The sequence below is a fragment of the Cydia splendana genome, chromosome 14, assembly GCF_910591565.1.
Source record: "Cydia splendana chromosome 14, ilCydSple1.2, whole genome shotgun sequence".
NCBI classification, from domain to species: Eukaryota; Metazoa; Arthropoda; class Insecta; order Lepidoptera; family Tortricidae; genus Cydia; species Cydia splendana.
In genome coordinates, this window is record NC_085973.1 from 16,694,521 (window position 1) to 16,766,609 (window position 72,089).

Genomic DNA, 72,089 nt, shown 5'->3' on the forward strand with positions numbered 1-72,089 from the left:
AATGGTACGAATGAAGAAGAATGGAATTACTCATACCTACAGCTAAAACGATTATTTGGACAAGAATACTTTTAAACGGGTTATCTGTATGTCGCAGTCAATTTGTAAAAATCTGCCTTTTACAAGCGGCGTCGTCATTTTAGAAACGAGAAACGTTAAGGAAATTGCCGAAGGCAAATCGTTAGTGCGCTCAATAGTGTCAACGTCAAACGTGATGGTTGTCTAAGGGTGACCATGGTTTGCTGTTTTATATCAATTTATATTAACTTTTATACCACAACACCATTCTCAAGGACACCAAAATGTCAAGGCCACCATAAACCGAATCAGAGTACCTACACGAAATGGTGTGTGGGTGTCCTCTCTTACGCTGCTATACCTACTACTTATTATGTATTCCGCGCTTCTACCCACGTGTTAATTTACATTTAACCAATTCACGTCAACAAAATATTATTTTACCGTGCCTTATATCAATAAAATCTGCTAAAACATCTCGTGAAAACAAACGATTGTTGTGTATTGTTGTAAATAATTCATCGTTTATTTTATTTAAATTCGACCGCCATTGTTAAGCAATTATAGCGAGGATCGTTTAAATATTCGAAATTAAATTTAATGAAACCAACAGCCCGTTATTGTCATAAATCTCATTCAATACAACTCACACGTTCAATAAAAAGGACATACAATCCCAGTAAAAAAAAAGATAAATCAAAATAGGCAATAAATTTTGTACTGGCTTTCTAGGGTTCCGAATGGTGGCAACTGAGACCCTGAGACCAATTCGAACGTACATTTTGACATGAAAGTGATATCTAAATGATGTCATTTATTTAAGTATATTATATATGAACTCTAAAAATTAATAGAAACTAGGGAACGGTATCAGTTAGAGGTCGCAGGATTATTTTAATTTGACGTGTTTTTTATCCCTGTTCCTTTAAAATTAATTAAATTATAATATAAGCAGTACCTAGGACAAAGTATATAATCACAAAAATAGACACATTCAATGAGGAAAATATATTTATTCGAAGGATTCTTCTCGTCCTTGATATAAAACACACGCATAAGTATGAACCCAAATAAGTGTTATGCAAAACCACAGAACAAACGGTTAATTCTAAAAAATCACATCTCCTATAGAAGTGTAACTGGACATAAGTCCTTTTTCTTCCGTGTGAGTATGGTCGATAAAATTCATTGTGGTCAGTCGGCCACGTGGTGGCAATGTGGTTCAATGGGTTCAGGAGTATTGACAGTGAAGACAGATTTATTGACGCGACATTAGGATTTTTTCGTGGAACAGAGAAGATATAGAGATTCATGGTTATTATTTTTGAACCAGTTACGTATTAAATAGGATATATGTATTATAATTCAGAGAAGTATGTACCTACAAGTTCATGTTTTTCAATATTTTTGTTAACAGCGAAACAGTTTATTGTGCTCATTAACCTTAATCAATAAAATGAATACAAGCCACTATTTTGACTAAGGTGTAGAGTTTGTGAAGTTAATAGGGCTTATGTAGAGTTAGGGCGTGTAGAAGAGTTAGAATGTTGGCTCTACAATGACATGAGATCTGATAACTTTTTGACAGTGCAAGCAGGTCACGTCTTGGCAGAATTTTACGTGAAAGTGTTTTTGATGAAATCTTAAAGTAGATATTTAAATTTGAAATCGTTTCTTCATAACTGATTGTTAATTGCTCAAATGACATCGTTTAGTTTTTATTCGTTTGGTAACAATTCTGAACTACGTAAGTGTCGTTTTACACTGAAAGAATTTGCATAACAATATTTTGTTACTATTACGTACGTACTAATACAAAAAATGGGACTTTCGAACTATGTGGTACCTGTTACAAACTCGGTTGTAGGATGTTGAGTAAATTTCTTAATCACTTGAATTCAGTTATTTTTTTAATTAGCTGCTCAATGAGTTCGGCAATTTTTTTAAGCGTATTTGGACTGCAACCCTTTCTCTGTTCTCCACCCCTCGCACGCAACATTACTCGCGGGACTCCATTCGATAATATTCTCATTTTATTTTATTAAAGTCCCAACCCCACGTTTCCGATCCAGCGGTCCCGCTTTCATGCCCTTTTGGGCGAGATTTTGACACGTAATTTGTTGATTTAATGAACTATACACTTAGGGTGACATTCGGTTGACGACTGCCAGCAGCGTTAAGGTGACGTTTAAATGTCAACTGCAGCTGCATAAAGGTAACATTCCATTTCTGACCGCAGCTACACTACTGCTCCGACACGTCGGTGTTCTTGTCAATTTCCATAGTAAAATGAATGACAGTAACGTCGCAACAGTCGTGCAGCTGTCGTTGGAAATGGACTGTCACCTTACTCTTGCAGCGTTGTTGTTGCCATCCCTGTATCTGTAAATTTCCTAGATAAAATAAGGGTTGGAATGAACGTCATAATTGCGACAGTACTCTTAATGCGGCACCGAATATCACTCATTTGTATCAAGTAAATTGACAGATACAGCAGCGGCAATAAAGAAGCCGCAACAGTAATGCAGCTACAGTGACACCCGAACGTCACCTTTAGGGTAACATTCCATTTCTAACCGCAGCTGCATTACTGTCAATTTTACTATGGATATTGACAATGACAGCGACGCGTTCAGTACCGGTAGTGCAGCTGCGGTTAGAAATGGAATGTTACCATTATTGACCATTGCGGACGCGGACGATGTACGGTGTACCTATTTGATTCCAATTAATGTATGGTTAGTCAAAGTACTGTCTTATTCCAAATACATACAGAGATAATAATACTATATCTGTTTAGTACTAGCACCCAAAAGAAAAGGATGAGTATAGTTTTTTGTTCTTATTTACTGACAAATTTGGTTTGACAGACTATATCGTTGTTGTAGTTACTGCATTACTGTCGTGATTAGTACGTTCAATTCGTCATTCATTTAATGACTCAACCCGTGTGCTGCAGCAGTAAATGCCGCAACAGTAACTCTGCTGGAGTTGTCATCCAAACGTCACCTTTAAGCACAATGCGGTCAATAGTAACTGCTTTGTTTTTGCGATTCTCTTTTGTTTTGTATTATGTGGAGTGACGGTAAATTTCCTTCGTGTCATGTCACGTTGCTTACAAGAAATTCTGGTTTTCCTCTTTTGCTCAATACTAATACATACAGATTTTTTCGACGCCTTTTTAGGATTTCGTGCTCAAAATACAACGAAACCCTTAGTGTTTTTTCATGTCCGTTCTCCATCCTCAATTAGGAATATTTGTGTATTTTGTAAGCTTCTTAGTTTTTTAAGTTAAAGTACCTAATACATTAATAAAAAATTGGGGCGACACTCCATCACGTCTGTCACTTAGTTTAATCTCTGTTGGCACATCGATTTTTTTAGGATAGTACCTAAATTTCTTCGGACCTAATCACTCCAAAAGTCACAAAAATGTATCAATTTTACATCTATAACTTTCACACATCCGTCAAAACATTTTTTGGCTGTCTAATAATATTTCTTAATTGATACTTAATAATAAATAAATATTTTTAAATAAAATCTCTAAGTATACCGCCTCAGTTAAACGGTAGACCTTTACAAATTCTATTATCCGTACTAATAATTTATCAGTCCGGAATTTCGTCACTGAATTCTGACACTGGCACTGTAGTCCACTAGCGCAGTTGCACGAAAACTGTCATAATTCATTCTTTTCCACGTTAAAGCCTCCCACAACAGCATTCAATATGCATATCCCTCGTAAGTAATTCTCTGTTAACCGAACAGAAAACTTGTACAATCAGCAACACAATTCATAGACGACATCCCGTAGACTCGGTGTTAAAAAAAATCCAAACTCGCGGTCATCATAGAGACACGTTAAGGCGGCACTGTTAAATTACTGTTAGGCAGCGAGTGACTTAGTTGCATCTTATATACCTACCTTGTTTTGTTAAGCAAATGACTCCCTTTCGTAATCGGCCGGATTTTAAGCAACGCTGGAGCTGCAAGACTACTACTGGGCACCATTACTCGTGAAGGTAGCCTGAGGGCCTACTGCGAGAATTTGATATCGTAATATCGTTTTCTGCTGCTATCGCTCGAATACCTGTGCTATGCAAGAGTGACAGAGAGGTAGGTAACGAAATTTCAACTATCACGATAGGCCCTCTGGAGACAATTTTAATACGCAAATGTGTTTTTTTTTGTCATAACTTAGGTTAGTGCTTTTATTTTAGTTATTCTGTGTTTGTAATTTATTATTGCTTACTTTCTTGATAATTGTAGTTTACTAAAATGAGCGGTTGCCAAATCTCTTTTAAAGTAAGAACGCTAAGCACGAAGAATTTCGTACATTGACCTGCTATTTCTCATCTCTATCGCACGTGCATAATTGTGACATATTGCTGTCCCGCCGATGTTGCGGTCGGTAAATGCCACTGTGTGAGCGACAGCAATATACCTGTGCGATAGAGATAGGAAATGGCGGTTCAATGTACTAAATTCTTCGTGCTTACCGTCCTTACTTTAGCCCGAGTTGTCCATGCGTCATCTGGTAGCAAAGCGATCTTAGACACCACAATTCGCACTACAGTTCGAAATTCGTACAAAATTGCTCTGCATAAATTAAGGGGCATTGTTCGAAATCGAGCGATTTAAATAAATGCGAGATAAGCCTTGATGGATGTAGATTCATGATAAATTTATACTTGTAAATCAGCCTTTTTGCGTCATGAATTAATGCGCGGGACTGTCTTTATTAACGAATACCTACAGTTTCCAAGGACGATGAAAGTTAAGGTACTGTTTGAATTCAGACTACGTCAGCGTTACTGCTGCAGTTATGCGCCGCGATATTGCTGCTGACAGTGCTGACTGCATTGCTGCCGCAAATGTCAAAAATCCAAGCAGCATCGATTTTGAAAGGGTTTTGATAAAAAATAGTTAAGCACATTGTTACTGGTGAATTCTTAATATAACTTGAGACTCCAGTGCCGTTAAGGTAGAAAATTACGGTAGATGTCACTATTAATGAAAAAATTCGCACGCTTCTGATAAGCTTCGGTAGTTCAATTAGTTAAGAGCGATTGGACCGATGTTCCTAAAAGTCGCAATTTCGAGTTCCAAAACAGTGATTTTTTCTATTTTTAGGGTTCTGTACCCAGAGGATAAACACGGGACCCTATCACTAAAACTCCACTGTCCGTCTTTCTATCTGTCTGTCACCAGGCTGTCTCTCATGAACCGTGATAGACATAGACAGACAGACATCGACAGTTGAAATATTCACAGATGATGCCGCTGATTCTGTTGCCGCTATAACAAGAAATACTAAAAAGTACGGAACTCTCGGTGGGCGAGTCCGACTCGCTTTGTCCAGTTTTTTTTTATTTAAATATTAGTTTGTACATTTACGTAACACGGACATCCTAAACACGGAGTGCAGCCATTCAACTGTCATCAAACGCACTCAGGCGCGCCCAAATGATATTAATTAGTGCTTTGGGCGGCGCTTTGTGCTCAGTTTTAAAGCGTTGCCAATTCTGTTTTAGAATTTGTTCGGTTAATTTGTTCAGTCCTGATTGTTTTCGTTTGGCATGGTTTGGTTTTCATTTGAAAATTAACGCAAAATTGAGTTTGTAATTGTAATTTCTGCTTTCAGAAAGCAAACCGGGAACCTCAGGTGGCATGAACTTGCTCTGCCAAAAATGTGGGAGGTCGCTCACGCATCGGCCTCCACAGTCACCAAACACGTTGCCGTTGTGCTTTTTTAAATCGTCTGCAAAAAGGCCTGTGATGTGAGGACTTGTAATTTATGACACATTTCATTCTGTGGTACCTACTGTTGCTGTAGAACTGTGAAATTCATATATAATTTTTGACTATTATGTGCCATAAACTTACACCGTTTACTTCAGTTACGTTGATCGGCGTATACTTCAATACATGACATTTAAAAGTAACGGATTTCACTACGCGCCAAAACTATGTATCTACCGTTCTCTAATAATTTAACAAAAACAGATATCATGTTTTTATATGTAGAACAATTAAACTGTAACGGTTACTTTTGACTGAGAACTATAGAGTTATATCTCTATTTGTAAGAGTATTCCGGGGTAGCAAATACTTTTGGCGCATTGTGTCACCTGCTACTATTAATGCTGATTGCGCACAATTGTTGTTATGCGTATTGGCGCAACAGCTATTGCATGCCACAATCCAACTATATCAAATCACTGCCGAACCAAGCTTAACAATACAGCTTGCTGACCAGTTACAGGCCGTATTGTGGCTGCGACCACTAAACACGGTTTCCAATGCGATCTGAATTAATCCTCGTGGTGATGTGGCCGCTTATGCCTGTAATTGAGGTACTGCAACACGAACTGACCATAGATAGAACTTATATGTTTGCAATAAGAGTTAATATTGTCAGCTAAATGTGACCGCTTATGCCGGTGATTGAGGAACTGCTTGTGTGTACATTGATTGTGCAGGACATGTTTACATTTATATGCTTTGGTAAACAAGTTACTGTCAATTTTTTTGTGACAATATGGCGACATTTCTTTCAAAACAGGAATTAATGATACATACGTCAAACTTAAACAGCTCTATGACTCTGGTTTATTATAAAATACTACAAGTGTTTAAAAACTGATGTCCTTCTTCTTGCGTCGTAATCCTCAGTATTGAGGGTCGTGACCTCTCTTTTGAATCACCTTCTCTCTCACGATCTCTCTCCATCTGGTTCTGTCCTTGGCGGTGTGGAGAGCCATGTGAACTGTGGAGTCAAGAGCGGTGCGGATCTGGTCGGACCAACGTATTGGCCTGCGTCCACGTCCAGGCCTTTGCCCATCTTCTTTGCCGGTCACAAAAAGCTTTTCGAGGCTGCCACCGTCTTTCCTTGCTATATGTCCGAAGTATTCAAGGACTCTGCGTAGACATTCGGATGACAGCCGCGACGAATAACTGATGTCAAATACTTATTTTTCAGAATTTGTGGTTTACGTATCTGGTGCCATGTCCATTGAGGTCCAGTGATTTTATCGGACCTTACACACGAAAACGGCTGTTATATGGTGTAGATAAATTCTCATTATACTCCCGCTATAACACATTTCAACCCCGTTTTAATTCCCATAATAACCTCCATTAATTATAAAAGCCAAAGTATATAAAAGATGAAAGTGTTTTCGCCCGTCAACCTGTCTAATTATCTCTTTAGTTTTGGCATATTCAGGGCTATGACATCGAACAGCTATCCCTGTCACTCTATTTACGCCTTAATTGGAGTAAAGGAAAAAGATGCCCGAAATTTGAGAACTTCGGTGTTTGCAGTAGGCCCTCTGAACATCGTTATAGGAAAAACGACTTTATTTACGTAGGTATAGGGTAAGTTTTGATGTTTGAAAGTTGAATACAATAACAACTATTTATACAGTGGCATGACCACGAAGGGTTCATAAAACCCCGATGAGGCTTGATTGTTTAGGACCGTTTTTGGCGATAGTCTGAGTTTACGCACTAGTATTTTATATGAAGCATTTTTAGCATAGCGCTCAATTCAATTCAAAGAAAGAGTTTTATTTACCGCCTTTAGAATTATTGAAAAGCGTTTCTGCTGTAGTAGCATCGGGCTAAACGCTTCTACCGCAAATAATTGAAACCTATAGAATAACGAAGAATTTTTATGGAACAAGATAAGCTAACGCCTGTCTAAAACCACATAAGAGCACATCGTTACTTTTTTCACAAACCTTTTACAACACCGTACTCTGGACCCTCGCAACGTCCTAGATAGCGTTAGAGAAACAAAGTACATACAATAGTGAATATTACTGCAATGTTCTGCCGCCAGAGTGCAGCAGTAGTAGGTACTCTAGTAAATTCATAGACTAACTTATACATACTGTGCCTTAAACTGTTTTTTGACAAGTTTTCACAGACAATAAAATATGACATTGATGCATCAAGGCGGTTTGTTAACAAGGGCCTACCGGTAAACGCGAAAATCTAAATTTAGTTATCTGCCTCTTTATCGCTCGAATATGCAAGAGTGATAGAGAGGCAGAAACCGAACTTTCGATTGTCGTGTTTCACGGTAGGCCATGTGATTGACGTAGTGACGTATGATGTGTCATTGATGTTTGTTTACTGTATGTGTACTAGTTACGCTACCTACGTAGAGTTTTGCCTAATATTCCCTATTAAAAAGACCTTAGCGAGACGTCGACTGTACAAAAACGGCTTTGGATAGTGGACAATGGTGGCCAAGATCCACTTCGGATCGTCGCGTCATAGCAGTAAGTAGGTAAAGGTAGGGACAAACTGAGCCCACGTATACAACGTATGCAATGCATTATGAAATCTGGACCCTGATTGTACGCCTAGAAACATACTTGTCATACGCAACGCAACGCATTACAAGTATCTTTCTAAGCATACAAATTTCAGGGTCCAAATTTCATAATGCTTTGCATACGTTGCTTGGGCTCAGTTTGCTACCTTATGTTTACAAAACCGCCCCGCAGCCGCCGCGTTTACCGACCCAGTGCGTAACACTGAAGAGTCATTAGAATTAATGGAACACCCGGGCCGATTAGACGGTGGGATCAGGAAACTCATCGGCGCGCGGTTTAGGCGGTCTTCACATTGGACGCTAAACCGCACACCGCTGCGGTGTGCGGTTTACAGGATGGATTTTTTAAACGGGACTCTCATGGCAGCTACCTGACTGTTACGCTAACATGGTCTGAGGTGGCCTTCCGTTACTTTTTAATTAACGACGATATGCTTTCATACATTTTGAAAAAAAAATACAGTCCGCGACATATACCATGAAATTAGTCAAAAAAGTTTTTTATGACGATCAAGTTCATTTTTGTCCAGGATCAAAGGCTTCTTAGGGCCACTTGCACCATTCACTAACCCGGGGTTAACGTTTAACCTAGAATTACCATAGTTACCAGTACAATTTGACCCTGGGTTAACTGTTTAACCGGTTAACCCTGGGTTAGTGCATTGGTGCAAGTGGCGCTTAGAGGTATACCTAGGATCCTGTAATAGAAAAGTCACAAATGAAAGAAAATGTTTATACCATTAATACCTACTGTCGAGCGTAGTTACTGTGGGGCTCGCAGATTCCGAAGTCAGGAACTCGTACACGATGGCTGGAACGCGCTGGCTGGCTGCTGCAGATTACCTCCAGATTACCGCACCATTACCGGGGATGTGTAGGGTGTTTTAATGAAAACACATTTGTTGATTATAAGAAAACTTTGGAGAGTGTTGGGAGGCTGGTGCCTCTGTGGCTATTGATGAGTGAGTGACAAGCATCCAGGGTGGGCGCGTATATATAGGCGCGCTCGGCTGCTGTGCTGTGAAATCCTTCGGCACCCTTTTGAAGGGGTGCGAGTGGCCTCTTCCGCCTTCCGGCTGCGGAGGCTGTCTCGGGTCGCGCCCCACCTTGTGGGGCGGTCGGTCGCTCGTCATTTTGGGGACGGCTGTGTATCCGTGAGGGCCAGCTTTCTCGCCACCGGCCGTTTATCCAACCCCGCGACCCCTAGCCTGGTGATACCGTTTGAGCGGGGCCAGGCATCGGGGACGCAGAGAAGGCGACCGGCAGCTTAGGCTGGCGTGTGCATCGTGCCTATGTAGGCGACATCCGGTGTGGTGTGTGCGTGTCTTCTTCTTCGTCGTCTTCTTGTGTGGTGTGTAGGAGGGCTCGGGGGAGATGCCGAGCCCCGTGTTGGTCCGGCGGGCGCGTGTAGTGAGGCGCAATCCCGCGCAGGTGATCGTGGTCGGTGTTGTCCGCGCGGTCGAACATGCCCCGCGCGAGACGCTCGATGATGAAGTCTTCCAGGCTGCTGCTCCACTTCAGGTGCTCGGCGATGGCTGCGTTGCTGACGTACTGCGTTGCCCCGACGATGGTCCGTAGCGAGAGGGTCTCCTGACGCCTCAAGATGGTCCTGGTGGTCCTGCAACAGAAAGAATACCAGGCTGGTGAAGCGTAAGTTAGTCGCGATCGGACGTAAGCTTTGTACAGACCGAGTTTGGTCCGTACAGGGAGCTTACTGCGGAAGACCGGGCGGAGGTTCATACGAGCGGTTTTCGCTCGTATGACCGTCTCCGCGGCGTGCTTCTTCATGTTGAGCCTCCTGTCTATGGTCACCCCCAGGTATTTCACTGTGGGTGACCATGACAGCGGCTGTCCTAGAAGAGAGGGAGGTGGGGGCAGGACCCTGGCTGCCCCTGTGATGAGCGCTTGCGTCTTGCCCACATTGACTGATAGTCTCCATTTGGAGAGCCAGTCAGGGAGGGCGTCAAGCGTCGGCTGGATCTTGGAGACTGCGTGCGGCATCTGGAATGAGGAAGCAAAGTAAGCGGCGTCATCTGCGAATAAGGCTAGTTGCGCTTGTCCTACGACTGGAATGTCGTCGGTGTAGCGCACGTAGCATGCGGGCGATAGGCAGCTCCCCTGAGGGACGCCTGCCTGTATCGGGCGTTCCTGTGACAGTGCGCCTTCCACTTGAACGTGGAAGCGTCGGTCTGCCAGGAATGAAGCGATGACTCTCACGATGCGGCGGGGGGCTGTGGACAGAGAAAGTTTATATATTAGACCTTCGTGCCAAACTCGATCGAACGCTTTCTCCATGTCTAGGAGGACAGCGACTGTGTACTCCTTTTTGTTGAGCGCCATGCCCATGTGGTGTAGCACGCGGGTGAGCTGCAACGTGGTGGAGTGTTGAGACCTGAAACCAAATTGCTCCGGCCTGGGTGTCAGGTGTGGCGAGAGGTGCCGGAGCAGCAACCTCTCGAACACCTTTGATAGGTTGCATAGCAACGTGCGCGCTCGGCGCGATCCCCACCGTGGGTACTCTAGGCCACGCCTACTCAAGGCGACGTGTTACGTGCAGAGTAAGTATTTTATTTATTGAACCAATCACAGTAGCGTATTACAAAATTAGGGAAAAAGGTAATATTTAATTGGGGAACAATAAAGACGTATAACTAGACACGTGACATAATAAAATGATAAAAAATAAGACACAAGTTACATGGTAAAATAAGACACAAGTTACATGGTAAAAATAATGACAATAAACACACAAAAAATAGATTAACATAGAAGAACGATTAAAACTAAACATGTATGATTAAAAACTAGCTATACACGACAATCTCCCCCACGTGTGTCAACACCGTCTGATTGCGAGGAGTATATAGGTATAAGCCGGGAAACTGGGCGGCGGACGTCACCTGCGCGGGTGCGAACAATGGCTACTCTTACGTGGCCATCAGGGCCGGGAAAGAGTTGTGCGATTACGCCTCTAGGCCATGTTCCTCGTGGCATGGAGCTGTCCGCCACGATGACTACGTCGCCAACATGTAGTTTCTTCACGTTCTGATGAGCACCGGGCCGAGGGAGGAGGCTGGGTCGGTATTCTCGCTGCCAGCGCCTCCAAAAATGGTCGGCTAAGGTCTGCGCTGTCTTCCATGACGAGAGTGACATAGTCGCGTCTGTGAAGACGCCCAGTGGAGACATTGAGCTCGATCGCCCGATGAGAAAATGGTTCGGCGTCAGAGCTTCGCTGTCTAGGTCTGGATTCACTGGTGTCAACGGTCGAGAGTTGACTATGTGCTCGGCTTCCAGCAGTAATGTATGCAGAACTTCTTCGTGAGGTGCTCTCTCTTTGAGTGTTACCTTTAGTGACCTTTTCACGCTGCCTACGAGCCGTTCCCATGCACCGCCGGCGGAAGGGTTGCCGGGCGGTATCTTTTTCCAGGTTATGGCTCGCTCGATCAAAAATGGCTTTAAAGTGTCGGGCAGCGTCTTCTTGGCTTCTGCCAGTTCTCGCTCTGCGCCGTAAAAGTTGGTGGCGTTGTCAGAGTAAAGAACTGTAGGCGTGCCGCGTCGCGCTATCATTCTGCGCAAGGAAAGTATCATAGAGGATGCCGAAAGTGAGGCGGCAAGCTCTAAGTGCACAGCGCGTGTCGTGAGGCATGTGTATAGTACACCCCATCTCTTTTCGCGGCGGCGGCCTATTGTGATTTGCATAGGGCCAAACAGGTCTACGGCTGCAGCGGTAAATGGCGGTTGATTCGCCTGGAGCCTCTCTGGCGGGAGGTCGCCTACAGGAACCTTGAGTGTGGTTCCTTTATAGGTCCGACACCATTGGCACTTGTTCGCTATATAGCGAATATTACCGCGCAGCCCGATAATAAAATATCTCTGCTTCAACTCGTTGATGACGGTTGCGTGGTTGCCGTGGTCGAAGAGCGCATGAAAATGATGTATTAGCAGCTTGACGAAGTCTTCTTTTGCGTGTAGGACGGGTATGTGCACGTCTTTGTCAATTCTAGCGTTTAGCACTATGACTCCGTTCTTATTAAGTTGTATTGCTATCTTATGCAGCGGAGACTTCTTCGGTAGAGGCCGCCCAGTTTCCAATAGCTTAATCTCCTCTGGAAAGGCAGCATGTTGACTCCGGCGAATTAGCAATATCTCTGCTAAATTTAAATGCCCCTTATTCATTTCTGTATCTGTTTTCTTAGATAGCAGTGAGGCTTTAAATACCTCGGCGGCAACCAGAACCCTAGCGGTGGCGCGAACTAGTCGTACGAACTTTGAGAACCTACTTACCTCCGGCAGGTACTCAAACTTATTTTTCGCGACACCTACTGAGCATACGAGTTTGTTGACGCGCTCTTCGCCCGTATCGGCGACGGGCGTTGGCGCTTTTTCGGTCGGCCAATGCTCTTCCGGTTTACGTATAAAATCGGGCCCTATGAACCACCGATGGTTCACTCCGAATTGCGCAGGTATACCGCGAGTCGCGTCGTCAGCCACGTTAGCTGCACTAGGCACACAGCGCCAGTTGGCGGGGGTGGTAGTGTTCTCGATTTCTGCTAACCCATGTGCTACGAATGTTTTATACCTACGTGGGTCTGAACGTATCCACGTGAGCGCCGTTTTGGAGTCAGACCAAAAATACTTGTCCTTTATTACGTAATCTGACTCCTTGACTATGGTTTCCGCTAATCTAGTAGCTAGTACGCAGCTCTGCAATTCCATCCTCGGAATGCTAACTACCCGGAGAGGCGAAACGCGGGCCTTAGCGGCTACTAACGCGGAAGTTCTAGTCCCCTCGGGGTTGACGCTAACTAAATACACGGCCGCGGCATATATTTTTTCGCTCGCGTCGCAAAAAACATGCATATATGCCTCCCTATTAAATGCGGGCACGTGTCGCGGAATCTCTAAGTCTCGTAATTGTTGTACGTTATCGATGAACGATCGCCAGGCGGGTGCGAGTGAGACGGGTATAGGCGAGTCCCAACCGATTCCTGTCCTCCATATTTCCTGCATTAACGCCTTGCCTAAGACGGATATGGGGCTTACGTAACCGATCGGATCGAATATTGACATCGCGCTACTCGTTACCTGTCGCTTCGTCGGCAATTTCTGACCGTTAAGTACGTCTTCGGGCGTATTACGAAAGTTCACGTTGAAACCTAAGGTGTCACGCTTGTGATTCCATTTCAAACCTAATGTACGTTCGCTCTCGCTCGCGCCTAACAAAGACGTTTCCTCTTTGCTATTAACTACGTCAGAAATTACCGCAGGGTGGTTTGAAGCGAACCCGCGGAGTTCGAAGGACGCGCGCATGTTTAGCTCGTAAATATCGTTTACTACGCGTCTGGCGTGCTCCTCTGACGTGTCGAGGGCGATCAACATGTCATCCATGTACGTATTTTTAATTGTTTTTTCATCTGCGATCGGAAACTCAGTACTATGCGTTTTTGCGTTTTCGTTTTTGACATATAACGCGGTTGTCGGCGACGCTGCCGATCCAAATATAAGCCGCTTCATTCTGTACTCTTGTGGAGGAGATGTACGGTCTTCCCCCCTCCAAACGAAACGTAACGCGTCCCGATCTCGCTCTACTATTTCGATCTGTAAAAACATCTCTTTGACGTCGGCTATCACCGCGATTTTACCTTCGCGGAATCGCACTAATACGCCAAAAAGTGACTCTAACAGGTCGGGGCCGGCTAACAGCGCGCTGTTGAGCGAACGTCCGTATGCTGTAGCAGCCGCGTCCCAAACTAACCGCATTTTACCGCGCTGTGGGTGAAATGTGGGGAAATGAGCTAGGTACCACGTCCGGGGTGAGTCGGGCGGCGGGGGCGAGTTCATTTTCTCCGCGTAACCTTTATCGAGCAAGTTGTTCATATGTTTCGTATATTCGGCTTTCAACTTTACGTCGCGGTCTAGTTTACGTTCTAGACTGAATAGCCGTTTTAACGCTTGCGCTCGGTTATCGGGGAGTTTTTCGTCGTCAGTTCGCCATAATAAGCCCGCTCGATACCGATTCTCCCCCGGTATCTTATCGCACGTGGCTTTTAATAAGTCTAGCGCGCGTTGGTCGGGATCGGCCCGAGGCAACTTTTGCGAAACGCCTAACGATTCTATGTCGAAATGCTGTTTCATAAGCTCTAGAGCTTCGTCGTCCGCGGTTTTAGGCCGTGCGTGCCCAACAAAATTTACCGCGGCGCGACGCGTTCGGTCTGGGCCGTGTAGGACCCATCCTAATCTAGTTAGACTTGCGACGGGCCGTCTATGACTTGCCGAGAAATGATGAGGTGCCAGTTATCTTGGCCTATCACGATAGTAGGTACTGACGTCGGGTAACTTAACTCGTCCGCGATTTTCGACAAATGTTCGCACTTGTCGACTAAGTCACGTGGTACGCCTTGCGAACCTATACCTATATCGCCTATCGTGAGCACCTCCATTAACTCCAAATGTCGGCTACAAAAACCCCTAATCGCGACCTGTAGTGAATACGAATCAGGGTCTGTGACTCTGCCGCCTATTCCTTCAATTTCTAGCGTCTCTCCGCGTACACGAGGCGCGATTTTGTCAGCTGTCTCGTGCAGCATTAAAGTCATTGCCGCGCCTTCATCGAGTAGCGCGAGGGTTTGTACGGTACCTAAAGGTCCCGACACCTCCACAGGCATGACTTTAAGATACGTTTGCGGGAGTCTAATATTGTTTACAGATACGGCCGGCGTACTGTTACCGTTCGCGGGCGCGGCCGCGTTCAGTCCGTGTAACAGCTTACTGTGTCCGGCTTCGCACTGATTTACACCGCACGCGACGTATTTACACTTAAACGGCCTACGGTGATTCACGTCCAAACATCTGTAGCACAATCTAGCACCCTTCACCAGATCCCAACGCTCAGATATCGTCGCGGCTAAAAACTTTGAGCACGCACTGACTTTGTGCTCGTTCCCGCTCTTACAAATGGCGCACGTGCTGCGCGAGACAGGGACGGACGATACCTGCTGTTTGGGTCTAGCTCCGGTTGACGCGGGTTTTTTTTTATTGTTATTTTCGCGCGGTTTTACTTGTGCGACAGTATGTTTACTACGCGATCTACTCTCCGTTTCGCGTGGGTAATCTTCGTGGAAATCTGACTCCGAGCCCGTGCTACAGTCGCGGGAGAACGCGGGGACGCGAGATCTAGAGGGAGCGTTGCTCGACCGCCTAGGTTCGTGTTCAAAAGATACCGTGTTCACTACAGCTCGCGATCTAGTAGCCGGTCTGCGGTTTACGCGTTTGGCTGCAGTACTAATATCGTTGAGAAACTCAGATAAAGCGGCTAAGCCGGGAGTTTCCGAATTAGTCTGCCTATATTTGGCCCATTCGTAACGCACTATCAAATTTAATTTGTCCACTATTTTGTTCACTAGTTCAGGCGCGTGCAAATATTTTTCTTGACGCAATGATTTTACGGTGGCGACGGCGTTCGCGATATGCGCGGCAAACGACGAGATATTATGCAGCTCCGTAAGTACAATTTCCTCGGGGTCGCCAAATTGCCGTTCTAGCGCTTCCATAATTTCGTATGGATCCTGAACAGTGTACATGATCGATTTTACGGCCGTCCGGGCCTCGCCTTTAAGCGCGCGTCTGATTCTACTGACATTATTGACGGCACTAAACATGGGCGACGTGTCCTCGAACTCCGCTCTAAACGATATCCATTCGGTGATATCTCCGCCGAACGGGGGTAACTCAGGCGGCTTGTGATACATTGGCGGGTAGGTACCGTGTGGTACCTCTAAAAATCGCGGTTGCGGTTTACTGGCCCGGTCGGGCGAACCGCGCGGCGCGGTCTCTTTCGGCGGCGGGATTTTAACGTTTTTACGCGTGATCTCGCGCTGTAGCGTCGCTTGTCGTTCTACCCAACTTCTAGTTCGTACCTCGGCCTCGGACTCGACACTGCCGCCGTCAGACTGCGCCTTAACTTGGACAATCTGCAGCATTAACTTGGCAGTATCGGACTCTGCTTTGGCTACGACTAGAGCGGCTTTACGAACCTCGAGCTCTGCTAACAGCACGGTTAATTCACTATCGCGGTCCCTATTTACCGATTCGCGAACAGACCTAACTGACTCGCGATCAGACGGCGCTCGCGGCGGCGGCGCACCAACGGGTGGCACTAAAGTATTCGACCGACTGCGATCTACCACTGTATCGTTATGACGCTCGTCTGAGTGTACCGACTCATTTTCTTTCTCATCACTAGTTTTCTGGTCACCACTGGTGCCTTTGCTCCACGAATTGGTTGCGCCGGACGTAGTATGGCCGGACGAGGGCGTAGGCGTGGGGACAGGCAGGTCCCGTTTGCGTGAGCGTAGTTGTTTAAATTTAAGAACTCATATTTGTTTAGACGTAATATTGCTCTGCAAAACGTGCAGGCGCTTTTTCTTTTTATTCCCATTCCATGTACCTATGTGTCAATTCAGACATTACACTTGTGCTAAAATCAGGAAAGCCGTTTTTAATTTATACTCCCTGTAATACTCCAAAACATGGTCCTGGAACGAGCCGGATTAAGAATATACAGAAAATAATCCAGATTATATAATAAAAGGAGTTGACGAGTGAATACATTAAGAAATTCGTCCGAAAATCAAGAGATCAAGCTGACTTGGGAAAGGAGGATCGTGTTCACGTGGGCTTGCCGGACTTGAAGACAGAGTTAAGCCTTCAGTATTCTTAATTTTCACCCATCACTCGTCATACAGGTAGTAATTAAGTATAAGGATACGATTTAATACGGTTAGTATCATTTTAATTGTTTAATTTAACCACGTAACTAACCGATAGGTTAACCTTTGTCACGTCAGATTGCTACTTCACTTTAATTTTATTTCGTAATTAGTTAATCTGTATTAGTGATTCACTGATATTTGCCTAGGCTTTTAATTAACTAATAAATCTACGAACTGTGAAATAAGTAAATCATTAAATACACTGGACGATTAGACATAGGTATTAGGTGTTAAATAAAACAATAGGTTAGCTTTCACCTCGAATCATATTAAATAATTCTTACAAAACATTAAATTTATATACAATTATTAGTGTTAAAACTTAAACTAAGTAAATAAAATAAATGTACACTTAAATAAACTGTTAACGTAGTAAAAATTAGGCAACAACTGTACTTTCACATATTGCTTATACATTTAAGTTAATTTTGCATTGTATAACATTTCAGTTGACAACACACGCCTCTCAAAATGTCCGAAGAAAAGGAATTAATCAAAAAACGTGGCAGTTATAAAGGCCGGCTAACTAACTTTTCAAACTACATAAATTCTTTGGAATGCTCTTCACTTGCCTCTGTTGCCGCCAATGAGTTGCAGTTAAGAATTAGTAGAATGGAAACATTATTTAGTGAGTATGATGAAGTGCAGTTAAAGTTAGAATGTTTGTCGGCAAGCATGGATATTCAGTTATCTGAGCGAACTGAGTTCGAAACCCAGTACTTCGGTGCAATTGCTAAAGCGCAAGATATGTTAACTTCATTTAATAAAAATCAAGAAGACCTGGGTAGCGAACGTGCAAGTATCTCAAGTGCTAGCAATCATAAGCTAGTTAAACTTCCCGTCATACAGTTGCCAAAATTCTCAGGTTCTTACGAAAATTGGCTCGAGTTTCACGACACATTCCTAAGCTTAATTCATTCAAATGACGAAATTGACGAGATAAATAAGTTTCACTATTTGAGATCGTCATTGGATGGTTCAGCGGCAGTGGTTGTTAAATCGGTCGAATTTTGTTCTAAAAATTATCAAACTGCATGGAAGCTCCTATGTGATCGTTTCGATAACAAGCGTTTATTGCTACAAAACCATGTTTCGGCAATTTTTAATATCGAAACAATTATCAAGGAGTCTTCATTTGCGTTAAAACGTATAATCGACCAGTTAAACAAAAACTTGCTTGCCTTAGAATCACTAGGCGAACCAGTAAAACAATGGGACACGTTACTTATTTACATTGTGTCACATAAGTTAGATGCTAAGTCGTATCGGGAATGGGAAGAATACAAAGGTCGCTTAGATAAAGATAAGCCAATTACTCTCGAAGCGTTTTTAACATTCATGCGAAATCGTTCTGATTTATTAGAAACGTTGGAACTGTCCACAAATAACACTGCCGGTCGAGTTAACACCTCTCACAAAAACACACCGAAACTGAAAACCATGTCCGTACAAGATACGAAACAAAACACTGTCGCTAAGTGCCCAAAATGCAGCGGTGAACATTATTTACCTAGTTGTTTACAGTTTCTCGCCCTTAGCAACGCTGCGCGATTGGAATTGTTACCCAGTTTAAAGGTTTGTTATAACTGTTTACGCGGTGGACATTATGCTAATCATTGCAAAAAGCCGGGGTGCAAGTTATGCAAGCGAAAACATAACACGTTAGTTCATGTTACCGATTGCAAATCTAGATCGAGCGGTGACTGCGCGTCCGGCCGCGGCGAGGAGGATAATTCAACTAAAAATAATAAATCGATTTTTCCTAGTAATCAATTATCACCTGCCGCGCCCGTCGCATCTCATTCTGGCTTAGGAAATAGTTCATATGATTCCTCGCCCGCCTCTGTACAGGCATTATCGGCTCAAATGGTTAATTCGCGACAAGGGAAACATGGTATGCTTGCGACGGCATTAGTAAAGGTTTACGATAGCAACAATAAAGAGCATGTCGCTCGCGCCATGTTAGACAATGGTAGTTTTGCATGTCTAATATCTCAGAGTTTTTGTGAGAAATTAAATTTACCAACGAATCAAATTAACACGTCTGTTCTTGGTATAAATAAACAGACTACTAACATAGGAGAAATGTGTCTACTTCCTATTAAATCTTTAAATGACACATATTCAGTAACAGTAAACTGTTACGTTATGCCATCTCTTACTGATGACGTTCCATGTCGTCAAATTGATTTGACGGATCTTAATATTCCAAGTGACATTTGTTTGGCCGATCCAAACTTTTATAACCCTGCACCGGTCGATATAATATTAGGATCTGAAGTATTTTGGGACTCGTTTCCTACTCAGCCTCAGATCATCAGACTAGGTACCGGACTGCCGATGCTCTGTGAAACTCGCTTTGGCTTCTTGGTTGCTGGTCGGGCAATTACCGACTATCTGCCTTCCAGTATGCAGTGCTTTTTTGCTTCTGGTCTCTCGCACACAGGTAATAATGATTTAAAATGTAACGACGACATCCAAACCCAATTAACGCGGTTTTGGCAACTCGAAGAAGTTAGCCATAAGTCGTCTCACTATTCACCTGAGGAGAAAATGTGCGAAGAACATTTCGTTGAAAATACTACGCGGCTAGCCGACGGACGATTTTGTGTCAGGCTTCCTTTAAAACAAAGCGAAAGTGTATTAGGCGATTCATTTCAACGCGCGAAGCATTGCATGCTTTCATTGGAACGCAGAATTAAAACCAAGCCCTCATTTAAAGGTTTATACACTGATTTCATGGCAGAGTATGAAAGTTTGGGTCACATGTCGCAAGGTAGGCAGGTCTCAAGGGAAGAAAAGGGCTATTACATACCCCACCACGGAATTTTGCGTGATAGCTCCACGACAAAGCTCCGTGTCGTATATAATGCTAGCAGCCCGTCTACCTCAGGTATCAGTCTGAATGACATTCAGATGGTCGGACCCACTGTGCAAGACGACCTTCTGTCTATCCTTATTAGGTTCAGGCAGCACCGGTACATCATTTCTTCGGACGTGGAGAAAATGTACCGTCAGATATGGGTGCATCCTGACGACCGCCACCTTCAAAAAATTCTTTGGCGCAGTTCGGAGACAAAGCCACTATTAGTGCACGAGCTCAATACTGTCTCCTATGGGACAGCCAGTGCTCCGTTCCTAGCCACCAGGTGTCTCAAACAAATAGGCTTAGATTGTGACGATGAGAAGGTCAAAGAAGTCATCGTTCACGATTTTTATGTAGACGACCTGCTGACAGGAGGAGATGACCTTACTGCGGTGGAAGAGATTCGCCATAAAGTGACTCAAGCACTGTCTTCAGCAGGAATGAACCTGCGTAAGTGGAAGTCAAACGAGCCTCGCCTCCTATGTGAACCCTCTCAATCCTCTGTGAATTTGAATATAGGATCAAATGAGCCCAGCAAAACGTTAGGCTTAGGCTGGCACCCTGAGTCCGATGAGCTGTATTTTCCAATAGGAAAACTAGTTCCCAAAGGAAATACCAAACGCGACATGCTATCGGTGATTGCTCAGATCTTCGATCCGTTAGGTCTTCTGTCTCCGTTTGTAATCACCATGAAGATGCTACTGCAGCGGTTGTGGCTTCAAAAGATTACATGGGAAGAAGAACTGCCTCCAGAGATCACCAAACAATGGGTAGAACTCTTGGAAGGATTGCCGGCACTGAATGATGTCAGAGTCCCTCGTCATGTCATTTGCAACTCACACGTAGCCTTCGATTTACACATTTTCTCAGACGCATCTGAACGCGCGTACGGCGCTTGTGTGTACGTACGTAGTGTAGACAAAGAAGGTCAGGTATTAGTTAGGTTATTGATCGCAAAAAGTCGAGTCAGTCCGATTAAACCTACGACTATACCTAGGCTTGAGTTGTGTGGCGCTCTCGTTAGTGCTCATCTGTATGACAAGGTCATGACTTCACTTAGAGCTCAGGTTAGAAACACGACATTTTGGACCGACTCGACTATAGTGTTAGGTTGGCTTAAGATGATGCCAAGTAGGTTGCAACCTTTTGTGAGGAACCGAGTGTCGGACATTCTAGAAATTACCGGCAGTTGTACTTGGAGGCATGTTCCAACGGACCAAAACCCAGCGGACTTAATTTCCCGTGGATTGCATGCACGTGTTATAGACTCGTTAGATTTGTGGTGGTCTTGGTTCTTGCAACAAGACGTCGCTCAGTGGCCCTCGAATCCTACCACAAAGCACGGCGATGAGCTGCCTGAAACCCGCGTTGAGGTTTCATTGCACGTTAACATAATTAATGAGCCATTAATAGATTTCAATCGGTTCTCTAACCTCTCGCGGCTCATTCGTGCTTTTGCGTACGCTCTTCGTTTCATTAAAAAATGCCGCAAAAATGCAACGTCGACGTCGTCCACGTACCTCAATCATGACGAATTAAATAATTCATTAAAGGTGATTACCAAATTCAGTCAGAGCGAATCATTTTCAGAATATGATATATTATTAAAAAAACAAAATTTATCAAAAAAGAGTAAGCTCTTGAAATTCAACCCATTCCTAGACAACGACAACTTAATGCGTGTGGGAGGCCGTCTTTCCAATTCAGAATTTCCGTACGAGAAAAAACATCCCATTATTATACAGTCCACACATCGATTCACAAAATTATTATTTAATCAGGAACATAAAAGGCTTCTCCATGCACCGCCCCAGCTGTTGTTAGCAACGATTAAAGAAACCTACTGGCCCATAGGGGGTCGTAATTTGGCAAAGGCTTGCTACCATCAATGTGTGCGATGTAAAATCATGAAGGGACAAGTAATTGCTCCATTGATGGGGAATTTGCCAAATTCTCGGTTGTCACCTGGAGGCTACCCGTTTAGGAATGTGGGCGTGGACTACGCAGGTCCACTCATGGCAGCCAGCCGTCAAGGTCGTGGTTGCGCACTAGTTAAAGTTTATGTTGCTATTTTTATATGCTTCACAACCAAGGCGATACATTTAGAATTGGTGGGAGATTTAACTAGTAAAACTTATTTGTTAGCACTGTCTCGCTTCATGTCTCGACGGGGACAGCCAGACAACATTTATTCCGATAACGGCACTGCATTTGTCGGAGCCTATAATGAAATTACAAAGTTTCTGAAGGAAAACTACAACTCTTTGGCTGAGACTTTAGCTAGTGAAAATACTAGATTTCATTTTCTGCCTGCTTACGCACCTCACTTCGGGGGTCTTTGGGAGGCGGGTGTCAAATCAGTTAAATTCCATTTGCAACGAGTGTTGGGCAATTGTAACTTGACTTATGAACAGCTTAACTCTACACTCATCAATATTGAAGCCCTGTTGAATTCTCGGCCACTCACGCCTCTGTCATCACACCCGGACGATCTCTCAGCGCTCACCCCTGGACATTTTCTTGTCGGACGTTCACTGACATCATTGCCGGTGCAGGATCTGCGGGACCACACTTATCAGCATCTGTCTCGATTCCACCGAATCGAACAACTCCGTCAACATTTCTGGGCTCGGTGGACTAAAGAGTACGTCCCAGAACTGCAACAACGAATCAAGTGGAGACTCAACCATGATTCCCTTAAGAATAATACCCTCGTTGTTCTGAAGGAGGACAATCTTCCTCCGTTGAAATGGAGACTGGGACGCATTGTAGCCATTCACCCTGGACAGGATGGCATATCTCGAGTGGCTGATGTGAAGACAGCTGGAGGAGTCGTTCGACGCGCTTTCAGCAAGATTTGTCCACTTCCTGTGGCTACCGATTCTGCTTGAAAGGCTTCCTTTCAACCCCGGGGGCATGTTTAAATTTAAGAACTCATATTTGTTTAGACGTAATATTGCTCTGCAAAACGTGCAGGCGCTTTTTCTTTTTATTCCCATTCCATGTACCTATGTGTCAATTCAGACATTACACTTGTGCTAAAATCAGGAAAGCCGTTTTTAATTTATACTCCCTGTAATACTCCAAATGTGATCTGTGATCTTCCGTCTTGCGACATCTTCTTCTTTCTTGATTTTTACGCACACAACACAACACAACACAACACTTGACACACGCGGGGGGTCCCTAACTATATACAAATTTACCTGCCTAACGCCTATGCTCTGACGCTACCGAGCGCAGCGTCAGTGCCCCTAAGCGTGGATCCCTCGGTGCACTGAATCTCCCGCAATGGCTAAAGTGCAAGGCCTAGAGCGTTCGAAAACAGTGTGATGGTATCACCCTGTGACACATGCAACTAAAGTTGCCAGGACACGTGAGTGGAGGCGAACCTACAACACTGCACGGTCCACCGGCAAGCCGGTAATGGTGGGTTACGGAAAAGGTTGGTAGATAAGGTCTGAGCCGAAGCGAACTTCGGGGGCTCAGCGCGTTCGTTTTTCTTTGTTCTCCTGAATTAAGTATAGTTCTACTTAAAATTCAGCGCGTACTTGTTTCTTTCTTCATTCGGCAAACGAAGGACCATAATGTCGAGCGTAGTTACTGTGGGGCTCGCAGATTCCGAAGTCAGGAACTCGTACACGATGGCTGGAACGCGCTGGCTGGCTGCTGCAGATTACCTCCAGATTACCGCACCATTACCGGGGATGTGTAGGGTGTTTTAATGAAAACACATTTGTTGATTATAAGAAAACTTTGGAGAGTGTTGGGAGGCTGGTGCCTCTGTGGCTATTGATGAGTGAGTGACAAGCATCCAGGGTGGGCGCGTATATATAGGCGCGCTCGGCGCGATCCCCACCGTGGGTACTCTAGGCCACGCCTACTCAAGGCGTGGGTGTTACGTGCAGAGTAAGTATTTTATTTATTGAACCAATCACAGTAGCGTATTACAAAATTAGGGAAAAAGGTAATATTTAATTGGGGAACAATAAAGACGTATAACTAGACACGTGACATAATAAAATGATAAAAAATAAGACACAAGTTACATGGTAAAATAAGACACAAGTTACATGGTAAAAATAATGACAATAAACACACAAAAAATAGATTAACATAGAAGAACGATTAAAACTAAACATGTATGATTAAAAACTAGCTATACACGACACCTACCATTTTGGTGTAGCAGCAACAAAAAATTTATAGCCCTGTCTCGCTCACACACCAGCGTAGCGTGCGGATCCGCATCAGGGTCACATCACACCTATCGACGCCGAATTGGCAAAAGCCGATAGAAAAAAGCTTTATGTCTACGCAATAAGAGCGAAAAAGACGTCGCTTGGCTGTATATTTTTTAGGCTCTAGATTTCGCGTCTATAGGTGTGGGGAGACCCTTATTCGGCGTGGTTTAGTGGCGAACTAGTTTTAAACTGGAATCCTACATATTCAGTATTCCGACATCCGGCCATTTGGTCGCTATTCAACAGATAATATATATTAGTTGATGGTTACTGTGCGAATTTAGTTCTTTAGTTTCCCTGGGGGCCGATTCTAATTCGAATTTGTTATGGTTTTGGTATGATCTTGACCAGGGGTCTCCAAACCCCGGCGCGCGGGCCAAATCCGGCCCGCGACGCGTTCTAATCCGGCCCGCCGACACCCAAAGCGAGTGCCCACTGTCCGGCCCGCGGGAGCCAGGCTCCAGGGGTTCAGCATTCATTGAGAGTGGAACTGTTCCTAACAGTAGCAAACAAGTAACCCTCCCCCGGCGCAAAAGCCGACGGTGGCCCGCGCGAATGTTTCTGAGTAATATGGCCCTCAGGTAAAAAAGTTTGGAGACCCCTGATCTTGACGATCATCTTGGTGATTGGCGCGCGGATATGTCAGTGTCAAAAGTGACGTTTCTGTTTGAAGAACGTCACTTTTGACACTGATGGATCGGATATGTCACTTTTGACACTGACATATCCGATCCATATCTAGACCTAATATTTGACGTAAGTATCTGGGCATTTTCACTTAACTGTGCACCTTTTTTTTCTCATTGTTTGATTTGTTGCTGTACGCAGGCGTGGCTCACTCCGCGATTTCGTCGCTTTGCAACGGGTAGCTAAAGTACATCCGTTCCACACCAATTTTGGTGGCTAGCCATAAGCCGCGCGTGGCGCTATCGCCACCTAGCGGCCCTATCTGTCCTGATCGTAACAGACGCGTTTTGTTAGAGAGTGAGTCTTCTGTACCTAGTACTATTAATTGTTCTGTGGTATTGGCCACGTATTGGCGCGCGGATATGACAGTGTCAAAAGTGACGTTTCTTCAGACAAAAACGTCACTTTTGACACTGACATATCCGATCCATAACTAGACCATTTTATTCGGGGAATTCAATTATATAGGCAAAACAACAGTAGATGATGCCCCTATGACGGAATTAGCCACATTGACCTTATTTTAAAATTCGAATCAGGCGGTGACTTACGACGTGTTAGTTGTTCTTTGACCGCTGTAAATTTGACCTCATACAGATTAGGTGAGGATTTTAGTAAGTTTATCGGCGCGCTTCGGAAAATGAATTAGAGATTCACTAGATATGAAATAGTAAAGATATGTGACGTTCCATGGCAAAAGGTCCCTTATAGCCGCAATAATATTGGAGCGGTATTAAAAATAGCGTATTAGCGCCAACCGCCATAAGGTACCGCCATTAAGGTAAGGTAACCGCCATAAGAACGATTGAGGTTTACTTAGGGCCACTACGTGCAAGTGGCCCTAAGTAAACCTCAATCGTTAGCCAGGGTTAGCCAAGAAACTCGGAGTTAACCATTTAAAAAGTACATCTTTTTTAATTGTTATACATATTTTTTAAGTAAAGCTAGGTGGGATAGCAGCAAATGGAACTACGCTTAGCGGGCCTGAAGCCTCTGGCAACCTCTGGTAAAACCCGAAATACAACAAAGAATCCGAGATCTATGATGTCTTTTCCACTTTATTTCCCACAATGATTTTGAACTTTATTGCAAAGTGATAGGGTTTAATTTTGCGTCATTCCTGACATTTTATCGTAATTTTATGCCCGTTACAGATTAAATTACGGCGCCATCTTCCGGAGAATAGCGGGACCCAACTACTTACACAGCCAGTACGTGGACGTCGCGGACATTTTAAATGTTGTGCTGCTCTAGCTTTCCGCGTTCACACAGAGATGGCGCTATTCTCAAAATTGCATTTACATGTTAAAAGTTAAATGAAAATTAATATTAAAGTGCTGTTTAAGAAAATAACTTACTGTCAAAAAATACAATGATTGAATTAGATTCGGCTGAACATTATAACATCAAAGAAAACCACGAATGGTAGAGAGAGAAATACCAGGTACCGTCAGCATCAAATCTAGAGGACCCTACTAAGTGCTAAAAGTATCTACCATTCTCTAACAGCTTAACAAAAAGAGAATATTACATCATTTTGCACATTTTTGACCTCAAAATATGAGTTACTCAAAATATTAGATACGTCAGTTAATATATCTAGAAACGATATGGATTAGATATAATTATGTCAGTCAAACAAAAACGTTAATTTTGACACTGACATATCTAATCCATTATCGTGTCTAGATTATTAACTGACGTATCTTAAAGTTCGAATCGGGCAGAAAGTCCCCCGCCGCGTCTGTCTGTTTGAGTGTTTATGTATGTTTGTTCGCGATAAACTCAATAACTACCTACTAAACAGATTTTCATGCGGTTCTCACATATTATCAATAGTGATTTTTGAGGAAGGTTTAGGTGTATAATTTGTTAACCCGTGCGAAGCCGGGGCGGGTCACTAAGTAGTATTTCATAATATCGTCAGGTGACGACCAAACCTCACTAATTACTACCATAAGTTAATAGCCATAGTGAACCATACTAATACCTAAATAAGGTTGGTTTTTGTTTAATTATTTAGTTAGGTTTGGTTGCCACCTAACGATATTACCTTTTGAATTATTGCAATCTGTCCACTGTGAATTTAAAAATAAAATATTTTACTATAATAGTAAAGTGAAGTAAAAGTAATTACGATATCATCGTATAAAAAGTTTATTAAGTACTAACATCCGGTATTTACAAAATAAAGGGCATGAACTTAATTACTAAAAAAAGCTTTAAACATTATCTCTTTAAATAAATGAGTCATAAATATAGCGAGTTTACACAGAAATTTTGGTAAATAATGTCTAAAACAATGTTTTTAATATTTATATTTAAACCTTTTTTTTAAATTTAATGCTTTTACTAAACCGTAAGGCTTAATAATTTGCCAATTTTCAATTTACTTGTGTTTTTTTGGAAACAATATAAATTAAATTATTACCTGAAAACTGCAAATAGTTAAAATTACAAATTCAGTACCTAGGGCTTAAAAAGGAGTTAAACCCAGCCTCCGAATTTATAATAATAATTTATCTGATATACTTACTTCAGTATTTATTATTTAATAGCTTACATATTTCCCTGTTTTCTTACAACCTTAATAACGTAGTAGGCTTTAAATCGTTGTTTAAGTACGGTATCTAACCTACTTTTAGTACCTAATATACCTTGTAACCTTGTAGGTATAAAAAATACATATAGTCTGTCAAGCCATTTCTGTCAGTAGAAAAAAGCGGCACATTTAAAAAAAATAGGCGAAAAGAGTAATCGTTTCATAGAAAATTTGAATTTCGTGCCTTTTTCTACTGATAAAGTTGTTCGACCGGCTATACTTCCACTCAGGTATAACCCATATATAGGTATTATATTACAATACATTCTGTATAGCATATTATTTTGAGATTTGTATTTTAATTTTTAAAATGCGCGTTAAGTATGTAATCATATTTTTCGTCATATTATGATTCTGCTAAAGTCTTTCGCTCCCCTCTCTATTAGACTTACGGTTTACTTCAACTTAAGTCTTAGAAGCATTTGCTACGCTCTGCGCCGCATTTTCCATACTTCTTAAATACCTATTTAGAGATTCTGACGTATTCTGTATAATACTCAGTCCGAGTCTGTATTTGAATTCTATTAGTCGTTTAAGAAATGTGAAAATACCCCCTTCCTGGTTAAGAGGAGGGTAGGTTATAACTTCTGGGTACATAGTTGGTCTTGGTCTTGAAGTACTGGGAACTGGTGCTGGTGCTTTTGTTTCTGAAACAGGTGAAGTAGATGGCATAGTTGAAGTCGTTTCTGACTTAAATTCAGTCGTAGTCTCAGTCATCAAACTCTTAGCTGTTGTTGTCTCAGTTTTTGCTTCGTTTGTGTCGGTTGGCTCAGTTGTATCCGCCGGACTGTTAGACGAAAATACCTCGTATACTCTAAAAGCTTTAGTCGTGACGTCTAGTTCATTTGACATATCAGTTTCGGTAGTAGGTTCTTGTTTGTTACCGTTAATTGGAAGAGTCGATACACTTTCAACTATGAAATCACTCTTTTCAGTTGTAACGGGTACATTTGTTGTAGTTTTTGTTCCTTCTGTAGGATCCACAGATACTGCGTAAACGGGAACGATTTCTTCTTTAATTTCAGCTGTTTTGTTTTCGGTTTCCACTTTGATTGGTTCAGTTGGAACTGGTACGTTTTTAACTGTTAATCCCAGAGCTTCGTCTATTTCGTTGCTAAGAAACACATCCTTGTTTTGCTCCTTCGCTGCTTTAAGAATTTCCTCAATGGAACCAGTGATACTACGCTTTTGGTAAACCGGACTCCTCTTTTTCCTATTTAAATTTCTTGGTCCATGCTCTGGTACGACGGCTGGGGTAACTGAGTCTGACAGCTCTTTAGGAACATTACCGACCACAAACTTATTGTCTACGCTATCTTCATCTTCGCTTGTATTTTCATCATATTTAGTATCTTCAGGTTGTTCCTCATTATTTGAGCCTAGATACATTGATGTTGGTGCGTATGCCATTGGAGTACTAGTGGTTTGATGTTCACCATAATATTGGCCTTCGAAGGGATACACTGGTTTGAAATCGGATTCCGATGACGGTTTGACCCCGTAGACGACAGCGTTAGATGAATCACTTCCGTAAGATGATATTTCTGAGGGTCCTGTTTGAGGTGCTGCGTAGATGGGCTCTACTGCTGGGTAAGATGGAGTATACGCAGTTGGTCCTTTATCGTATGTGTATTTACTTTCTGTGGTATATACATGTCGTGTCTCATATTGTGGCTGTTGTGGGCTATAGTTAATTGGGTCAGAGTATACAGCACCATGTGCGATGCCAGTTTTTTGTTGCGGATAGCGCACATTGTAATTAGGCTCATAATTGCTCGTTGATACGTGGCGATATCTAAGGTCTTGGTCTTTCTTCACTGGGTATGGGTTTCTATTTACATTAGTAGTTTGGCCAGCATAGGGATTAAGCTTATGTTTTGAATGTGCCGGCATTCCAGCTAGTACTGTCCCAAGCATTTCTTCTTCAGCTTGTCCGTTGCCATCATTGGCGTATTCTTCAGCATTGTGTTTATAAATATCATCTTTCTTATCTACTTCAAAAGTTCTTCTAACCGGCGTTGCGAAAGGATACAGGAAGTAGCTGGCTATACCAACCAGACTTGCTAAACCAATAACTCCAACTCCTACAGAAGGCATCACTTCTCTGGAAAAGTAACTGTAGATTTGGGAGGTGATTGGGCCAGTAACATCTGTTATTGTTGGTTTCTTTGAAGGCTTACTAGATTTTGTTTTATTGCTCGTTTTAACTTCACTAACTGCAGTGCTAGTTTCAGGTTTAGGTTTGGTGGTCTTACGCTTCTTTGTCTTCTTTTTCTTGGTAGACGTGCGTTTTGGTTTCTTTGTAGTGGCCGCTGGGGTGCTGATTTCAAGTTCAATTTCTTGTTCTTTTGGCTCCATTGGTAATAAAGCCGATTCATTTACAACTGGTGCTTCTGTTGTAGTGAGTTTGTGCTTATTTTTGTTCTTCTTTTTTGTCGGTTTTGAGGTAACCTTGACAACAGGGAGAGTCACTGTTGGCTTTGTAACAATTTCTTTTTTCGTAGTAGGCGGTTCTGTGGTTGTAGCGACAGTGGTGGTTGAGGGTGTTGTGGTACGTTGGGTTGTTGTACTTTTGTTTTTCTGAACATTGGATAATACAGTATCCTTAATTTTATTGTACACATTTTCATTTATAGCTGATCCTCCAGCAACTAAATCAGATTTATTCGTACTGCCAATAATCGGACGTTTAACTACTGGCACTTTGTTGACCTGAGGACGTTTCGTTTTGTTTTTAGAAGGCAGCGGTTTCTGTTTCTTTATACTGTCATCTGCTTTTGTGGGCTCAGTAGTAGATGTAATATTTTCTTTATTCGGAGGGTTACTTAATAGAATCCAGGTAGAAATGCCTTCATTAGATGTCGATGATTCATTTGATGGTTCATTTACTTTATTTTCAGATTCCAACTCTTCCATTGTGATTGGTACAGCGACACCTACATGTGCATTCTCTAAGGGTTCTTCTCCATTTTCATGTCTTGTTTTTATTTTATGTTTTTGTGCAAGTTGATTTTTAAGTTTCGGGGGTATTCTGGTGTCAGGTACTATGGGTACTGGTCCTGAAGAATTTGAAGGATTTTCAAGCAACTGGCTGGCAACCATCTTGATGGAGTCGCCAATACCAGCGCCTTTAGTCTTGACATTCCTGGAAGCGCTGCTGGTGGTCACTTCTTCCTTTGTCGCGTTTTGTGGAGTCTTTTCACTGGAGCTCCTGAAATTAAGAGAAGCATAGTGTCCATAAATGCGAAACGCAACGAAAATAATATATTCTTTATTCTTTATTCTTTCATAATTGCATACATGTAGTAGGTACAAAAGATATTAGATATTATATTAGGTTCTTACATGCATATATTTTGAAGTATATCATATTAAAGTGAAAACTAGTCTCAATTTGTACTTTACACAAAGTAAAAATACAATTGTCGACCTAATCATGTTAAATATATACATAGTATCATTTACTAATTAGAGACTCTTCTCTCAGTCGGGACAATTATGACGAAAAGTCGTGGTTGTAACCGGATGATCTAAATTGGCTTCATTGGCTTTTATCTACGGCTTTTCTCAAAATGAAGTGGAATTTTTAAATAGGCAGATGTCTCTTATAGGTTAATATATAAATCTAGTTGGAAATTGTTTTTGTATGCTTTCATTTACCATTTAATCGTGATATATTTATATTTTCTGCTGGCTTTTGATGCGTGTGATGGTCCATGGTATCCTTTACATGTACTTTCAGAACTACATTACTATTATGTCAATAATTTGCCAATTATCTAGCCCCCTGCCAAACAAAATCTACATAATCCTTTGAAATCCGCGTTGTGGATCACGCTTAATCCCTGGTACCTTTGTAACTAAGTATGATTTATTTTTACCATCTAAAATAAGAATTATATAGCCCGGTATCCACAAAACAGGCTGTTATTAAAAATTAAGCCTTTCAAGTTTTAAGCAAATTTTGTTACATGAGATCACCTGTCTGTGTGTACCTGAAGCGCTACCGCAAAAAATCTATCTGCCTCTCTATCGCTCGAATATGCAAGAGCGATAGAGCAGTGAATCAAAAGGAGTGAAAACGCTTCTTTATATACATATTTTCATTGATTTTGATAAGATAATTGATAATGATAATTGATGAACATTGTTAACTAAAACTACATTACTCTTCACAAACTTGTCTAATAAATACACAAACGTTTTAAATAAAACGTCTATAAGGTTAAATAAAAAACGTTTATTTACAAAATAGAAAAACAAAAATAAATAATACTTACATTAATTTTCATTTTATTTACTTTAAAGAAAATGTTTGAAATAAGTTAATAAAACTATATGATATATAGGTAGATATGATTTGCTAATTTTACTCACAAATTAGGTCATATTGTGTTATAATAAGTACTTATATGTACCTACCTTAAGTATAAATAGTCATTTCAAAAAACCGTACAGTAAATCTGCAAACATATTTCACACAAAAATATATGATTCGCTCTCACACACACAGAAATTTTGTCAAAATATTTTCGATGTGCAATAAAAAAACTAATTACAGATTTAACAGATTTACTTGAGGTTAACAAACAATCAAAATCGATTCTTTTTTTAATATTATTACTAATTGCATTAGCCATTGTAAGCCTCAACCCCCTTATTCATAAAACTTTACGGGCCTGATTTAACTAGTTAAATTTTATTTTATCCCTTTCCTACAAATACATAAGTCAAATTCAGGCCAGTATCGCGTTTATGAATAACGCCTTAAATGTTTATCCTAATGCACATATTTGCAAATATTTTCGTGTCTTGACTCCTCAATTGTTAGAGGCATCTCACGCAAAAGCTCCAGATGTTCAAAATGTTGTACTTAAATGGAAAGTGAACGACCACTTCTCCGGAGAATCCAGTCAATATTCAGAGAGGAAAATGGGAGCCAAATACGGTAAAGCTGAACTTTAGGTGCTTCTCTTGACATCATCATTCTACATTAATAAATGAAAAATGCAGCTGTGACTATACAGTCATTACATAAATATAATTTCTAAATTAAAACGTATGCAAATTATAGAAATGATATTTATATTTCATTTCCAATTGATAATGTTATTAAAAATATAATAAAGAAATAGTATTGTTATTAAACATAAGTTTCCGTTTTGCATTTAACCGTAAATCTAACCGTAAATCTTTTGTAATTCCATTAGTAGAAATTAATATCAATCACTTTATCGTATTTGAATTTAAAAGGACATGATATAGTGTCCAAACAAATATTTCAACCTGCAAGACACAATTAGGTTACCTACTTCGAACCTTCCTCTAATGAATGAATGAATTTAATCCATACCAAGTCAAAAAATACTAAGGTTTTGTAAAAACAAATTAAGAATATCATTGTAAGTGCCCGGTTTTTATATGTATAAATATACTTAGGTACGTAAATACATGAAATAAATAATTTAAAATGTATTAATAAAACTTCAGTAACATTTAGGTTTAAGCTTAAAATATACAAAAACTACATATGTACTTAATATATTATGAATGCGTCACAGCATGAATATCGCTATAAGTAAGCATAACTAAACTTAAATATCAACAATAAGCTAATAGAGTCCGTATAAGCTAAATTTGCAACGGCTTGAACAGAAAAAGTGAGAAAGTGTCATTATAAACGTCATGTTTTCATAGATATTTGACATTAATGTTGATTACCACACTTTGTCTTTGCAAATGCCACGCAGAGTTAGCTTGGTCCGACTCTATCTACATACAAAATAATTTATTTTATAAATACTGATTTAGTGGCACGAAAAATAATAATTTGTTATTCAACCAGAACAGTTACCCATAGTCATTAGCTAATTTGATAGCAGTTTTTTTTATTAGTAAAAAACTTTTTCTAAATCATAAAATGGAATCTTCGGCTATTTTACCCTTCGTGCCCAGGCCTCTCTTTTATTACGTTTTTGCCTACGCCTTATTTCTAATTCGTTTTTGTCCCTAAGTTCCTTTGTTACTTTCTTCATCCATTCCTTTAATTTAAAAAACAAAGTAGGTTTTACAGAACTTCTTATTTCTTGACTATTTTTTGGTATCCTATTGTTCCAGTTTCTGTCTCCCGGAAAAGAGTTAAGATGCCACGTCTTGATATTATCATCCCACTGCCATTCAGGTCGGTAAACTTGAACTTTTGGTGCTTCTCTTGCTAAAGGCAAGCTACTGAAAAATGATGCTACACCATACGCCGCTGCAAATATCATTGCTATAGGAGAAAAGAAAAATGACAATAAACCAAAATTAAAAGGACTGAGAGATACTAACCAACTTAAAGCATTTAAAGAAGGTCGAAAAAAATCGAAAAATCCCGAAAAACTAAATAGGTCGTCAAGGTCACTACTTGGCTTACTAGGTTTTTGTAATGATGCTAGATTTGTACTGGACGAACCAAAGCCAGTCGCTTCCGGCGAATCTGATGATAATTCCTGGTTGGCCGCATTATAGTTTGTCAAACTCTCCCCTTCCACGGACGCATCTTCTTGCTCCTCATTTTCCTCAAATTCAAAATAATCGTTAGCTTGTGCGCTATCTGTTTCTGAATCATCATCGATAGGTTCATCAAAGGGTCCCGGGAAAAGTTCCGCATCTTCTTCCTCGGTTTCTATTACGACGTTTTTATTAATGACGTTTGTGTTGACAGCTATATTTAAATCAGGGCACGCTTCTTTGCCTTGTCCTTGGAAAGTGTTGTTTAAAGTAAGGAATATAGTAGGGCAGTCGTCGGGTGACGCACTGTATTCTTCCGGTCGTATGACGATCCTATCTGTATACGCGGTCGACGGTTGGAAAGTCGTGACCTCAAAATTGTGTTGCGGATAATTATTATACACAGAATTATGATAGTTATGTTGATTTTTGATAGGATTCTTTGTTTGCATAGGTTTTTTTGTAGTTTTACGATAATCGTTTTGAAAGCTAGGTTGAGGCCAAGGCTGGGGATTACCCACATTAGTAATTATAGGTGTAGGCATAGGTGTTGTAAAAACATAAGTAGGCCTAACGCTTGGGAATGGGTATCTGTCTATTATGTGAACGTTACTGGAATAAACTTGAGTTTCTTCTGAATAGTCTGGTTTGGGTTTGTATCTATTGTTTACTAGTTTGTTGTAAAGTTTATTAAAGCTTTGATAGCTACTTTGTTTTTCCGTAGTTTCAGTGGAAATATCATCATTTAACTCTGTACTTGTATGGTCACTGTTAAAAGTATTTTCATTGGATATGGCTGTATCCAAATTAAAATGCAAGTCTTCATATTTTGCCTTGTCTCTCCATTTAGTAACTATTTTACGTATAGGAGGATTATGTTTATGAGAAATTAGCAATTTATGATCATGCACAGGCTGGGATATTTTTAAATTATTTTTGTGATTTATAACTTTAATTTTATTCTTTGTATTATCGTTTTTAATTGACGGGTTTCCAATCTTCTTTCTTTTAACATGATCTTTGGATTTAACTAAACGACTCTGTCTAGTTGGGTGGCTATACACTTCTTTTGACTGAGAATTAAAGAAATATGCGTTAGAATATAGGTCTTCTTTTAAGGGTTTAGTCGTATTCCTATTAAAACCATTTTCATGACTATGACTGTTTCTAATTAAATCGGAATTATTTAATAAACTAATGACAACAGGTAACTTAGGCGAAGTTAAACTACGTTGCTTATATCTAAATCTATACCTTGTGGATTCTGTGGTTTGTACATTATTTGTTGATGCATCATTAGCCGGTGTCGGCGAAGTCACCTCCTGTGGTCTTGAATCAACAAACTGACATAAAATAACTACTAATAAAACTAAAGTCCACTTTGAACACACACTTTTCCGTCGCGTCATTTCGGTCGAATAGCAGATTACCTGGAAAAAAGAAAGAAATCGTTAAAAAAGGAAATACAGAACACATACAAATGTTATTTTTATATTTAAGTACACTAATGTAGCTGATTTAAATTTTCGTGGAACTTAAAATAAATCATATTAATTTTAAACATCTGCATGAGGACCCTTCTCTGATGGAAAGCCACAAATAAGTTTGTAATACAAACGTCGTCAAATGAAAACATCATAAAAATCAATTTAACGGTTACAATATCAAACTAAAACAAATTAAGGAGAACAAGTTACACAATAAAGGAAGCCAGAAAAACTATTCCGTTAGCCTATCGTTAGCTGCGCGAGATTACCGTTACCACCGTGGGATGCCGCTGATGTAAATACGTAATGATGCATAAGAGGGTTACGATGATGTATATACATTTATTGAAAATTCGACACACTTTAAGTGAATCTATAAATAAACAAATGGCGAAGAGAAAGAAAGGCCTGCATCTGCCTCTTTAATATATTTTACCATTATATGATTTCAAGCTAACATGGTTAATTGGTCATTTACATTGTAAATACTATTGAAAACGGGGTATTTACCATACATATTTGTTTTAACACAGTTCAGGTCAGCCTAGTAGAAATGTCGGGAAGTTGCCAAAACAAATATTTAAATATGGTAGGTACCTAAATACCCTGTATGCAATAGTATTTATTATAGTTTACTACAATATCAGTTAATTAAAAATTAAAGTATGTATCTACGACGACAAAAAAATTACACTGACAGTTGTCTTTGATATTTATAAAGTTGTGCTCACCTTTTTCTTTACCATATGAAAACAAATAATTTAATTTCAAATTTAAACAGAAATAAATAATTAATCAAATACAAATACAAAAAATATTTGCGCTTTATGTAATCAAACAACGAATAGATCTTATAAGGATACACCGTCAAAAGTAATACGACACATGTTCGTCAAGAAAATCATTTCCTGCTCTAGGTGTTTGTCAAAGTTGACCTATTCCCAGCTTATTGAAAAAGAAACTACTCCGATACAACGTGCTCACGCCAGTCCCGATAAACAATAACATTCAAGACAGCGTTACAATACCTCGTAGGTTTTACCGTGAAGACGATTTTCCTCAGGAAACGCTCAATGGATTTCGAGTAAGCGATATTTCCGTGCGATGCAATAGAACGCCCAATTAAGCTGGAGCTTTATCGAGATATAAATTAATACGGATGAGGGTTCTATCTTTTGTGGCTAAGTGAAGTTGAACGACCGTACGGCCCTGACCGCCAACTGGTTCGTGCGTGGTTGTTTGTGTATGGCATTACTGACCTGGATAACAGAAACAGGCTTTTTGGGTTTTTCGGTCCGTTAGCGTGACAGCCGTTAAGGTAATTTGGCGATATATTATAACTTCATACTTAAAATTGTCACCAAATTCGTCGTCTGGTTAGTGGTCAAATGCTTCTGTCTATTGAATATTAAACATTTTTAATTTTTGCGGTTTTACACAAAAAGATTCTTCTGTGACTAATATTGTGTTGTCCATTTCAATGACCTTGATGATAATAATCGTATGACTGCCCGATTCGAACTTTAAGATACGTCAATTTATAGATCTAGAAACGATATGGATTAGATTAGGATGTTTGAAGAAACGTCACAGTTGACACTGACATAATATAATCCATATCGTTTCTTAGATCTTTTAATTGACGTATCTTAAAGTTCTAATCGAGCCGTGAGTCATTCTTTTCTGTAAAAGCTTCGTATAATTTTACACTAAAACCAACTTTCTCGTGTGCGTCATTCGCATCTTCATTATCTTTACAGTTATCGTCATTAATGGCTTCATGTCCATCAGTCGCTAACATCTTGGAAATGTCCATTTCCTCAGTAGAAGAGTATTTAATGACACATTTAAGTATTAAGTAAGGGTAATCATCTGTTTCCTTTACACCTTTAAGTATGATGTTTAGAGTAAAAATATTTTCCTAGTAACGGTAGTACTTGACCGTAACATACAAGTACTTAATGGTAGCATGCATCTTAACAGTGTTTCCAGGCCCCAATTTCACATCGGTGACAGGTGCGACGAATTGTAAAATCACTGTTGCTGACGTCACAGGCATCAATGGGCTACGATTACCACTTACCATCGGGCGGGCCGTACTTCTGTTTGCCACCATCATTGTATTATTTAAAAAAACTTTATTATATCGGATAAAAACAGATATTTCTCCTGCGAAGTTTCTGACAATTGTCAAAGATTTAGAAGAATTGTAGGTAATTCTTGACAGGTAATGAGTTATATGTCAGAATTTCGTGACAATTGTAGTGTTTCTTGTGACAATTGTCATAAACTTAGCAAGAGAAATATCTGTTTTTTCCGATATCATAAAGTTTTTTTTAATAATACAATGATGGTGGCAAACAGGAATACGGCCCGCCCGGTGGTAAGCGGTAACCGTAGCCCATGGATGCCTGTGACGTCAGCAACAGTGATTTTACAATTCGTCGCACCTGTCACGTTGGTGAAACAGGGGCCAGGTATATTATGTCACTATTACTAGATAATATTGCATGATATAATTATAAGTTAGTACCTATTTACTCAGATGAAATAGAAAACATGGTAACTAATGTGCAGATTTCTATTTTATTATTATTATTTTAAAATAACTATATTTTTGTAATGGATGATGTTAATAAATGATGTTTCAAGTTATCTGATCAAGTTTTTTGTACAATAAAATATCCTATAGGTAGTTTTTTTACTACATTAATTACTTTATTCTTTTGAGCGCTTCTGTAATTATTTATCTGTAAGAATACCAGACGGGTTTTCTCTACTGAGAAATAGATACTTCAACACTAATGTAAATTATTGTATAGTTATTGTTAGTCCTGAGATATATTGTATGACAATAATACAACATACTCTTATAACACACTTCAACACACTGTTGATCTCATACACAATTATAGTGTAATAGGTACTTGTTTTATAGTTATTCAATGTTGCAGCAGCATACAGATAGCTGTATTAAATAATGTCTAAAAGCTGCATGGACTATTGTTGTTATTTCTGTAAAGTTTATATTTATATAAGGAATAAATTAAATATGCTTCTCAGAAATTCTAGGACTTTATCAATAAATTACTTCATCTCATGTACCAACTCCTGTACCTTCATCAGTGTTACTACCACCTAGTTCATCCAAATATATAGTAAACAGTTCCGTATAACTTATTGGCGTTATTCATAAACACATTATAATATAATGGCATTATTATTTGTCATGAGACTTAAGTATTTTTAAGGAAGGGATGAAACATAAATTAACTAATTGAGGCTTGTAATTTTTTATGAACAAGGGGGTTAATAAATATCCTTGAAAGAAACATAACTATACGACCTGATTCGAACTTTAAGATACGTCAAAAATTTGCTAAGGATACGTGTCAAAAGTGACGTATTTCTCAGCCAAAAACGTCACTTTTGACACTGACATATTCCATCCATATCGTATCTTTAGCACAGATTAATAAATAGTTACTACGTAACAGATACTTCATTCCCAAACAAAAGCAAAAATACCTACGCTATAATAGCCTACAGAACCTTAATAATAATACCTGCTGCTCAGGACAAGAAGAAATGTAGCATAATTACGCGCACAAAGAGTCGAGACTGTGTTGCCCGCCGTTCGAGTCACGTGCCAACGCGTCATCGTAAGAATGCGCTAGGGTTGTAGCTACCCTACCTATGATGATTATTGTAATAAAACGAATGTTGCGAATCATTTTAGTTTTAATATAATTATTTATAATTTTTTCACTTCTCGGAATTCTCTGTTATTAAAATTTAATAAGTAGTTGAAAATATCCTAAATCGCGTAAATAATTTTAATAAATATTCAGGAGCAAAGCAACGGACAATCAACGGTTTTTGAAAGTTGTAATACGGTGCTACCAGGCCGATTAATTATTACGTCGTCAAAGTTATTTAAAAATACTTTTTAAAACCCTTCAATATAATTATTAAACTTTCAGGTGGGACCTTTAGCCCGCCATAAAAAGATGAATTTTTATTATAGGCTTTTTCCTTTGTTTTTTTTACTTTTTCACCCATCTACTGCACAATAATTACGTGGTTTCGGCATTTCGAAGCATAAGCGCGGGAAACGCGCGGTGCAATGCGGTGCGAGCGCTGAGGTGGGCGTTCGGCGGCCCTCTGTCGGTTGTATCGTCGACGATACGCCGAGCAGTAGGCATATAGCGCGTGGCCTTGAGCGTGTGACGGAGGCCTGTCTTTAGCGAGTTTTTGACGTATCTTAAAGTTCGAATCAGGCCGATAGTCTTCAGATGTTGCAGGTTGGGGGGTAGGGATAAAAATTGTGTTTAAACATTTTAACTACCTACTTCTGCGCGGACGAAGTCTCTAATATAGACTAGTCTATAAATACAGAGCTGTATTAAAACCCCGCTAACTATTATACCTCGTTCTTCGATCATTATGTTAATAGTGTAACTGCGGCGCGTGCGCATAGGAATGCGTTCTCGTTTGCACTTCCAATCCGTTTCAATTTCTCGAACGATTGTTGGAATGAGTTGATAAGGAAGGAAATATTTCCTCCCATAAGACAGATTTATAGCTATAAATATGTATTTAGAACTAGCTTTTACCCTAGAATCTGTAAACTGGTTAAAAAGTATGGTAAATATATAGAATAGGTCTACAGACTGCTTACACCATAAATCGTGGAAGGCAGGACCTTTCAATTTAAAACGAATACAGCGATGTAGAACTTCCTGTAGAGCAAAATTTTTTTCTATGTTTTTTTTAATGAATTTTCAAAGACCATAAAAATGCGATTTAATGTTTTTTAATAAGTTTTATTGTTGTTTTTTGTAGTTAGCAGAGGCTAGTACTAAATAAAATTTAATTAATGTCGGTTGTCGGGTTATGGGTTGAAGTGAAAAGTTAATTGATTCCCAGAGTTACTTTTATATTTTTAATTGAACATAAACTGAGAAATAATTTCTGCATTTCATTAAATTTTATAACCTATTAACTGCCAGACATAAAAGCTGGCTATGGAAAGCTGACTCTATAAATATTGCATACTCTTTCCTAGCCTATTCTACCAGATGTTAAATCTTACAAGGGTTTGAAAAAGGTAAGAAATAGAGGATAATTCTAGTTTTGTACTAAGTTTTAGACAAACGAATGTCGACTTGCAAGCAATAATACTTCCTATCATTACAGCAGAAACGTATCAAGGCAAACAACCACAAGGCATTACAGCAACAATAACCTATCAACCACCATATACTTAATAGATACCACGTACCACGATAGATGACAATTTACGTGCAATACTTGGTTCATCGCAGACGGAAACACTTTCCACTTTATGTCACTTTACGCTTCATATCACCTTCATATTTTTTGTCACTTCTATTACAAAGCATTAAGGTTTATATTACGTATTGTTTACTGTTAGGCTGGAGGCGGGTAAATATAGTTTTGGCCGGTTGGATTGCTCTTTTGTTTCCTGTTAAGGTTTTTCTGTGTTATTAATCGATTTTGAAATAATTTGCTTCAATAATGTAATTTGACAACGTAACTGTAGCTTGTTACCAATGTTGAAATGACGATACATGATTTTTTGACACTATATCAGTAGTTAACAAGGGATAGTATCATAGTAACTTGGAAAATGAAAAAGCAAGGTTAGTGTTTATTAGCACAACTATGATAATACTGATAATGAAAGGAAACAGTTAAAATTGACGTCAAATCTGTTTTCGCCATAACAAGCCAATGAGGAAAGTGTAAGGTTTTCGCACCATATGTTTTTCATGATCGTGTTATTTGTGAAGGTGGCGAAAAATTTTACATTGCAATCTAGTTTATCATTACTTATGTTATTTTTATACACACAATATACAAAAATTATAAATTTCATAAAATAAATACAAACTTGAATATAATATGTTTTAGATTTAGGTATTATTCAAGTTTAGGTCCAAATAAAATTAAACTGTGTTTTTAAACAAATGGTAGTGTAAAACATGGAGACTTTAAAAATGCTCTGGGATACATAGGTTATTTATCAGGTACCTACAATGTACTTAAATATGTATTGAGTACCTACAAAAGCTTCTGTTTACCAACTTAGCTTAGAAACTTTACGACACAATACGAAATAATTATAATGTGACTAGCTTTTAATGCATTCATCTCCTTCGATGCGATTAAATTAAATCCTTAATATTATGAGAGACAGGTTGTGCAAATCCATTTGTGTCATTTTGACGTTACTTTACACTTGATGTATTAAGATCTAGATGTAGGAGAAAGGCTACTATTATCAGGTAGTCTTAATCCAGACAATTAATTACCTACCCAGCTTTTACTTAGGATTAAGTCTGCAGTAGCTTTCTCTACATTTGTTGCTTTAGATTTATTAAGAACCTAGATCTCTCCATAGACATGACAAGTAAATACTTTTAGTTGCACCTTATTTATGTGACTCATAATATGTGACTTAAAATGATTACAGTCAAAACTTTCGCAATGTTTATTTATTACATTTTACGGGATAACTGGATCTTTTTATATATTTTTTTTTATATTACACAATTAACTGGGTACTAAATACGCGAAATTATCGGTCCCACGGAAGAACCCACTAATTTCTAAATTTATTTTTAAGCGCGAACAATGGAACAATTCTTCGATTTTGACTAAAAGTACCGTCATCTTCTTATCAAATCTCTTTATCTGCCAACATATTTGTTTTACTTTTCTTTATTTCATTGTTCCTATCTTGCTATCAACAATAAGGTCCATTAATAGAATTATGTCAAGCGTGATCGTTTATCAGAACGGTGTCACGTCATTGTCTCAAGTTAGAGTTCCGTTAGTACGCTGGTCGGTATTTGACACACTTCGCCTTAAATAAATGGGTACTTTTGTTCAAGTAACTAAAAGGATGGCTTTGTCCTGGCTGTCAGGCTGTCATTCTGTCACGACAGTTTTGTATTTTCAGTCCTTTTATATAGAATGTATCTACCTACACAAGATAGGTACATTAATTACATCAAAGACATATGTAACTTCGTATAAGATAAATAAAGTCTAAGAAAAAAACGTGCCTCGGAAATCAAGAAAAAGTCATTCTCGAATAGATGGCGCCATCTACCTTTGGCCTATTCTCGGCTAGATGGCGTTGACGACACCGTTTGATATTTAACAATTTAAACACATATCAGTGAAAGAACATGGGTCAGTATGAAACAATAAAAATTAATAACCATTTATCCGTATACATATTTTGATTAATTTATACATTTTCAATTTTATTTTAAGTTTTAATCGTGTGTCGATAGATGGCAGTAAATGTACCGTGACTACAAAATTTACTATGGCAATAGCCCTCTATACTATCTATTCTCTTTGCTTACATACAATAATGGCTGAGACCCTACTACCCAAGTAAGTAAATTCATGAACTAAAAAACCAGGCTATGATTATAAATGATGAAACAGTACTTCCTCAAAAATTCTATAACTAAAGTCGTGCAATCCAAGAACATATCGACACAAATGTGAACGCAGTGTTGGGTGATGAAACTTAGTTTACATAATGTACCATCACTTTTGGTGCAACGGTTAGGGTCACAGTTGATCACGTTGTAAAATAGTACTTATTAGATTTAACGATATCCTAATTGCATAATTTTGTAAAAGAAACTTAATACAAGTAGTGAAGATAGATCTTTCAGAAAAAAAAGTTACTTCATTAATCATTACCATTGTATATTTGGACGGGTGACCGGAAGGCTGGAGCTTACCTCGCCCAACGCATTGGCGTTGCCGTTCAGCGCGGTAACGCCGCCAGCCTTCTGGGCACCCTACCGGACGGCACAGACCTGGGGCCAATTTTCTATTTGTAGGTTTTTACTTTTTAGGTAGTTTTAGTTTAGTCTGTTTACTTCTTAGTTTAATTTATTTTTGTTAGTCTTAATTTTTTAGGTGTATATTTATGATAATAAATTTGTACATAATAACGATATTTTTGAACTTAGCTGACAAATAAGGTTGCCAATTTTATGCCTTTCAAATAACGTTAAATCTAATTATTGCACATTTTCGTAATGTTTTGTACTCGTAGTATTTACCATTTGGTATCAGCCTTAAACAGTGTATATTAATTCTAATAAATTAAGATTATTTTTTTAAGAACCCATTTAACCCAACACTTCCCTACTATTTTGATTCAATCTGTCTGTATCCGCATAAAGGTTGTCTGGAAGAGATCGCTTTCTAGTGATAAGAGCGCCTGTTGTCTGCCTTTATATATAATCAGTTGTTTTTCCTTAAGTTGTCTTTTCTAACTATCTAACGGGTCTCTATTGTTTACCATAAAGTTTTAAGTCATAATTTGTTTTTTCTCAGAAACGCGTAACTTTACAGAATTGCCGTAAAACAAACCTAACCTAACCGATCTATAGGGTAACCTTACGAAGATCCTAAAAGTTAACAGTTTCAGAATTATGACTAATGATAATCTGACAATCATTACATTATGATTTTCAATAATTATGTCAAACAAAAAGATCCGTTTATCTACACATAATATCAATTTTAAACAGTAACAAGTTTGCTACTCGTAAATATATGAACTTAAGAATTAGCACCTGCTTGGACGCCAGTGTAGTATGCAGATAGGGTGAAAGTGCCGAGTGCATTCTGTATACTCTGTGCCACGGTGCTCTAGAATAGGCCTGCTCTCTCTAGGGCCAAGGGCCACTTTCATTTGTTTACTTACGATATTGTGGCATTGGCTCATATAGATTGGATTACAACCGGTTATGGAAAAAAACGGTTAAGTAGCATAATTTCCAAAATCAAATATCCTAAGTACGAAATTCCTAAAGACAGAACATCTAAAATTAAAATGTCTAATGTACGAAATTCCTAAAGATGCATGTCCTGAGGTTAATCAACCTATTTTTTAAATGTCTAAAGCACAATAATGCTAGTGAATGAGCTACGTCCAGTTGACCTAAGTTTAAAATGTATCAATTGCGGAATATCTAACGACATTTGTCCTGTTTAGCTGACCTTAGTTTCAAGAGTCTAACTAATGTAATATACTAATGTAAAACAAAAATAGACCACCCTGTCCTGCACCCTGCTCTAGTTTCCACATTTTGTTAAATGTAAATCACTAAAGTCTGTCTAGATAACAGGAACCACAACTACTAAGTATCGTCGACCACTAGGTACTATTAAACTTCGTATTTTCATATAAATGTCACACTTTTTCGCACATAACTTAGACAGACGTCTGTTTCATTTATTACTTGACTAGACACACTCTAGTTAAACATATGTAAAATCTGAAAACTGAAGCCGGATGCACAATGCTAATCATTTATGCTTTAAACTTAATTAAATTTCTTTATTAATTTCAATATTTATAATTGCAACTGCAATGAATTACCGATACCTACACTATGTATTTTTTTAAATTTTAGTTCTAAACTCAGTCTTATTAAACTGGCGGATCTAGGTACTTTTAGGACTTGATTTTAGCAAATTGTCACAACAATGGATAAAAAATGTTATTTTAGGTACTTAGTGTTGTTAACTACATATAGTAGTTGACTTAACTTTGTAAAACTTTTTTTAGAACGTAGTTTTTTTGAACCGTCAAAGTAGTGTTTAAAAAAATATTATTAACAATATGTAAACAATGTAAGTCAATAGAAGCTCGAAAAGTCCTATAAAAGTAAGCTTGTATTTATTTATTTAAACTTTATTGCACAAAATACGGAACACCACAATTGGCAGACTTAATGTCTAAAGACATTCTCTACCAGTCACCCATAGGGCTAAACAGAGATGTAATAAAAATGGTGGAAAATTGGGAATATATGTATATTTTTAGTGAGTATGAAAGTAAACAGTGGGGAAAGTAAACTTTTCTGTTTAATTACTTAACAGTTTCATGTTTAAACAGCGAATTATTATTATGGCAAAACATTACAACTTTACAGCATCTATACGATGGTAAATGAAATTATTAAACATTTAAACAGAATGTTAGCGCTATAGACCATATACTTTATCTTATATTTATTATATAAACTCAAGGAAGCAAAATCATGGTTATGAATTGCAATTAGAAGAAGACAAAGTAGGCATAATTTCAGCTCCAATTATATGGTTGATCATAAAGAATGCAAGAAACAGGTAATGAGTCGTAAATAATCATAATTTTGTGAGTAACGTAATTATTTCTAGTAAACTCTGTACCTATCTACAACCGAGTTTTTGTTGATTTTTCTAATCAACAAAAATTAATGAATGAATGAAATAAATGAAATGAATTACAACGAATTTTCTAGCGTTAAAAATTACGATCAAATCAGCTCATGTCGGTTTTGAATTAAATAATCATTTAAAAATTGAATAATTTAAAACGAATGAAATTTCATTTAGCTGTATTTTATTGCGACTAGAAAGGTAGTTACTGACTATTTTTTTATCTACTTTTAATAGCGTTATTTTTTATTAATTTTTTTGAACCCTATATTTATATAACTGTCACTATAATATAATTTTCGGTTGATTATTTGTAGTGAAAATTATGAAACAATATTTTATTTTGTTTATGTCGTGTGTTTGATATTTTTCCAAATTATATTTTATCGATAGGAAACATTTAGTAATAACTTTTTATCTTGATAATAGTGTCTTTAAACCTATATATTTTTTTTATTTATAGGTATTAAAAAATAAACAACTCACCGATTAGTCAGTTCACACACCGCGCGCGCACGCTCGCATACGTCGACTGACGGCGCGCGCGCCGCAACGGTGCGTGCCAGTTACCCGACCAGTTAATGACCCATTTGGATCTAGAGGATCCCCTGTTTGGTTATGTTATCAATACCCTGATTAAATAATTAATTTCAAGATTTCTAGATGACACCAGTAAATTAACACACCGTTCTGTTACTGGTTTCAGAACATTTGATAAGCCAGTAATGGAACTATAAAAATTAAAAACTTAATCGCATAATACCCCAACAAAGTGTACATTTTTCCATACAAAACTTCAAATCCAGAAACACGTAAACTTCAAACGCCAGTCACATTCAAAATGGTCGAAAATAAAGGTATCACGGGTTGCTATAAACATAGGAAATAGAATTGTTAATAAAAAATACGACAATTGGTTGAAATTGCTATACCTATTTCTTATTTTAGACAAAAACCGTGATCTTGTTCATTCGTTCATTCACTGGAGGGTTTACCCTAGCCAACCCTAGCGTAACAAAAGCATTTTCCTCAAGTTTTAAGTGAAAATTCTTGAAGTATAAAGGCTAGTTCGACTACCCATTTGGACCTAGCGACAATCGTCTATAATTTGGTTATGGATTGTTTGTTATAGAGATGGATCGAATATGGACTTTGCCGAATATTCGGTTCAGATCGTACCGAATATTCGGTTGGGCTAAAACGCTGAAAACAAGTTCATACAGGTCTGCGATCTGCACTCCTCATGTTTTGACCCTGACCGCGAAGTGCACCTGCGCCAGCTAGCGGACGTCTTTAAAAAAGAATTTGTTTATTCGGTAAATATTCGGCAGTTCGAACCGAACTATTCGGCTGAATACGAACATTGAAAAATATGCCGAATATGCCGAATACCGAATAATTACCGAATATTCGGCCCATCTCTAGTTTGTTATGTTTTGTTTACCATTATGTAGATTTTTTGTAAGAAATCATTAATCGTGCCAAAGAAAAGCATTTTCTTTAAGTTTTGATTGAAAATTCTTGAAGTGCGTATTAGGATCACCCTGAAATGCACATGGCTCATTCTCCCGGAGACTTTTTTGTAAGTAAGTACGTAAGTGCCTTGCCTTTTCTAAAAACCAATGGGAGCAAACCCTTCTGATTATAATTTTATTAATCTACTTAAGCTACTATATAATTAGAAATCAATAATCATCGCACTTTTTTTCTTAAGTAAAAATCCCTTAAGCACTTACTTACAAATTAATAATAAGTCATTAAAATTAGCAACTTTTTACAGGTACCTAGGTAAAAACCACTTTGCTATATGCATGCGATTAACAAGGAGAATTTATATTCTCTTTGATTCTAGTTAATGAATAGGTGCTTAATGACAGATAATTAAACATTAAACATAATTATTATCTATCAATAAAATTTCTTACATTAAACAATTGTTGTTTTATGTTTAGTATTTACTGAGCCCCGATTATTTCCTAATTGTCTGCTCACATGCATGTTTAATGGTTTTCATCACACTCGCTCAGTAAATGTGGAATTGCACGCAGGTTTAGCGGGAGTTATAGAAAAAACGTTTTCCCTAGGGAGTTATGAAGTTTCCAGTGCCATAATTAACAGTTTTTTGTCTTTAAACTTAATTTTTGTATCGCAAGTGTGATGAAAAACATTCTGTGTAACTCGGGACGTAATAATATTGCAAACTCGAGTCTATAAATCGCTCCGGCAAGCCGTCGCGATTTAACTATACTCTCATTTGCAATATTTAACTTACGCCCCATGTTGCACAATGTACTATTTTTTATCCAGTCGTAGTTGAGGAAAATACTTTTCACCACACCAACCTGGTAAAGGCCTTCTTGATTGTTCAAAAACTGATGATAAAGTTGCATTTTATCCACATGTGGGGCAAATTTAAATTTAACGACAGGTATTTAAAAAAGGGGGCCGCTACATACTGTATTGTGTATTTAAGTAGGTACCTTTTGAATACATCAAACTAGTTTTTATGTTGCTGGATTCGTCAATATATGCGTCCAAAGTTAAAACGGCCGTTTTTGTTTTGAGTTCCTAGATCGACGAATCCAGCAACATAAAAACTAGTTTGATGTATTCAAAAGGTACTTAAATACACAATACAGTACGTAGCGGCCCCCTTTTTTAAATACCTGTCGTTAAATTTAAATACTAGGTACTTATTGAATGACATTCTTTTGGATTTGATTTGTTTGATATTTTATAGTTAATATTTTTCTCGGGTTAGTGTGGTGAAAAACTTTGTGTTTCACTCGCGGGCAAAACTTGTTTAACCATCGTGCCTTGTAGTCCTCGCAACTCTCAAGATTCCACTTTTCGAACCACTTGCTGCGCTCGCGGTTAAATTTTGTAATCTATACTAATAAATGACATAAAATCGTAATGCATAAAATATGTTTGTTTGTAAACTGACCGTAAAAAATAAGTCGAAAATCATTTTGTCAATTTGTGTGGTACTTACCTATTTAAAGTGGGAACTCTACAGTGACGTATAATTTGTATGATTCATATTTATATTGCTAGCAGACCTGTTTTTATTGTACCATGTTGCAGTTTTCGTGCATATTTTGAATTACATTTAATTTTAATTAAATTAGGTAGTTCCAATGTACCTAATTTTAGCGCCATCTTTATTTTACAAGGTAAACCATATGAGTCACTCTAAGAAGCCATTGCGTCACTGAGCAACTTATTGGGCATAAAAGTTAAGTAAGCTATTCGTCGCTAGATGGCGGTGCTCTATAGATTACAATTGTTGTATGTAGATGGCACTATACTCAATTTACGTTCGAAAACTACTTTTTACTATGTTCTGCCATTCGTCGATAGGTGGCGCTGCAATACTGTTAATAATGGCAGTATTCAGCGACCGTGTATTCCGTGTAAGTAATGACCAGAAACAATAATGTTTTGAAACAGATTATTTTATTACAACACAATACTTAGTTTTGTTTCTTAAAATTAAACATTTGTATCAATAAAATACTTTGTATTTATATGCATTATTATACATATAGATAACTATTAGGTAGGTACAGTCGACGTCAAAGATAATATATGTTTACACTTTTGCCCCTCACTCCTTTGTGACTGACATTTTTGTTTGAAGAAACGTCACTCTTGACACTGACATGTCCGATCCATGCCGTGTATTTAGCAAATTATGTGACGTATCTTAGAGTTCGAATCAGGCCGATAATACCTAAGTACCTCTACCTAAATAGTTATTATATTATTACTTTTAAGGACTTTTTATTTACCGCATTGGCACAGTACACATCGTCCCAATTTTGAACTCTATAGCTCTGTATTAAAGGTGCAGCTATACAGGGCGTCCCACGGCTATGCCACATGGAGGGAAAGTACCCTGAATATTGTAGAACTGCATTCATAGATTTTTAAATAATTACATGGTTGAACCGGGAATCGAACCCACTGCACGAGAAATAAAATTACCCTGTAGCTTTATCATACCGATCACCGGGTTCGATTCCCGGTTCAACCATGTAATTATTTAAAAATCTATGAATGCAGTTTGAATTGTTTTTTAAATTAAAATAATGTCTTCTTTCAGTAAAATGTTCCATCTACAGTATTCAAGGTACTATCCCTCTATGTGGCATAGCCGTGGGACGCCCTGTATTTAGTCATACCAAGCCAAACCAAGGTATATAGGCCGTTATATTTCATAACAGCTATAACTCAACACGTAAGAAAGCGGGATAAATCGTATCAAAGCACTTTCCACGGCCAAATAGCCAGTTTTATTCGATTCAGAGTAATTCGAGCGATTTTCCACTGGCATTGTGACCTTAGGCGAAAGTCTTCATGGTGGATTGTAGGTTTCGCGAGGCGGATGTTTATAGCAAATAATAAGCCAAAAGTCTAGGACGCCATCACAACCATAATATATCATATTTATATATATATATATTTTAATTTATTTAGGATCACCAAGAGACAATATTTATTTAGGATCACCAACAGACATCATGAAAAAATAATCTGTAGCTTACATAACATTAAAGGTAGACGACTGTCAAATTATAGATAACCACAGCTTGCAACAAAATAATCGGCTAAGAGCATGTCGGGCCATGCTCAGTGTAGGGCTTCGTAGTTACTATTCTGTCAAAACAGGCCAAACGGGGGCTATTACTAAGTATCATGTACATTACAAGCATAAGTGAGTACCTTTGCAGCGCTTTGTACTTACTTACGTCTTTTTACAAAGAAAAGAAGATTTTTTGCAATAATTCAAAAATTACTGGGCCGATCATGTTCGTTATAATTTTCGTTGAAAGTATTTATTAAGCTTTTGTTTCACGATTTTAATCATTTTTTTTTTTGGACAGACAGACATGGAGCAACTATAAGGGTTTCTAAGATAATATATATAATGTATAATTGAAATAAAAAGGAGGAAATAAATTTCGTTATTCCACTAACGTGCTTAGTACAGTCGTATCTGGCAATGTTGTAAACGAGATATGACTTTGTCATAGCAAGCTCCGATATATGAAAGACATTGCTGTCAGCCATGCAAAAAATAATAGAAAATTCTTATACAACCCCTTTCCCATTTGGAATTCGACCTTATGTCACATCATTAGTACTCACTTTCGTACACAATGACCTTTTTGTTAAAGCCTCTTAATCTTTACGCTACAATGATTTAAGTGATATTAATTCGTTAGTAAGTTAAGCCTTTTTAGAACTAAGCAGTTGTTCCTAAGATCATTATAAGAAATAAAAGACGTAGAGCCTAGAAAGGGCCCTTGCGGAATTGGAATGCGCGTTTTTTGAAGGTTTTGTTGGCATTGTGTTGGTACATGACGATGGTTTGATGAATAGGTGAAGTTAAAAGAAAAATTTGACAATCCGATTGTCGAATGCGGACATATAGTCTCTATGATTAATTGATGACCTAAAGAGGTACCTATACCTATTATACCTCTGTATGTATTCTCGTTGCAAAAAGAACTTAATGTTAATGTTAAAATAATTTAATGTATAATAATGTCCCGGCCAGATCATAGATTTATCATTTAATGAAATTCCATTTTAGAATTGATCACTTCATGATATGGTTAGGTTAGGTTTGACTTTTTCATGATGTGGCGAGCCGATCAATTTATGAAATGATATATTTTTTTAAAGATATAGCCACGAAATAATACTTACTTATAGGCAAATTTGAGAAACGTAGGCGCGAAGTATCGATCTCCCACATTTTTTTTAAAGTTTTAAGTTGCTTGCAGGCAACCCTGATATTAATATTTTATTAGATCATAAGATCAAACTTCACTTGAATGAACCTAAATTTTATTACTCTCCTAAGCTAAAAGGTGGTATCTCAAAAACAAATGCACTTTAAAATTGAACTTTCAGATTAAGACTTTAAGGTATATTTGCATTTAATTTCCATTGATTTAGCTTAGGAGGCCAAAATACTATTACGATCTATTATGGCAATGTTACGGGCAACAGATAGTATCTCAATCTTTCTAAAATTAATAAGAAACCTCTATAGCAAAGTCGTGACGCAATTTGTTTGATTGAAACCGCAAAGATCATCAGAAATTAGATCATTTTTATGTCATGATGATTGTAAAGAAGAAAAAGTCTACCTCACAGTGATACCTATCACCACCACAAATCAGATATTATGTTCATCATTCGGTTCGGACGCCAAGAACGCCTTAAGTCGACGTAAACAGTCGTGCCTACAGCGCTAAGCGTGTTTAGAGTCAAACCTAACTCTGCATAGGTATTATCATTAATGTCAAATTTCTACCGTAGGTACTAAGGAAATTCTACTCTTTCTTTACCAGATAGAACATGAGAGCGAGCGGCATTACCATAATATTATGGCTGCTGATTAATTTTGGTAGAGGTCAATACAAAGCAGCAAAATGAATTTCCAAAAAACTAAGTATTTTTCAATTATACTTGACTCCTTGCCATACAAGGTTTTCTTTTAGATTAAATGGGCATTGAAACGGGGATTTTATAAAATTACGTCAGATATAGACCGATCCGGTTTTCAACCGCTTTATAGACTTTCGCCCCGCACCTAAATCCGTTTGAAAGCCTAAGCACGAACTAGGTTTTAGTATTTATCTGTACTCTAAAAACTATAGCATAGTTATTGACTGTAGGTACTCAAGAGGTTTTAATGGCAATTTGATCATCACTCGATATTATACCAGAGAGTGCTTTTTTACGGAAGAAAAAAATATGGTTTACTCATAAGACTCAGGATAAGATCTTTAACACCTAGTCCAAATATTTTAAAATTTCCAATACTTATATCCCCATATCTAAATATATAAACGTGAAAGACCTGACTGACTGACTGACTGACTGACTTAAATCAACGCACAGCCCAAACCGCTGGGACTAGAAAGTCCAAATTTGGCAACTAGATTCCTTATAAGGTCTAGGGGTCCACTAAGAAAGGATTTTTCAAAATTCATCCCCTAAAGGAGTGAAATGGGGGTCCAAAGTTTGTATGGGAAAACAAGATTAGTTAGACTATTTTATTCCAAATTTCACAGGAGTATTCCTAAAGATAAATGAGTAAATACGTGTTTCAGGTTTTTTGAAAATTGAACCCCTAAGAGGGGGAAAAGTCCCCAATAGGGTTGATATCTCAAAATATCAATATGGGTATCGTTTTCATAGTATTTTGAGACGCTAATAACAAAAATGGCATCAAAATTAAAATTAACGTAGCCGAAGTGAACAATCATCCCCCTGGTGGGGGTGCAATGGGGTTGAAATTTCAAAATATCAATATGGGTATCATTTCCATGGTTTTGTGGGACGCTAATTACAAAAATGAGATCAAAATTAAACGTAGCCGACGTGAACTATGGCCCCTGGTGGGGAATGCTAATTACGAAGATAGCATAGACGGTTGTAACATACACGCTGATTTACAGCCACACGTGATCCAGACTTTTGAGAATACAATGCCTTAAAGTAATTTTTTTTAGCTATTAGCTCAGGGAAAATTTCACTAATACCTACAATGGCTGTTGAATTGTTGGATATTGATGGGACCATGTTGGCTCACACTGTAGTACCTATAATTGGAGATGGAGCCTGTCAGGCCGCGTAGCCAAGATGCCAATCGCTTACTCTCCGTAGCGATCGAAACGCAACTGTCACTGTCGCGCTAATATGGAAGAGTGATAGAGAGACATAATGCTTTTCGTTGTCGAAGCGATAGCGATTGTAACCTTGGCTAGGCCGGCTGTTTCGCGCCATCTCCTATCTTCTGTATGATACGCAGGTGATGGCCAGGGAGGTGCGCGAGCAAATCGTTAGTCACGTGGTGGCCAACTGGGAGGAGTTTGTTATTATGTCTCATTAACAGTAACGGTGATAATTACTCCAGCTCCGTTGAATACTGCCTTGAAATGTCGCGCCCGTTTACTTACGGTAGTCTCTGCGAGTTGGTAGCGGCAGGACAACTGTTTCCGTGGGTTTTCGAAGTTTACCGCAACAATGAGCTATATATGAGAGTTGGTACTGTGGGTAATCCGGTGGGCCGACTATGATTTTCAAGTGATTTGTCTAGCGGTCATTTTGACGTATATATTCGCAGTGAATTACTCGTAAGACCCACAATATCAGAGCCCCCTTCTTCACTCCTCTCTGTGGTTGCCAAGAAGATTACCACGAGAAGGAATGAGGAGATTACCACCCCATTTAGAATCCGACTCATCATTATCTCTTACCGCTACCAAAACAGTTACTAAAAAACGCCGTGCCAGGTTCACGAATACTACACGGAACAAACAACTAAAAGCTGCCGCAAATAAATATATGCAAAACAAATCATCAGATCACCAAGCTGCCGTAAGCAGTTACCAAAAAATGAACCCTGATGTACACAGAGAAGCAGTAGCTAGGTATCAGCATCAGCAAGCCCACCCCGAGGTAAACCGTGACACCTCCGCTAGGTATCAGCAAACCCACCCCGAGGTAAACCGTGACACCTCCGCTAGGTATCAGCAAATCACACACACTGATACACTTCATCCATGTAAAACTCCGCACCATTTTGCAATTCTCTCTCAAGTTGCCGTTTAATGTCGTCCGAAAAACTGTCCTTATATTTTTCCCAGAGACTTAACGGGTCAGTAAGTTGAAAAAAACTAACATTATTATGAAAAGTTCACGCAGCTTGAAGGGAGAATCGCACAACGCAGCTTCCTCTAAAGTTGAGTCCCAATGTTTATCGTCCTCTAGCAATCTAAGGGAGAACCACTAATGTAGTGTATAAGGAGGTGCTATAGGTACAAAAGGCTACAACTACATAAATAAAAAATATAAATTAAAAGGTGTTAGGTACAAAACGTACATTAGATTATATTAAATAAGTCGAGCTCGATTAATCGATATAATTACAATTGGTGTCTTCAAGTCAAGAGTGAATACTGTGAATAAGCTTTTACTGAAATAGTGAGCTACACCTTCGTAGGGTTGCAAATAGAAAAAAAAAAACATATTTTTTTTTTTTCAAATTTATGAAAAAAAACATGAAAAAAAATCTGGCACCATGGTTTTTAGGGTTCCGTACCCAAAGGGTAAAACGGGACCCTATTACTAAGACTTCGCTGTCCGTCCGTCCGTCCGTCCGTCCGTCCGTCCGTCCGTCCGTCCGTCTGTCACCAGGCTGTATCTCACGAACCGTGATAGCTAGACAGTTGAAATTTTCATAGATGATGTATTTCTGTGGCCGCTATAACAACAAATACTAAAAACAGAATAAAATCAAGATTTAAATGGGGCTCCCATACAACAAACGTGATTTTTGACCAAAGTTAAGCAACGTCGGGAGTGGTCAGTATTTGGATGGGTGACCGTTTTTTTTTTTGCTTTTTTTTTGTTTTTTTTTTTGCATTATGGTACGGAACCCTTCGTGTGCGAGTCCGACTCGCACTTGCCCGGTTTTTTTTTTCTAAATTAGGTTTTTTTTTCAGATGAACAAAAATATGCCACCATAACGGTTTTTCGTGATTTATTTGTATATGTAACTTAAAACTAAGTAATTTTTGGGGAATCCCTGAATTCCCCGATGCGGCGACGAGAGGCGTTGGTGTTGCCAACAGTAAATTGCGATAACTACCACTACAGATTTCATTTATGTTGTTATTAATCAAAGTTGTTAAATTAAATTGGTTTAATGGTTAACATAAACTGACATAAAGTCTAAAACAAGTAAAACGACCGTATAAAAGTATTAACTGCCTTGCAAATTTTGAGTTTTCATACTTTTGAAAAAAAAACGTACTCCAGAAAAAAAACGTTTTTTTTTTCACGGTTTTTTTTCATGTTTTTTCTCAAGTCAGAAAAAAACCCTTTTTTTACAACCCTACACCTTCGGCCTTGTTATCACTTTCCAGCAGGTGAGACTAAGATCAGTCACTGTTCAGTCCGTAAAAAAAAAAAAAACAAAATTAAAAATAACTCTCCTGCGCGTGCGAAGCCGCGGGCAAAAGCTAGTACATACATAATTGTCATTCATCAGTTTATTCCTGAGCTCCTGAAGCGGTATAATGGTCGCATTTTTATTTTTATTTTTATCACCTGTCATGCCATGCGTCACTTTCGCACTTACATATTTGTTAGAACGTGACAGACATGGTGACAAATGATAAAGAGCCGACCATCTTAGCCCTACTGGAAGACCTATAATACCTTTAGGTATTTGGTTAAATTTTGACGAAAATATGTGTCGCTTAACTTCAACCTCGGGTAAATCCATTCGATCCTCTCAGCAAATATCTACCCTATTACCTTTTCTTAATACCAAAATCGCATAATCTGACAGATGGATTTACCCGAGTTCGAAGTTAAGCGACTCATATGTTTTATTGTATTTAAATCACGGGATTCTATTTTTTTCAAAATTTGTGACAATTCCACGTGATGATTGATGAGACATATTATTTATACTTATTTCGTAAAATATTCTACATATCTCTATTTTTACATATTCAAAAACTCACCCTTCAGCATCCTCAGCATCTCTTGCAGATTTCACCAACTCCATCCGCCATTCCACAAATCTCGATCTCCCATTTTCCAATCCGATAACCATCCATAGAATTACGTAATACATCGGAACAGCAGGTCATACCACTGGTATTTATCGTAATACTTTGATTCGGCTATTTTTCTAGCATTATCTACTCGTTAACCCATTTTATTTCGAGTCACGCCAATTTACAGATTCGTTTACTTATACCATTATATGTTTGGCAAACTTTTTCTTTTGTTTTGGGTCTTCACAAGTATCGACGAATGTTTTTTGTATCAATCATTATCAATTCCTGTAAAGTTAGTCCAATAATTAGCATTACCTTTCTTTCTTCAATATGATCTTCAGTAGTATTTACGATATAATTTATGTAGTTATCGTTATCGGCTTCTTTTAAAGTTTTACCATTGATAAATATTAACACATTTTTTCATTTTCTTCAATAGGCTCATCACAAACATTTGATGTTTTTGGTATCAATAATTATCAGCTACATTCAATTTTCCAAGTTTAATCACTGTTATATTATAATGTTTTCCTTTCGTTAAAATCTTACTGTAATTTTTTTGCATCAATTATTATCACTCGCCTCCATGGTTTAACCTTTCCGGTCTTTAATTGGATCTTTGTCACGTTTCAAAGTTTAACCTTACCTTTTCTAATACGCCTACTAATGTATTTCTGTATGAATCATTATGAGTTCTTCTAAACTAACCATTGATATATTACCGTAACCTTTTCCACCAAAACCAAGCATGTACTAATGTCTTTCCATATCAATCATGTCAGCGTCACAATTACAGTCTCCATATGTCTCTGTTACGTGTTTTATCTCATCAGCGAGAGCAACAATGTACTCGTAATGTGGATTGTAAGAAATTGTAATTTCCTTTGGTAATTTGTTTGTCGCTTTCCACTTAACGATGTCAGGATGATCTGCGATGCTGGAAAGAGAGAAAGGAAACTTGAGTTTTGTAAATGACAAGTAAATAGTAAAGACGGTGAGTCTCCAATACAATGGTAATATTATGTACAAAAAGCAACACATCGGTGGACCTAATGCCTATAATAAGGTCCACCGTTGGATAATTAACAGTTGTATATATATACAAAGAAGTATAAAGAAAGAAATTGGGCTTAAAACGTGGCAACATCATCTTTCTCTTAAGTTTTTAAAATTATAGTCCTTGGCGTCCTTGCCCATCCATTATTTTCCATATCTGATACATTAGGTTTCTTCAATTGTACCTCCTACTTGCATCATATGAATATCACAAGCCTTTATTATGTATCTGTCTTTGGTCTCATGTCGTCATAACAATACTAAAGATAAATTATATAACTAGGGAAACAAAGAACATGCGTGCATCAGATAACTTTATGCTTGAACGTTCTCATACTAATTAATAATAATTAGAATAGCAATAAGTATTTTAATTTAACGACGGAAGATAAATAGTGAAAACAAACGTGAAAGTGAAAAAGTGTTAATATAGAATAAAAGTCAAGAGCAATGAACATTGGTAAAATAAAGGACATATATTGTATCGTTCCTTACGTTAGACCAAGAAAAGTCTGCAACGATTTTGATAGTACACGTAGTGCAAGTGATATTTTAATGTGTAAAGGGGCCCACAGATTACTAGTTCGCCGGACGATATCAGCCTGTTAGTTGTTCGGAGCTGTCAAATTTTGCTTCTAACTGACAGGCCGATATTGTATAATACATATATAAATATTTATAAATACATAGAAAACACCCATGACTCAGGAACAAATATCTGTGCTCATCGCACAAATAAATTCCCTTACTAGGATTTGAACCCAGGACCATCGCCTTCATAGGCAGGGTCACTACCCACTAGGACAAACAGGTCGTCGAAGATAATTCATCTTGCAAAGTAAGAAAAGCCGAAAATATATAAATATGAGAAAAATGTAAATTATTTTCCCTTAATGGGAGAGGCAAATACTTGAGTCACACAAATATTTGATTCAATTTGGGTAAGTCAATAACTTTCTTGGTTAAATATTTACAACTACGAATAACATAGGAAAGTATACTTTTATTTTTACATGTTGTTAAAACTACACCGGTTATCTTCGTAAAAACGAAGCAAAATACTCAGCTAAGCAGGATTTGAAACTTTTTATAACCTCGAACAAACTTTTACGACAATAAAATACGTAAGTAAAGCGAACTCGGACCTGCCGCGGAAACAACGTTTAATATTGCAAGTGATGCCGATTCGTATTTATCAATTTGATAAGGTATTGATCTAATTTTGATAGTAGTGCGAGTGTGATGTAAACTCGAGACAGCGTAAGGCGTAAGGCGTAACCCTCTCTTTCTACCGCGCGGCGAAAATGTATGCCTGAGCCTGCTGTTTCGTTTAGGCGGCGCAGGGCGCTTGCGTGACGTCATGTCTGACGGACAATGTCATTGTTTTTAGATTTAAATGCCATCTAGTGAGTTTCCCTCAAACTGGTATGAATATAACTGTAGTACTCACAGTGATGTGCTTAGGGGTTTCAAGTAATGCGACGATATAACGCTAGATGGCGTTAACCTCAATTATACATAGTGCTGCAGACATTTTGCACTATATGGCGCTGTTATTAATATTTTTAGTTACAATGTCGTTGAGTTTTCACTTCTGCCGGCACTCTCGGAGTGCAACCCGTTGTTTTTTTATATACCAAGTCGTTGGCAAACAAGCATACGGCCCGCCTGATGGTATATAAGCGTTGCCGTAGCCTATGAACGCCTGCAACCTGCAACTACTGGGATGTTACATGCGACATAATTTTGCCATAAAAATGAACGATTGAATTGGTCTCCTGGTTGTGTTTTGTCAGCGTCAGCGGCTGACAATATAAGATGAAATTGGTCGTATCAAAATAAGATAAAAATAATATCAAATCATTAAAACAGAATTGGCCACTTGTTGCGGAAACATTTAATGCAAGTGCCTTTCCCTTGTTATTAAACGAACTAAAATTGTGTGAACGAACACTTAAGGTAGCCGACATGCATTGTCAACGTTATTATAGTAAATGTGCCCCGATATATGTGCTATGGTCATACACAACAACCTCTCATTCCTATAAATATTCCAAAATGCGGGCTAGATATGCAGCTAAACTATTGTCTATTTATTGACAACATTTCATATTTAAAAGTGCTATTTTTATTGTACCTATGTCCAAAACATGGTTATCGAATGAAGGCAATTATAAAATATGAAATGTTGTCAATTTACCTGTGTAATCAAACAAGATATACAGGGTGGAAAGGCACGACGATCCTTTCCGGAAATGGGAGATAGTTTAGCCTAAGCTCTATATTTTCTCCATAGAAACTATGTTAATATGGGCAACCGTTTCTAAATTATGACCTTTTAAACATCCACGCAAAAAACTACTTTGTTCTAACCCTAACAGGTGACAGGGTCAATGAACTTACTTGTAAACAATCAGTATTCGACAGGAAATTATGCTAATTTGTTGCCATCTAACCATTTTTAGGTCTGCTTACAGCACGGTAAGAATCATTGCAGGATTTTCGCTTTCTTAGTGGTTCCACTTGTTCAATACTTGAATGAAATAGTTATGTTATTCCTTAATATTAATAATACTAACCACAACATTGTTTACAACGACAGTTCAAATGGTGACATTGACAACCACTCAAAAGTACGCAATCGTCTTATAAATATCTCTGGTTTCCTTGACTGATAAAAAGGTTTTAGTTTCTTAACACGTTTCACAAAATTATTTTCGAATAATTGGAAACTATCTAAAATAATTAAAAATAACAAGTAGGTTGTGTTAGTTGCACCAAATGAACTTGCAAAAATTAAATACTAAGAATAAATCAAGAATAAATACTTCTTCAATACCAAACTAACAAACCTTCTTGCGTGGTAGGAAATAGACGTCTGATGTTTGAAATTAAATTTTCATTGAACTATACTTATTGAATGTCATATTCTTCAAATAAAAATGTTAGATGCTCGTGGCTATTTAAATTTGTGGGGCTGTGTAAAAGATATGGTGTACCAAACCAAACGGAATGTGAAACTGCGGACGAAATGAGACAAAGGCTAATTGGTGCTTTCTGCGGAGGATAAATGACGAAGAGCATACACTATATCGCATGTGCATCGACATACTCGGGTACGGGCTGCGGCGGCGTTGTAATACACGGAGGTACATTTGAACACCGTATGTGAAAAGAAGATAGTATTAAATATTGGAAAAAAGTAATTATCTAAGAAAGTAATAAAATTGTTTGTAATATTTTTGCATGCATTTGATTTATTTGACATTTATGCGTCATTCATACATCATTGCGATACTGTCAACGATCGGAAAAAAGTGTAAAGTCCCGAGCTTTCCCGACGGAGATCCTTAATCTAGCCGTCATGTGCACATGCTATAGGGTTATCACCACAGTTAAAAAGTAGTATTTTTGCAATTTTTATTTTTTACTCAATTAACGATTCTTACCATTACCAATAGTCTCTGTATCACTTAAACGACCTAATACTTCCGGGAAGGATCGTCGTGCCTTTCCACCCTGTATATGTTGCAGTCAAAAGTGTGAACTGGTCAAAAGAACTTTTAACCGACAAAAACAGGCAAGTTTTACCTGAAAATCATACCTATTTCTGGCAGCAGTTTCGTTTTTAGGGCGTAGCAAAAAAAAAAATAACCCTAACCTACCTATTAGCGGAAGGTGCTGGGGGTGGGATACGGCGTTGCATGAACAAGAGATTTCCTTTGGCAGGATTGGTCCTTAGGACCCAAGGATGGATTTAAGAAGTGGAGCCACCGAGATTTTTGATGTAAATTTTAGGCGGAGGGGCTCTCAACTTGATCTTGATATCTATGTCATTTAAGCTACTAGGCCAGGTTTGGTATCGTTTTCGTATAAATCGGGGATGCCGAATTCATTTATGATATCATAATGACACCATTCCGAAGTAAAAACACATAAAATATGAAAAAAAAAAACTTATTTTTAAATTCCTCTTCACGCCTAAACCGCTAAACCAATTTAGTTAAAATTTGGTACATAGATAGTTTCAGTCTCAGGGAATAACATAGCATACTTTTAATCTCAATAATCATCCCTCAAGGGTGTGAAAAGGAAGGTGGAAATTTGTATGGGGATCCAATAACCGCTGAACCGATTTAGATAAAATTTGGAATATAGATATTTTGAGGCCCGGGGAAGAACATAGGATACTTTTTATTCAAAAAAAAAAAAACTCTTAAAAGTGAAAAGGAAGGTGTAAGATTGCATGGGAAATCAATAACGGCTGAACCGATTTAGATGAAATCTATGTCTACATATTTGATTTAGTTGAAAATTATACTAAACTTGACATAGAACCTATACTTAAAAAAATATTAACCTCAGACGTCACCGATCCTTAAAACCCCCCCACCCCCCACCTGCATCAAAAATCTGGGTGGCTCCACTTCTTAAATACATTTTAGGAACACAAAGATTGATTCTACCAAAGGAAATCTCTTATTCAGTGAACGCCGTATTTGACCTTTTTATGGCTTGAGCACACTCCACTATATCTCTGGGAACAGTTTCGTATTTTGGGCGTAGCAAAAAAAAATAACCCTAACCTACCTATCTCTGGGAGTACTTTTGACTGATAGTAACAGTCACAATTACTATTAACCAATGATTTTCAGGTAAAACTACTTTTGACCAACATGCTCAGTGAAAAGCAGTTTTGCCTGTTTTTGTCGGTTAAAAGTTCTTTTGACCAGTTCACACTTTTGACTGCGACATAATTATACAGTGGTATTACTAAAAGAAATTAATAACTAGCTTAATTATATGAAAATACACTTACTGTAAAAAAATGGCAGATAAGAAGATTGACTTAACCCTTTATCACATAGGTAGGTAATGTAGGTCAGAAACAACATAAATTTTGGTAATAATCTTTGTATATTTTTCATAACAGAATCATTAGAACATTTATTTTACATGTAGCTTGAATTGAACTCACAACCTTGCCATTTTGTGAGCGCTTGAAAGTGTCATTTTCTTAGACATCATACTTTTCCTTTTTCGCCAAATTCAAAACGACAAAATGAGCCTGCAATTATTTCGTCCCTCAAATCTTACACTTTCGTTTGTCTCGATTAGTCGTACGAGCGTAGGCATCGGGGGCAGCTAACGCACGACTTACAACTCATCTGGGACGAATATAATTGTCAGAATAATCGGAAGAAAACAAGAGTCGGTCACGACTGTTTTAAAAGAGTCATTTTACTTGACATTAACATCATCGTTTTCGATTTCAATGTCATTGTCTTGGAGGATATAAACAAACGCAGTAGCCATTAACAGGCGTTCCCGTCTGTCGAAACTCTATGACTAATGGTCTTACACACACACAGTAGAATTGTGGAGGGAAAAAATTCAATAAGCACTTTTACTATAGAATTGTTGATGAGAGTTAGAGTTTTTCACGAAGACTACTTGTAGGATAAAACCTACCTTTTTAAAAGTCAAAAAAGGGTCAAGTAGATTGCGACGGCTGATCGTGAATTTATTAAATTAATTAAATTATGCCGATCCGCTATACTTACAAGCTATATGCATTACGTTTTTCAGTCTCGTAATAAAGAAAGAATATATTTAACATTATTTTATAGAGTCGGACCAAGAATAGTCTGCAGCGGATTTGATAGCCCACGCAGTGCTAGTGTCATTTATACGTCATAATTTCATAGAAGTTTGACGTTTAAAATAACACTTCCACTGCGTGGGCTATCAAATCCGCTGCAGACTATTCTTGGTGCAATTGCAGAGTGTTTTGAATACTAAAACGTAACTTTGTGTACTTGCAGCTCCTAAGTGTAGTTTTTGCATCGAAACAAAGAAATAAGAAATCAGTATTTTTTGCAATTCGGGGTGGTCCCATAGTAAAGTTATTAGAGTCATCTAATAAACAATTTGTGCACTGCGATGCACCAACGCGACACAATCTCAGTGGCCTCTGCACCGGCCCGCTTTCTAAGGATCACGACTGCACAATGGAAACATAAATATTAAACTTCCCAAGATATCATTATGTACGTGAGGGTTATAAAAGATGTTTAAATTATGATATAAATTGATCGTGTGGCCGCAGATTGTGATAGATTCGTCTCTACCCGCCATTGTATCCACTTAGAAACAAATGACAATATTATAGAAAGCTATACCTAAGAGTACCTACGTCTAAGCTAATTTTGCACGGACTTAAATAGATCAGAGTGAGAGAGTGTTATTTATTATAAATTTTCATATAAATTTGACATTTATGTTGATTGAGTTGTTGACATGTCCATGTTTTGTCATTGTAAATTAAATACCATGCAGAGTTAGCCTGGTTCGACTCTAGTATCATCAATGTACTATTATTAGGTCATTACCTATGAAATTGGCGTTTTGTTCGGAGAATTTCAACGAAACACGAATTTCCATACAATTAATTTTGCGGATATTTTTTTGATGGCTAATTCAAACCAAACAAAATTTTTCCAGTAATTTTTGACACCTTTAAGGTATGTTTTCAATATCTCCATTTCTTGAAAATTGGTACCATTAGAAAAATATAAGTAATTTTAATACTCGAACCGACAGCACATGAAAAGACCTATTTTCAAGGCTTAATTCTGAACACTTAACAATAAAAAATAACAATTAATTGTATGTAAAATCGTTGTTTATTGAGTGCACTGTAGTTTTATTGTAATTGTGTATGTACTTTTGTAAAAAAAAAAAAACTAGGATCAGACTTATATCTATGAACAAAAACGCCAATTTCATAGGTAAGGACCTAATATATGTAGTTATTCAAATGTTTTACGGAATCTTTTGTTTATGGTTATGTTATTGAGTAATTTCTCTTTTTGAACATAAAAATTACCATAAAATTATATGGTTAGCCATTTCATGTTGTTTCCGCATAATAAAAGGTATATCAGTAGGTACCTCTATTGTAAATTTTATTCGATAACGTGACGTGACGTACGCATTTGCGTTAAGTTTCATTTGAGTTTCCAAAAAGTCCCGCTTGGCGCTGTTCAAAATCCCATACAAAATGAAACCTAACGCAAACGCTTACGACCGTCACGCAATCGAATAAAATTGACAGTAGGGGTTCAGTGAAGATCTCGAGAGATAATAATAGTTACCTACATAATTCTTCTAAAAGATGTAATAATGTAATGATTATAGCCTATAAAATTTGTCATATATTAATTTCATTTAAGTCCAAACCAACTTAAAAACACTTTTCCAAATCAAACATATGTATTTTCTGATATTTCAAAACTATTATTGCCATTGGTATATAGTTAACTAATGTTGCATAATTTTTCTAGTTACCTACATAAGATAAAATATCGACGCTTAAGAATCAATACTGTCTAAAGTAACAAAAATACAAGTTTTCAGGAAGCGTAAAAACGATTTAAAAATTTGAATTTCAAATTATTGAAAATATTGACAGACGATTAAAATGAACGTAATACGTATTTTTTTATCATTTTAATCGTCTTTCAATATTTTCAATAATATGAAATTCAAATTTTTTAATCGTTTTTACGCTTCCTGGAAACTTGTATGTATTTTTGTTACTTAGACAGTATTGATTCTTAAGCGTCTATATAACACTTTAAACTCTCGCGTTTTGTACTCATATTTAATCACACAAACGGGTCTACGGGTATATCGCGGTAGACCCGTTTGTGTAATTAAATAAGATAAAATATTTCTTTGGATCTGCGTTTAGCCGTGCAATTTAACCGATTGTATCGTATTCTTCATATTTGGACATTTATGGCTATATATCGTGCGTGTTTAAATGCCCTTCTGTAATTGACCTATTGCTTTCTACCATCCTCGAAAGTGAACTAACCATTCAATTCATAACCTTTATAGGAACGAGATAAGGTCTGCGTTTGTTAAATTTAATGTTCACTCATAAAGGTCTCAGATGCGTATAAAATACATGTTAATTATGTAACTTCAACTTTAAATTACACAAACGTGTAACGATCATTAATTGGAGTATAAAAACTGGACCATATTATTAAGACTCCACTGTCCGTCTGTCTGTCTGTCCGTCTGTCCGTCTGTCTGTCACCAGGCTGTATCTCATGAACCGTGATAGCTAGACAGTTGAAATTTTCAAAGATAATGTATTTCAGTTGCCGCTATAACAACAAATACTAAAAAGTACGGAACCCTCGGTGGGCGAGTCCGACTCGCATTTGTCCGGTTTTTATTATTATTTTAACTATCAGTCCAATTCGAATGTGCAATTGACACAAACCGATATTAATAATTGGAATCATATTTGTAAAGTCACCCGGGCGTTTGGCTCGCATAAGGGGCCCACTGATTAATAGTCCGCCGGACGGTATCGGCCTGTCAGTTGTTCGGAACTGTTAAAATTTTGTTCTAACTGACAGGCCGATACCGTCCGGCGGACTGTTAATCAGTGGGCTACTTAATACAGCGAAATGAACGCACGAATGACACCAAACTGATATGATTCCAATATCATTCTAATATCGGTTGTATATAAGTTGCACGTTCGAATTGGCCTTTTGCGAATTTCGCGACTTAAACATGTAGTTCACATTTACACTTGACAACACCAACAACTATGCAACATGGCTTTCTTTTTACATTTTGACCGATGACATGTCCATGTTCAGTTCAGTTCAGTTCAGTTACTTTATTGGTAAAAATATTTTACAGGTCACACAGGTACATTTGAAAATAGATAATTATTACAATTCTAGATAAAAAATACTACATCAGTCAAAGTTTACAAATCTCTAAATATGATAATAATGATCGTGCAATAATTGTTAATATAGTAAATTTTATAATAATTTATTTCATAAAGTCATCAACAGAATAACATGCTTGGTCTAGAAGTAAACATTTGAGTTTCATGTTTTCTGTTCTATGAGATTATGGGACAATTTACTTTTTTAGCAACTTCAGATTTGGTTCGATGGTAAATAGTTCAATATGAACTATATAATTTTGAAGTGAAAACTTCTTTAGCGGCGCTGTGCACTTTTTGAGGTGGGGAAAAAAATGTTAAACTCGAGACAGCGCAGCGTAACGCGTAACGCGGTACCCTCTGTTTCGTTTTTATTCACCAAAGAACTTTAGTCATAACGTATCATAATCAGGTCAATTATTTAAAATTGGACTTTTATATTAAGCAATAAAATGGCAATAAAGCTCAATGTTCTAATCTTGTACGGGCTGAAATACGAGGATCTCACAGTTACATTCTAACTTTATATCACTCCAATATAATTCAATAAAGCTACCTTGATGAAATCGCTAATAAAAGTGAACTCTAGTACTGGTGAATAAAACTCAAAATATCATGACCAAATATATTTAGATGCGAGGTCTAACAAGGTAACGTTGCAATTTCTATTCGAATTTTAAACAATTAACGCTACAAATTTAAGCTCACTGGCCAGCAATTTCGGAACTAAAGTTTTTCAATAGAAAGGAGGATGGGTCAATTATACATAGTGCTGTTACATTTTGGACTAGTCATTGAGTTTTCACTTCTGTCGGCACTCCCGGAGTGCAACCCGTTTTTTTTTTACGCTACGCTACGCCACGCTAACTTCCTACGTTTAAAACACATCCTGTATGTTTATTTTGTTATGAGAGCTAAATCACTTTTTGCCACAGAAAGTGCGCTTCCATGTACAAAATTATAGTCCTCAACGTAATAAATATTCATGATCGCAATAATTTTCGCCTATCTGCATTTAATTTTGAACCCTGTCAATACCGAAAAAGGTTGTTTTTTGTTTGTTACATAAATGATCAGTGTTGACGTGTGTAGGCCTTGTTTTAGCTATTAGCGGTTAGTATGGATATGTAAAATTAATTAGAATGTTGATAGATGTAATTACGCATGTCGTTATGTTGCGCTCGCGCACAATTCATAACGTCGGCTTAAGTCGCAAACCTCGTAACTCCATTTCAAGGAAATTAGTCATTGCTACCTTGGACAACAATACTTAAAGTCGTAAACCTCGTAACTCCCCGTAGGAGTTCCGAGGTTAGCGACTTAAGCCGACATTAAGTACTTGCGGGAAATGCGCGGTATAACGTGCTATAGTGATGGATGTGCTCTTGGTATGTGAGGAAGACAGTTAGCAATATTTTTATGGTTCCGTATTTTAAGAAACAATATTTATTATGGTTTTAGTCGTGTTTCCATGTGTGTTATAGTTATGTACGATACAAGTGCGAAAAATAGGAAATTCGCAACGAGTGGCGAATTTTAAAACACGACCGAAGGGAAGAGAGAGGGAGGAAGGAAGGGAAATCGACACAAGTTGCGAATTACCTTTTCGCACGTGTATCGTACAATGATTTACAGAATATATGGCCCTTAAAATTTTTGACATACGCACGTATTCTCCTTAACTCGCCCTTGGGCGGTAAAGTAGCATCATAATTATGTACTACAGTACATAATTATGATGCTTACAGTAGTGTAATAGTACATTACGATTCAAGTGCGAAAAGTAGGATATTCGCAACGAGTGGCGATAAATTGAAAGTATTGAAACACGACCGAAGGGAGCGTTTTAAATCGACACGAGTTGTGAATTACAATTGTACAACGTTTTACAGTACAATATGGCCCTTTAAATTTTTGACATACTTAGGCACGTATTGTCCTTAATCCTGCCTTAGGGCGGTAAAGTAGCACCATATATCCTACTCTAAAAGGTTTAACAAGTATCAGTAGCCTTACCACGACAGTGACTGCCTTATCCGTGTCAAACTGGCCCCGTATAGTTGAAACGTACCTACTCATTTATTTGAGACCTATATTTCCGAACAAAATAGAGTGTATGGTATAAACAACGTCGCGATAGTCGCGGCGGCTGCGCCGATGGTAATCTCGTAATGACGGCGACTGAGCTGGTTAAATAATTGCTGCCACCGTTTTACAGCATGGTTTACTAGCTAGGGTCACCACACGGTGGGAATTTTCCTTATATGACGGGAATACGATCTTCCTTCAAAAATTCATGTCATCTATGCACTTCCGCCACAGACCTTTCAAACTAAATGAGGGTTTCCGCGATCGAGATTTTCACTAGACGGCAGCACCGTGACGAGAGGTCTTTTTGACAGCTTCTGTCAAAATCCATCAATAAAAAAAAACATGGTTAAACATGATTGGTGCATTATGACAGCTAGACCTCTCGCCACGGTGCTGTCATCTTGTGAAAATCTCGATCGCGGAAACCCTCATTTAGTTTGAAAGGTCTGTGGCGGAAGTTCAGAGATGATATGAATTTTTGAAGAAAGATCAAATTACTGCAAAATGGTACGCGAAAGTTTGTATGTTTGGATGTTAGTTTCTTCATACAAAAACGACTTGAAATATTTTGAAGAAATGCCGCAATGGGGGTTGCAATTTAGTATGACATTACTGAGGGGGGAGTGAAGGAACATTAGTAGGTACTATACGCGGACGAACTACGGGCATAGTCTAGTACCTACCTACTTAATAATTAAAACACTTAGTTACTTTAATATGCTGGACAGCTGTATTATTGAAATTTGCGCCTTGATTTGATTAGGAATTTTGTTACCAATCAATAATTATGTACCGATGTATGTACGTAAACACTTTATTGTACATAAGACAGGTTAATAAGATACAATTAAACAGAAAGTATACAACATACAAAGGCGAACCATGACAGAAATTATGACAGAAATTAATTTGAGCATTCGACAACCCTACGCCAGAGTTCATCATTGCAGGACGCATTAATGTTAAACAGCTTTCTGAAGAAGTTAAATTTACTATAGATTTGTGTTTCACCCTTTGACCGACAACCTTTCGGTCGTGTTTTAATTTATCGCCACTCGTTGCAAATATCCCATTATTCGCACTTGTATCGTAATGTGCTATTACAGTCATTTGATACAAAATATTTTTTTTCAAAACTTTTAATCTCCAAAGTGTTTCGAAACCCCTAGGCGTCCCTTTAAGGCTTTAGAGGTATCACATAACGAGTATAAAATAGAAAAACTCGGTTGTTGTTAAAATAATTAGTGTAGGGAAATTTCTAGAAACTGCCAGTGCAAAAATAAAATGGGTATTTTTTGCCAATGCGATAAATAAGTACTAACTTATAACGAGTATTACGAGTATAATTATATGCCCTTAAGCGAATGGACAAATTTTTGAAATAGGTACATAATATTATAAAACCTATTTTGGATGGTTTTTTTACGAGATTTGTGGGTTTAAATAAAATTGACCATAACAAGATCTGCCTAAAATAATATGTAATTTTCGTTTTCGCAAAAATTTAAAAAAAAATACTCACCAAAGCAGCCGCTATTCAAAACCACACATTCAATACCACAAAAAGTCACTTTGAAAATCCAAAAACACACACTTATCAAAAACCGATACGTCTGCCCTCAACTCTTGTTGGTATCGCAATGGTTGTTCAACTCCCGAGTCATGCCTTATGCTTTACCGATAACCACACAAAAGAAAGTCAACACTATTTTCAATCAAACAAGGTGTATTTTTCAATGATTATAGATAGCATAGTTCACTTTCCCAGTACTTAAGATATGTGGTTTGTTTTGATACTTTGCATCGAGTATTAATTTTTTTTTAAAGCTTTTGTTGTTGAGTTTGAAAGTGATTTCTTTGGTACAAATAAACTGCGTTTAAGCACGTGGGGTATTGTGCGTTGTTATTTAATTACACGTTGGGCTTAATAGAACAAAAAATGTAATAGGTAATCTATTGATTGAACTTTCACGATGTTCACATACGGCAAATCCCTTTAAGATCAGCGGCGTAACAGCCCATTAGAAACTATGAGGTACTTAAATAAATAATTAAGCCAATTAAATTCCCTTTAGTGAAATTATCAACATGTTTTAATAATTACTATACTTTGTAATAAAACGTCACTTTCAGCGACATTCCGTTTAACATATTTAATCCCATCTTAATATTATATATGCGAAAGTAATTAACTCTGTCTATTTGGTTGTTACCTCTAATGATTATCAATTAACATGAATGGGTCAGTGACTTTTAAAGTATTTTTTTATCGTTACATTTCACTGTTACTACTACATTTTTATGACTAACTAGCTTCTGCCCGCGACTTTGTCTACGTGATGACGATAGATAAAAACTTCCCTAATTTCCCTATATCCTTTCCCGGGTCAGAAATTATCTTAAGACAGATCCTCAAAATAAACCGGATTGTCTGATAGCATTAAAAAACTTGTCATCTAATCTATACTTCACATAGGCATTAGATGATTTACTAGTAAATTCACCGTACATTACATGATTAACTGGTTCATTAGTAATAAATACTGTAATTTATTCAGAGAAACCGTATAACGAATACTCCAAATACTATGTCAATCACTGGAAGCACCCACGACCACATACAAAGTGACAGGTGATTGCATTGCACTGATTTCTTATGCTAATTATGGAAATGTGAAGCGAGAGTATTGGTCTCTATTGGATCTATATTGGTTCTGTTTAAACATTTATTTTAAACATGGGAGATGGGAGTGGTCGGTTACAATATACTTTGGTGTTTGGCAGACTTTCTCAATAAGATACCTAAGCTAACAATTTTTTATTTACCTAACGTTCAGATGTGTCTCCAACGTCTTCCTTCCTTCCAATCTTCCAACCAAGAGGGGAAACTAGACCTTATTGGGATTAGTCTCTCTGGTTTCCTACTTCTTTTATTGAATTGTGGTCCTGGACCCCAAAATTGTTTTCCTGTAATATTCAAATCTTTTTTTTTTATCCAAAACAATTTTAATTCATATATACTTAACTATTTAACAACGTATTGGTTTCGCATCACTAAACTCGTATCTAGAAATAGGATAAATAAACTAGCAGTCGCAGCTTGTTTCTCATGAGATTACCACATATTATAAATCTTATAGGTTTGATAACTTAAACTTACTTTTATTTACATGGCTCCATTCATTCTCTCTCAGTAACTACACTAACTACTTGTAAGAATAATACGTCTCATACCAGTATGTCTTCAATAATGACAGTCTTTAAAGTAATTTCGTCATTATTGTTATCAATCATACAATCATCTGTGGGCGAAGACAAGAAAACCCCGACCGATTGAGGTGTAGTGTACTCATAAGTGTAGTCTTGTCGGTGCGCGAATCCGACTCGCACTTGGCCGGTTACCTTTCTACCACTTATTTCATTACTTTGTCAGTATTTGGTAGTTTATTGATGAACAGTTATAAAAGTTAAAAATAAAACAATATGAATTACTAAAGGTAAAACAATTGGCCGCCGCCGTCAACGGGCAAGATGCCCGTGCAAGAAGATTGGCCGTATTTCCTCACTGAATGGCGATACTTACTTTATTTATTTATTTGATTTATTATGAGATAGTGGCGTATTTGCGGCGTTTGAGGCTTTGAATACTTCCTTGTCTACATAAATACTGCATGTTACCCTTTGCGATCCATATTATTTCGCCTTTCTTTATTGTCTTTGATCCGTCTAACTCTAGGTAAGTTACCCAATTTTGCGGCACCAAGTCTAGGGCTGACGGATTGAGGAGAGTC

The 72,089-nt window shown here is 38.0% G+C and overlaps 1 protein-coding gene across 2 annotated transcripts; it reads right to left on the bottom strand.

The window, feature by feature from the left end:
- Positions 1–27,916: 27,916 nt before the first annotated feature.
- On the bottom strand, positions 27,917–56,529 carry LOC134796694 (mucin-17-like). Of its 2 annotated transcripts, none has more exons than XM_063768865.1 (3): positions 56,349–56,529; positions 35,285–35,460; positions 27,917–30,749 (listed from the first exon to the last, which is right to left on the bottom strand). In XM_063768865.1, exons 2-3 carry the CDS (start codon positions 35,437–35,439, stop codon positions 27,944–27,946), a joined length of 2,961 nt encoding a protein of 986 aa, XP_063624935.1. In that variant the 5' UTR covers positions 35,440–35,460; positions 56,349–56,529; the 3' UTR covers positions 27,917–27,943. The 2 variants fall into 2 exon arrangements, with proteins under 2 accessions (XP_063624935.1, XP_063624934.1); XM_063768864.1 differs by lacking the exon at positions 56,349–56,529 and adding an exon at positions 46,276–46,375.
- Positions 56,530–72,089: the final 15,560 nt, after the last annotated feature.

Excerpts from the sequence above, each read along its gene's own strand:
- LOC134796694 (XM_063768865.1), bottom strand. The coding sequence starts at position 35,439 with ATGACGCGACGGAAAAGTGTGTGTTCAAAGTGGACTTTAGTTTTATTA. Across the intron at positions 30,750-35,284 it reads CAAACCACAGAATCCACAAG|GAGCTCCAGTGAAAAGACTC; the intron begins GTATAGATTTAG and ends TCTTAATTTCAG.